The sequence below is a fragment of the Notamacropus eugenii genome, chromosome 1 (assembly GCF_028372415.1).
Source record: "Notamacropus eugenii isolate mMacEug1 chromosome 1, mMacEug1.pri_v2, whole genome shotgun sequence".
NCBI lineage: Eukaryota > Metazoa > Chordata > Mammalia > Diprotodontia > Macropodidae > Notamacropus > Notamacropus eugenii.
The window spans coordinates 679,058,608-679,114,983 of record NC_092872.1 but is presented as its reverse complement, the minus strand read 5'-3'; the positions used below and the strand labels follow the sequence as shown (position 1 = coordinate 679,114,983).

General features: G+C 38.5%; 1 long non-coding RNA gene across 1 annotated transcript; it reads left to right on the top strand.

Moving 5' to 3' along the window:
* The first annotated feature begins 17,805 nt into the window (after positions 1 to 17,805).
* On the top strand, positions 17,806 to 39,638 carry LOC140521140 (uncharacterized). Its single transcript, XR_011972811.1, has 3 exons — positions 17,806 to 19,619; positions 27,610 to 27,659; positions 30,909 to 39,638. It is a non-coding gene; the product is annotated as an uncharacterized lncRNA (long non-coding RNA).
* The last annotated feature ends 16,738 nt before the right edge of the window (positions 39,639 to 56,376 follow it).

The window sequence follows — 56,376 nt, the reverse complement described above, 5'->3', positions numbered from 1 at the left end:
AGAAACAAGAGCCTGAATCAGGGACACTGAAGAAGGGAGATATCATCCCTAAGACCTGAGTTCTCATACCTAGATCTACCAATTAGAGAGAACAAGACCCAAGTCGCTTCAAGGATGAGATATTACAGAAGAAAAGGTGTTGAAGACCATTGTGACCTAAGTTTGCCTTTTAATTTCTTGTATATTCTGTTAATTTCCTCTCTGTTTTTCTCCTGACTTTCTCAACCTCATTTTCCCATGGTGCAGTATAAAAAGTGGCAGACTTGGAATCAGGTGGCCTAGTTTCAAGCCTTCAGACCTTAGTTTCAACACATTATCTGTATGCCATTAGGCAAGTCACAACTTCTCAAAATCTCCATGACCTAATCTGTGAATTAGGGATAATAACCCTTGTACTTCCTAACTTACAAAGTTGGAAGGAAAGTGCTTTTCCTTTTTAAAACTAAAAACTAAAATTGATGTAGAAACCTGCTACTATAAAATATAATACTCTCCATGTACACATTGTCTCTCTCCTCCTATAATCTTTTCTTTCATTCTTTTTGCCTCATTTTCTGAATCCCCAAATCTCTTTTGACCTCAAACTGATTCATCTCTGATTCTCTTGTTTCCTTTCCCTTCTTCACTTGCACTTGAAACTAGAGATGGAGGTGAGAGTGGGAAAAGGTATATGAAAGAGGCATCTCCTTTTACCTAAAGCGTTAAGATTTGCAAATAATTTTCATCACACAAAACCACGTCAGAGAAAAATACTCAAATATATTATTATCCCCATTTTACAGATGGGGAAACTAAGGTTAAAAGAGAAAAAGTGACTTATATGTTATACAAATGTTATTGCTAGCATTGGAACAAAGGCATCGCATTCCCTCAACAAGCATTTACTTAGCAGGTTACTATGTGCTAAGTGATGGAGAAACAGAGAAGGACAAAAATAGTCCCTGTTCTCAAGGAAATCACATTCTAATAGAAACACAAATACATGACAGTTTTCATACAAGATATCTATGTCTATGTAACTATATCCATATTTATATCTGATAAATTGAAAATTATCTCAGAGGGAAGGCATTACCAGTAGGGTGATGGGGGAGTGTGTGTATTATAGGACACCTAGACTTAGTAGAAGTCTAGTGACCTCCAACCATGACCAGGATCAAGATCTAGCAAAAGATATTGAGAAAGAATGGTCAGATATGTAGAAGGAGAAACAGGAGAGAGCAATGTCCTAAAAAACCTAAGGAGGAAAAAATATAAAGGAGAAAAGGGTAAATAATAGTGTCAAAGGCTGCAGATATGTCAAGGATGAGAGTTGAGAAAAGGTCATAGTTTTTGCAAAAAGAGATCATTGGTCACTTTGAAGAGAGCAGTTTCCATTTAATAATGGTGTCTGAAGGCAGACTACAGAGACTTAAGAGGAAAATGAGAGGCAATGAAGTAGAGGCACCTATTGTGATAGTTTTCTCAAGTAGTTTAGCCAAAAAAGGGAGAAGAGATAAAGCTAGTGAGGATGGTGGGATCAAGTGAATTTTTTTTGGAGGACAAGAAAGTCATGAGCTCATTTGTAGGAAGCAGGGAAACAAACATGTTGATTAATGAGATAAAAAATGATTGAGGGGCAACTTGCTGAAGAAGATGGAATGGGATGGGATCAAGGGTGCATGTAGAAGGATTTTTTTGTCACTGAGAATGGCCACTTTTTCATGTGAGATATTTGAAAGTGAAATTAAGAGGAGGAAATAAAAGGGAGCTCTTGGTGCATAACTTTAGTTTTTTCAGTGAGTTATTCTGAGTTGAAAGGTTGGAAGGAACGGTTGTTGTGGGAGGCGTTAGAAGGGATGAAATAGTTGTGTTCTATAGCCTTAGTCATTGAATAGATGTTGCTTCAAAAAACTGAGACCTGGGAAGGACCTTAACCTAGAAAGGTTGGGGTCATCCACTGCATCCCGAGTCATTGCCAGTCATCTTGACTTTTGTCTTGCCACTGGACTTCAGTATCTCTAGGGGAGAAAACGTGGCTGACAACTTTGCACAGCTTTGCCTCACTTAAATCCATTTCACTCAAAAGTCAAGACATCTCCCTCCTGATGTCATTGGTCATTTTTGAGAATGAAAGATGAAAAACAACCCATGCCTGGAATTCTCTCCCTTCTCATCTCCACCTCACTACTCTGGCTTCCTTCAAGACTCAATGCAAAATAATTTCTAGTGAGTGGGATATCGAATTGATTAGGGAGCTGTAAAAAGATTACCTTGCTTAAGTGAGGGCCTGGTTAAGATTGTGTAACATAAATTTGTGGTGGGTCCAATCAGCATGTTTTCACTCTGTTCTACAGCAATAAATAGGAGTGAAAGCGGGAGATGTTGGGAGTAATTCAAATTTGTGGTTTGCAAAGCACGGTTATCAATAGGATAAGAAGGAAAGGGATTCATAGGTAGAGAATAGTGTAGAGTTGAACTAGTTCACCAATGAGTTGATATGGGGAAGTGCAGGGATTATGGTCTGGGAAAGAACTGAGGAGTGGAGGGATGAAAGGTCATAATAAGGATTAAGAACAGAGTTAGGGGTCTTAAGGCAGACTGAAATATTGAATGGTAAAAGATTATGACCAAGCAAAGAAATTTCAGAATTTATGAACCTGGAAGTAGAACACTTTCAGGTAGTGGCATTATTATGAGTATGATAATCTTAATGTATAGATTAAAAAGGAATGGATGAATAGATCATAGGAAATGAGTAAATTGAAGAACTAGGAAGTTAGGGGTCTTGAGGAAGTATATATATATGTATACACACATACATACATATATTTATATATACGTACACACATACACACACACATATGCATATGGGATCAAGGCAAAGGACAGGGTAGTCCAGGGTCATTCACAGAAGTCATCATGATGGATACCACAAAGATGAACCTACTTGAGGAGAAATTCGTTGAGGGAGGCAAGTGATTTTTCTGGTCAAGGCCTTCCCTTATGGTCTTATGAAGCCCAGTAATCTTGATTCACAACAGGCAGAAACTACAGCCAGGAGCAATCCAGGTAAAACCAAACTGCTGCCAAATCAAGGTGGGTGTGATCTTTGGATTACCAGAGGAGATACTGGGACAAAGATAAGAGACTAGAGTCCTGAGGCCCTGATACTGCTTCAGGGCTTTTTGGGAAATCATGGGACAAGACAGAGGCCACAGGTGGGGAACCTACAAGGTGTATCTCTTGACTCCAAATCCAGTGTTCACTGTACTGGAATCTACTACCTGTCTTGCACTCTCTATACAAGTGGGGTATAGGTAAATGTGGATAAGGTGTATCTTTATGGACTTTGGGAAAGGGGAAAGAGATAGATAGATAGATGGAGAGAGAGAGAGAGAGAGAGAGAGGGAGAGAGAGAGAGAGAGAGAGAGAAGGAGGGAGGGAGGGAGAGAGAGAGAGCAAGAGAGAGAGACAGACAGACAGAAAGACAAAGTTAAGGGAAAACAAGATTCTTACCCTGGAGGGTATTAAAGATATAGAGTTGTCAAAAGCTACACTCACTGAAAAATCTGAGTCAGTAAAGTTGTCACAGTGTCTAGACATAGAGAAAGTAATAGGAAGTGAAAGAGTGTAAAAGGAAAAGAGTTGCTTAGTACAGGAAGATGAATGATTCTCTTCCCTTCCTGTACTTAGGCAGTTTAATTTTTGAACCCCACCATAAAACTTTATTTTTATTTCTATTGCATTCCTCTATATTAGATTTGACCTATTGTTTTGAGATCTTTTTGGATCCTAATTCTGTCATCTAGCATATCAGCTACTCTTACTAGCTTTGTGCATTTTGAAAATGTGATGTTCATGCCGTCTCTACATTCATTTAAGTCACTGATAAAAAAGTTCAATAAAACAAAGTCAAAGTCACCATCCTTGAATTGTTAAACTAGCTAGGTTGATAATAATTCTTAATATAAGTCCACTGACCTCGTGTCATTACACCTATATCTTTCACATCCAGAAGAATATTCAAGGTAAACCCTAAAGAATTATGGAGCATTATATGACTTAAGTGAACTTTGAAATTTCTAGGCAGAACAATGGAAAGTCCCTGTTCTAATTACTGTAGCCACATCCTGTTAATACGTTACTTGTTCCCAGACTATCCCAACCACAACTTGTGCCCCACTGACACAAATCTATCCTCCCCTTGTTTGACTTTTGTTTTTTGCAGTCCAGCATAGAAGACCATAAAAGATCTGTTTGTACTTTGCTTGGGAAGAACACTTTTGTGGCATGGGTGCTTGCTGCAGCTGCTCAAATAAAGGTTTTAACCAGACTCAGATCAACACAGAATGAAATCCATTTCTTGTCTTATCCAATATTCATATACTAAAATAGACCTTTAATATCATTGATTTAGATGTTCTTTCCCCTTCATCCCCCTCTGTCCCCCAACCAGGATGCAGGCCATAACTCATCATTGCTGCTTATCCTGTGACTATTGTCTAGGTCTTCCTAATAAGTTTGCTATGGGGATCCATCTAATATGCTAGGTATCTTTCTCTCTTTTTGTTGATCCTATAAAGGATAATAATGAAGCACTCAGGCTGTTCAGATGCTACTTCCTGCTCTTATCACATGACTAGCCCATTTCCTTATTTGTTCATGCTTTCCCTGATAACATCTTTTACTCCATTTCTTTAAAGTTCCTTATTTTTTATATGTTGCAATCTGCTCATATACATAATATACTTTTCATGTGATATTCCTTTTAAATATTTTTTAACTCTTTATCATGAGCATGGCAATAAGAGATGACCAAATAGACCATGCAGTTGTGTTTCTTGTTGCCTTTGTGTGCACAACAAAATCATATTCCTCCAATTTATTTATTTATGTCTCCAAGGTAAACTTTGTGAGCCATCTTTTCATTCTGCTGCAGCTTTCTTCTTTCTTCAGATTTATCACATCACAAGAAAGTGAAGTCCCCCACAACGTCTAACCTAAGTGACTCATTGTGAGGTGGAAGTGATCTTAGGCTTTGAAGGCTATTCCAGGGGAGTATAAGGTCTGGTAAAGCTTTGGGAATGTCTAAAACAAGATTATTTGTTTTTCTTTTTGTTTTTTGTTAGGACTAAATGCGAACTTGGTGATGAATTGTTTGGCCACGGCAATCCATAAAACAAAGGAAAACATAATGTTGCTCTTAATCTTTTGTGGTCCACTTCCATTTCTGCATTTAGTGGTAATAAGGTGGTAGAAAAGAGGGCAATGGGTGCTAAGAATTACACAGTTTTTAGACCTTCTATTAACCTTAATTTGGTTGTAAAAATAATTATTTAATTTTTTTGGTTATATATTAGATAATCATGAACAAACACAAATATTTTAATATAAAAAATCCCCAGAAGAGGACTTCATATGAGGGAGCAGGGAAGAAAATAAGCATTTATATAACCAACTATCTTCCAGTTACTGTGCTAAGTGATTTTAAAATATCTCATTTGGTCTTCACAACAATCCTGTAAGGTAGGTATTATTATTATCCCCATTTTAGAGTTGAGGAAACCAAGGCTAATAGAGATTAAATGATTTTCTCAGGGTCACACAGCTAAAAAAGCACTTGAGGTTGGATTTGAACTCAGGTCTTTCTGACTCTAGGTCCAGTTCTCTATCCACCGTGCCACTTAGATGACATATGAAGCAGCATCTATTTCATACAGTATACTTTATCCACTTATGCTCAAGGTCTTGAATTGAGGGATTTTTTGCTTTGTTTTTCTCTTGAAAGCTTTGGCAATTTTTGTCTTTTTCCACTTATTTTCCCCTATTGCTCACTTTCTGACCCCTTCCCCTTTGAAAGATGTTTCCCTGGGGACTTGGACTCAAAGCCATCTTAGCCCCTTCCTTTACTGGGCAATTCATGCTTCACTAGCCTCAGTCTGTCCCAACTGACTTCTGGGGGGAGGATGGGAAGAACTGGCCTCAACAGGATACCAGGTTTTTTCCCACAGGCTTAGTGGAGTGCCACATAGCTACACACACACATATACTCATTTGACCCATTTCATTTGGTTTCCCAGTCTCTAACTCATTTCTGTTGCAGCACAAAGCACTACTGCATAGCTCTCCCAGCTAGAGTGAGATTCTGCCTTTTGGTTTCAGGGAGGGGTAGAGTGGTGTTCTGTTGAAAATCTTTTGGTTAGCTTGTGTAGCTCTTGTGGGTGGTTCCAGAGGGAATGCTGAATGAGAGCCTTTGGATTTAAGGATTATTAACATCTCTGTTGCTAATTCACTGAATTTTTAACCTCTGTTGAGTTCTTGGTATCTTAGTCCAAGAGACTAAGTTGGAATTGTTTTATTTCTTATGGATAATTCCTAGTTTGGAGAGGTTTGAGAGGCCATTGGGATCAGAGAAAATGTCTAGTCCTTTATTTTGTTGGTCACATGACCCAGAAATCCTGTATTTACACTTAATGTGAGATCCTAGTCCTATCAGTAGATATGCTATTTGATGAACTGAATCATGTCAATCTTGACTAGTCTAGTCACCCAATCAAAAATTAGTTTAATCTAACATTATTTATTTTTCTTTTTAAGTTTAATGAATTTTCAACTTTACACTACATCTATTTCACAGTAATCCTCTCATTTGTGCTTACTTCTAATAGAAAAAAATAAAAACAGTTACAGAAAACCAATAATGCCAGATTGACAGAGTATATAACACTCCATACCCATAAAGTCACTTCTCCCCAAAGGAGTCATTAGTACTAAATAATTTTTGATGATTTCTGCTTCATAGGGTAGTTTGACATTTTACAATGTTAGGCCTAGGCAGGTAGATGGAGCAGTGGTTAGAGTTCTGGGTCTGGAATCAGGAATATATAAGTTCAAATGTGGCCTCAGACACTTACCAGCTGTGTGATCCTGGGCAAGTCACTTAACCCTGTTTGCCTCAGTTTCCTTACCTGTAAAATGGCAAGTCACTCCAGTATTTTTGCCAAGAAAACCCCAAGTGGAGTCATGAAGATTTGGACACAACTGAAACAACTAAACAGCAATAGTGTTAGGTCTCCTACATTTCTACTTTTTGTCACTGTTTCCCTTGATGTTCTGGACCTTTTGTTCCTCCAAATATATTTGAGTATTATTTTATCTAGCTTTGTAAAGTGACCTCTTGTTAACATATTCATGTGCCATCTTTGCATGGAGCTATGCTAATCTCTTTATCATTCTAAATTTAGTACCTGTTATTCTTAATGAATCCATACTCCTGTCTAGTGATCTCTGCTTCCCTATATGTTCACAAGTTAATAATACATTTTAGAAATACATCAAAAGTGAATGTCAAACTCATTCATCTGTAGTTTGATGAGTCACTTCTATTTCTTTTGGAAAATCAGGACAAAGTGTGCTTATCTGTAGTCTTATGGGGCTATTCTCATTCTCTAAGACTTAAAACAATTTTAATCTTTTTTTCATTGTCACATCAGTTAATGTTTAATATATGCCCTCCCCCGTCCTAACAAGCCATTTCTAGCAACAAAAATTTCAAAAGAAAGAGAAAATAAACAGTTCAGAAAAAACTAACCAACTTATCAACTATATTTTACAATACATGGAGGATGTGCTGGTAAATGCTTACCAATCAACTTTTTAAAATGTAGTGACAATGCACTGTACAATTAACATTTCCTTCATCACTTTCTTAAATCTAGAGCCTAGGCAATCAAGAAAACAATAAATCATGGCATGATTTGTAGCATTTGCTGATTTCCAAGAAATAAATGAAAATTCAACAATTGGCTCTTTAGAGCCAGTAAAAACTAAGTCCCACACATCCCTTCATATATGTTATATTCCTCTTCCATATTTGACCACCTCCATAATGAAGGGAGCAAAGCACATTTTCCAACTCTTCTCTAGAGCTAAGCTTGAAGCTATGTAGCATTTTTGTTGTTTTTATTGCTGTGATTTTCTTTTGATTTACATTGTTGAAGTTCTCCAAGAATGCTGACCATGGTTTAGCAGTCCCATCATCCAGGTCTATACCTTTGACTTGGTGATCCTATTAGTCTTCATGAGTTTCTCATTACTATGCTGTGTGTGTGTGTGTGTGTGTGTGTGTGTGTGTGTGTGTGTGTAAGTGTTAAGGTTTTGACCTTTTCAGACTTGGAGTGTCCATATGAATATACTATTTGAAACCTTCAGTATCTCACACCCTTAGGGACTTTTCATAGATTGTAAAAGGTGTAAAACTGAGAGTGGCCACACCCAGGTGATGCTGAGCAGACTTGTAGAAAGTTATGCAATCTGCTTACTTACTCCACTACAAATTTATGTCATCTAACCTCAACTCTGGATAAAAGCAAAGCAATTCTTTTTTTCTCTTTAATTAATTCTCTAGTCCTCTTACAACATACAGGGACTGTTGGAGACCTTTTCTTCTGTCCTTAAGCTTCCCATTTCCTTTTCTCTACTTGCTCAGATGAGACCCTCATTTCATAATTTATGAAGAAAATGGTGGTAGGAATGAAAACAGAATGACATTTATGTTACAAAGCAGTAATTATCCAAGTCACTTGATATTGTTTTAAAAAATAGAAAAGTAGATCTATGCAGCTAGATAAAGGAGAAATAGAAATGATGGGTCTCAAAAACCTAGTGTCTGATAGACCTGGAAAGAAATCTCTGTTTGATAAGAGCTTTGGGAACACTGAAAAGCAGAAGTAAGCTTTAAGTTCATCTTTTAGACAGTTTTCTAGAGTAAATTCAAAACAGATAAATGATCTGAATATTAAAGATGCTACCATAAAAAATTAGAAGAGAAGCAGATCTTGTTGTCCACATCTACAGATAGTGGGTGAATTTGTAACCAGAGAATAGAGGCAATTACGAAAGATAACATAGATAATTTTATTGCATTAAATTTGAAAATTTTTGCACACACAAAATTGAATCATCTAGGATAAGAAGGGAAGCAGCCAATTGGGAAATATCTTTGCATCTAATATCTATGATAAAGTTTCTATATTCAAGATGTATTGACAACTAATCAAAATATATGACCAGAAGTCATTCCCCAATAGTTGTCAAAGGAAATGAACAAAGAGTTCTCAAAAGAATTGCGAATTATTAACATCCATATAACAGAATATCCTAAAACACTAAAAATAAGAAAAATGCTAATTAAAACATGTCTCAAATTAAAACATTATCTCATAAATATCAGTTTGGTAAAGATGAAAAACGATGGGAATAGTCAATATTGCAGGGGCTGTGGAAAGACCAGCACACTAATGCATTGTTGGTAAAGCTGTGAATTGATATGACAATACTGGAAAGCAATGTGAAATTGTGCAAATAAAGGGACTAAAATGTTCATGTCCTTTGGCTCACTGCTATGTGTATACTCCAGAGAGGTCACTGACAAAAGGAAAGACTCCACATAAACCAATATTTATAACAGCAATATTTGTGGTAGTTAATAATTAGAAATAAAAGAAATGCCCATTGATTAGGGAATGACTAAATAACTGTGGTATGTAAATAGAATATTACTGTGCCCTAAAAAATGTTGACTGCAGAAAGGCATTGAAAGTTTCATATAAACTAATTCAAAGTGAAGTAAGCAGGATCAGTAAAACAATACTCATGGTGAAAACAACAGTGTAACTGGAAAGAACAACAAAACAATTGAAATGATTGCTTTGAAATTATAACAACCAAACTTGGTCTCAAAGAAGAGACATGAGAAGACACCTCCCTGTACTCCTTTGTAGAGGTAGAGATCCACAGGTTTGGTGTTGGGATTGGAAGCTCAATTCCGTGTGGACAGTCTCGGGCGGGTAAAGGTGGGAGCTTCTAAATCTTAGAGCTCTCATGAGACCCCCCCAGGAAACGGCAGGGGATCGAGGTGAACCGAGCTATCTCGAGTAATTCCGCCTCTTCCCGTGAGAAACGTGATGGGAGAGAGATCTCCCCGCCCTCGAGATTGTCCCGGATCTGGGCACACCTAGTTACCTAACAGCACGGTATTCAGATGCAAACTATGCGGCTGAAGGTTAAGTAGGATTGAGGAAGCCTGAAAGCTCTTTTAGCACATGAGGAGCCAAGAGGACAGTAGGCTCAGCTTTTCTTCTTTCCTCTCTCCCCTCCCCCTCTCTCCCCGCTTGTACTTCTACTTCCAATCCCTTAAGATCCTAGCCTCCTTAGGAAATCTCCCCCTCTTCCTCCTAAGGAAGACCCCCCTGCACTTGTAACTAGACCCTGAAATAAAGCTCAACCCTTGTTCGACTCTGGAACGTCCTTTCTCTCATATGAGCATCCGGTTTTGGCCAACCGAAGACCTCGGAGGTGAGGTAAGAAGACTCGGGTAGCCCACAGGCCTCTAGGCCTGGCAGTTTGGAACATTACATATAATGCTGGATTTTTTTTTTCAAGATGTTGATTGATTTGCAAATTTTATTTTCTTTCTCTTTTAAAAAAATAATTTCTCTGTTCTTTGACCCTTTGGAAAGAAGGAATGGGGAAATGAAAGTGATGTAAAGCAAAAGATATCAAGAAAATCTCTTTAATAAAAAATCAAGAGTAATCCCTAAGAAGAATCTTCCCTGGAAATTGAGAAGACAGCCAATTATGAAGGGAAAAAACCTGTCTTTTGAGGTAATCATGCTTTGCTTTTTCTCTTGTGCCTCTCCTAGAATGCACAGAGGCACTAGATGGCACAGTAGATGGAGAAGTGGTCTTGGAGTCAAGAAGGTCTGAGTTCAAATATAGCCTCAGACACTTACTAGTTATGTGATCCTGAACAAGTCACTTAACCTCTATATAGCTCAGCTTTCTGAATTATAAAGTAGTGACAATAACAGCAAATACTAAACAAAATTGTTGGGAGGATTGATTGAGATAGCGTTTGTAAAACACTAGGCATAGTGTATGACACATAAGTGCACAAGGAAGACTTGTTCTTTTCTGTTTTCGCACTCCCTTTCCTCCCACTGCCACAAGTCATCTTGCTGTGGAGCAACTTCCTCAGGAGAGAGGCATCATGACAAGCAGAGTGCAAATCTGGAATCCATTTGTTGAGTCAGTTCGAACTATGGAAAGGAATGGTTTTGGGGAAGCTCAGTAAGTAGTCTGGTCCAGTGGAGATATTTTAATTTATTTAATTAATGTTATGCTTTAAAAAAAAGTGCAACTATTGACTGTGATTCCTATCATACATTTCCTTCTGGATAAATGAATAAAATGGTAGTAGTGATAGTACATGATAGGTTACAGAGATATAAAATCTATATACATCTATAAAGTTGATATCTGTCTGTAGGGGTGTATGAGATATCAGGGAAGACTAGTACCTCTGGTGTGAAGGCTGCCAAGCTCTTTTCAGGACTGCTTTCCACCTTTGGTGTCTCTCTGATTCACTCAACTCTCAACTGTGGCTCTAAGAAGCTGTAGCACATGCAGTGGCCATGCTCCAGGCAGGGTTGGGGTAGGAGGTAGAGTTTTGGCTTCATACTGCGTGCTATGTGCAAAACAAACAAAAAGAGAAGGGTCAGCTCTTCATCTGTGACTGGAATGAAGGACAGGATGATGGGGGTGAGAGATGAAAGATGAAGAAGTAATGGAGAAAAAACTGCTCTCAGAAAATGGTCTTAATTTTTTTTTTTTTGGTGAAGTGTTTATGCATTTAGGTCCTCAGATGAGAGGGTAAAGGGAGGAGCTATTGAAAGTTTGAAAGAGTGGGATAGTGATTAGAGAGGAATAGAATGATGGCCTTGCTTCAATGAGGTGTCTTTTTGGGTTTAGATAACATAAATTTGTAGTAGACCCAATCTCCATGGTTTCATGTTTTTTTTTCCAGTTCTGTTGAGTAACACATGAGTAGGAGTGGAGAAAGTCAGTAGGAGTAATCCAGGTTGTGGTTTGGCAAAGCATGATCTTAAAAGAAAAAGGTGATGATGGATTCAATAATAGAGGACAGTGTAGGATTTCATTGGTTCAACAAGGGGTTAAAATAGGGCAGGAAAGAGAGCATAGTCAGCACAGGAGAGAGGGACTGGAAATAACTGAGTGGTGGAGACAATAGAAATAATAGTGAGGAGGAAGAACAGGACCATGGTGCTCTCTAAAAAAATAGGGAAGCTTAGAAGAGGGATTAGTTTTGGGGTAGAGATGATTAGTTTTATTTTGGACATGTTGAGTTGAGATGTCTACGAGACAGTTGTCCAATAGTACTTCCTTTTTCTCCTCCACCAAACTCAGCAACCACTCACCCTTAGGAAAATCCTTTGTAGCTCTTGTATCTATCATGTAATATACATTATAGTTACATGTGCTGTATTATCCTTCTACCAGACTTTCAGCTCCAAGATGATGGAGATTGTTTTTTTTAGTCTGAATTTTATATCTTCCCTAAGGCTAAGCACAGTTCTCTGAACTCAGCAGATACTTAAGTATCTTAAGTATCACATTAATGTGAGATCAATGAAAGAGTAAATGAATGAAGCCTGGTAACAGAATTGCCTTCCTTTGATCTCTTCCAGGACATAATGCCCTGCTTCATGCCTCAGACTTATCAATATGGCTATGGCAGTCAGTTCTCTCACTTCACTTAGGAAGGCCAAGAGGTTAAGTCCTAATAAAAGTTGTGTTATGGGGCACAAAATAATCGCTCTGTTTCTGGGTTTCTCATGAAATATGAAGAATAACCACTAGGTGGCGGTCTATGTCCAGTTATTTTCAATGCATTGAGGAGCCTTTTTTATGATTTTCTTTTCAATGCCAAGTAAAACACTTAGGGAACACTTACAATTGGGCAGAACCTTGGAGGTGATGCAATCCAAACCTTTCATTTTGTAGATTAGAAAACTGAGGCCAAGAGATAGGAAGGGAGTTGCCCAAGATCATACGGGTAGTAAGTATGAAAGAAATAAATTTGTAAATGCTCTATAAATATGAGCTCCTACTCTAGCTTCAGCAGAACAGTTTCAGGATGTTTAGGCAGACCTAGTTTTCCTGGTAGATGAGTGGATGGGATGTGAAGCATAGTTTGGAGCAGGCCAGGGGTAATGGGTTATGGGCCCAGTTTACTCTCACTCATCCACCAATCAGGACAGCTCAGCACCAGAGGAAAGTTCCAAAACTGAATGGAGTAATTCCTCCAGGGAAGATAACGATGATCCCTGGAGGTCCTGTTCAGAGTGTTCTAGGTGGGTAGAAGGGGTGCAACAGCAAGGCAGATGGCAGGATGCCTGGGTAAGCCATGGTCTCTACCTAGTTTTCAGGTGGATGGTATACAAACAAACAAAAAAACATTTTATGTATGAGGAAAGTGAGATTGGCCAAGTGGCTTGCCCAGGGACACATAGTGAAGGAATCAACCCCCATTCTTCTGATTCTGGGACTGTAATTCTGTAATTCTGGCGGAATGCCAGGCAGTGGTTCGGCAGTCCCCTCTTCTACCTTCTTCTACCCTCTTACACTTTTGACATTCTATGTGCTGAGTCCTTCCAACCCAAACGTTCTATGTTCTAAATTACTTTTCATTTCTGACATTTTGTATTCTTCATTAATTCTTCATGGTATTTATATAATTATTTAATGTTTACAAAATGAGTCATAAAAATAACACTATAAAATAGCTATTATAGATATAGTATTATATTTATTTTATACGTGAAAAAACTGAGACTCAGACAGGTTAACTGATTTACTTAGCTTTCATCTTCTAAATGTTGTGTACATTACAGGAATTCAAGATTTTCTTAGTACAAGAGAAACACATTGACCATGTTGCTTCATCTATACTTTATGTTCTATATTTCAAGGTCCCTTTAAGTTTTGACATCTTATATTCTATTCTAAGATTCTTTGTAGCTCTGACACTCTAGCTCTGATATTCAACGCTTTATAATTTAAGGTCCTTTCCAGCACTGTGCTCTATGTCACTGTTTCAGAAACATTTTGAGTGTAAAGACTCCTTCCTAATGTCAAAAAATGTCTTAGATATGATATGATTAGATATGATAAGAGTTGTAATTGCTGTTATACATTGTTTGAAGAAATTTTAAAAAGCTACTATGAATTTAGTCATCATGTTTAGTTTCTGTTTTATTTATCACAATTGCATCTATGTATTTGAAAAATAGTAATCAGACATTCTATTTAGAGTGGGAATACTTGCCTATTTATGAATCTCTTATGAAAACTTTGTGGCCTCACAGGAGTCTGCTGGTTCATAGACTAGGAATCATTGCTTTATGTTATATGTAGGTCCAATATTCTATATTCTTTATTCTAAGGTTCTTTCCAGATCTAACATTTTGTAATTCTTCTTCCTAGGGTTTTTCTCTGCTAATCATTTGCCATAATTACTCATCTCCTCTTTGATCCTAGCTATGGTTTTATCCATAGGGACCCTTTCAGTAACTGGTTCCTGTCCTCTTTCCTATCCTAGATTACAGGGTCATACTACCCAGGTCCAGGACTCTCTACTCCATCTCACCTCCTTTCTCATGTTTCTTGGAATTTGGTTTTATCCTTCTGGTAGAATTGCAGAAATCTGTATATCTAATTTTCATCTAGGACAAAAAAGCTTTGTATATTTTTTTCTTTATACATTAAATAATTTTTTCACAAACTTGAAAGCCCACGTTTATGACTTGATTATCAAACTTAGAGGTGACAGAATGAGAATGGATAAACTAACACAATGGATAAACAAAATATTTCAAAAGGCTTGATTTAATAAAGACCAACTGAAAAAGTACAAGACAGAGGAGATATAGTTAGATAATAGTTCATATGAAAAAGACTTGGGGATTTTAGTGGACTTGTTCAGTTGTCAATTGTGTCAGACTTCATGACCCCATTTAGGTTTTTTTGGCAAAGATACAGAAAGGGTTTGTCATTTCCTTCTCAAGTTCTTTCTATAGATAAGGAAAGTGAGACAAACAGGGTTGAGGGACTTGCCCAGAATCACACAGCTAGTAAGTGTCTGAGGTCGTATTTGACCTCAGATCTTTCTCATTCCAGGCCTGGCACTCTATCCTAGCTGGACTAAGCTACCAAAGTCAATTTCTATTTATATAAGTGAAAGAGGAATTAGAATTGCTTTTCTTGGTCCCAGAATATCAAACTGAGATTACAGTCAAAAACATCTAGTTCCATCTTAACTGCATTAAGAGACAATGAGGTTTTAGTTGTGATGTCTTCTGTCCTGGACAGATCACACATGGAATAGTTTTGTCTTTAGTTCTATGAATTATATTGGAATGGAGGATGAAAAATTGTAGTGTTGCTAGTGGAGAGTGTTTAGGATGGTGAGAACCTTCCCCACATACACACAAACCCCAGCATTTACATAATGCTTTAATATTTGTAAAGCACTTTGTATGTGTTATCTCATTTAATCCTCACAAACACTCTGTGAAGTAGGTGCTGTTATTATCTCCATGCTGAGGGTCACATAGCTAGTAGGTGTCTGAGACAGTATTTGAATTTAGGTCTTACTTCCATCTCCTGCTGAGCCTACCTGATCTCCAGCTTTCAGAAGGAAGAGGAGAGGAGAAACATTTCATCTGTTCCTGCACCTTTTATTTTGTGCTATGCCTGCATCTGCCTGATATCCGACGTCCTCTGAGAATAGGAAAGGTATCTACTCTTTTTCTGTATCATGACCTCTAGTCCCTTGACCCTTTGGTTCTCTTCAAGGCTTTCACTCCTACGCTTGTTATTCTCTCCTTCTCCTCTTACCATCATGACCCCTTGGTGAACCAATTCAGCTCTACATTGTCCTTTTGTCTTGATATTCTGATTGTGCCTTCCCAAGCCTCAGTCTTTTAAAATATTTTATTAATACTAATTAATATATTTGTAACTAGTCAACGATTCTGAGCCCCATCCAAACCTCATTCCCTATTCTCCACTCTTTCATTTCTTATTCTAATCCCCCCTCAATTCTCCCACCCCAAAGTCCTAACCAAATGCTACACATGTCTTCTATTTCTTCTCCTGTGCCTTCTGAATGCCTGCTCCATATGTGACAAGTCTGCCTTCATCAAAAATCTTTTCTTCTCCCATTCCTTCTGTCTTTTGGCAGTCACTAAGACTTATCTTCCCTCTGATGACACAGTCTACCTGGCCACCTTTTCCAGCACTGGCTGTATTTATCTTCACTTATTCCCCTCAGCTCACTGTTCAAGACAGGGGATTGAAATATTCTTTGCTCCCCATTGCCACTTCCAGGTTCTCTCCTCACCTCCATCACTCAGGAACTTCTCTTTTGAAATTTCAGACAATCCACATTTTCCACCCAGTTAAATTCTTGCTAATTGTTGTCTACAGATTTCCAGGACACTCCCCTTTTTTCCTTAACAAGTTCGGTACCTGACTCACAGTCTTTCTCTCCTCCCCAACTCTTGCTTTCATACTAGGAGACTTCAACATACATATTCATATTCTCTCAAACACTGTCATTGCCCTCAACATACTCACTTCCTATGACTTATTCCTCCACCTTACCTTAGTCACACAGAAAGATCTTGCCATTAATCACAAAAATGCCATGACTGTGTTCAGGAAGTCTCAAATTCTCTTACCTGATCACAAGCTTTTGGCTTTCCACTTTTTCCTCTGGTTTCTTGTACTAAACCCTACTCTTTTGACCTTGACCCTTTGGTTCTCCCCCAGATTCTCACTCCTGTAGTAGCCATTTTCTCCTCTTCCTTTTACCATCTTGACTCCTTGGTGAACCAATTCATCTCTATACTGACTGTCCTCTTGTCTTAAGTCTCTGACTCCCTACCCATAGTGCTGATTGTCCCACCCACCCACCCAAGCCTGTCTTTTTAAAAATAATACTTTTTTTTTCCCAACTACATGTAAAAACAATTTTTTAACATTCATTAAAAAAATTTTTGAGTTTCAAATTCTTTTCTTCCTTCCCTCCTTTTTTCTCCTCCCTGAGACAGAAAGCAATTTGATGTAGGTTATACATGTGCAGTCCTGCAAAGCATATTTTCATATTAGTCATGTCATAAAAGAAAACACAGACCAAAAAAAAAAAAAGAACCCACAAAAACTAAAGAAAGTGAAAAATAGTATGCTTTGATCTTCATTCAGATTCCACCAGTTCCTTCTCTGGAAGTGAATGGCATTTTTCATCATGAGTCCTTTAGAATTGTCTTGGATCATTGTACGGCTGAGAATAGCGAAGTCATTCACAGCTGATCAGCACATTGCTATTACTGTGAACAATATTCTCTTGGTTCTTTTCACTTCACTTTGCATCAGTGTATTAAGTCTTCCTAGGTTTTTCTGAAATTATCCTGCAGTCTCAGTCTTGGATTACTCCCATCATCTGATGCCTTTTGTCCCATTCTCCAAATACTGTGCTTTTATCCTTCCTCAAACCTGACTCTTCTCCTTCACCTTCTCAGCTGAAAATATAGTGTCATATTTTACTGAACATATTGAGGCCATTCATTGAGTTCCTTTTTCTTCCTTCCTCCTCATCTTAGATCACTCAGATGCCGCCTTCTCCCTCACCTTAGTCTCACATGGTGAGGTGGCTCTACTCCTTGTCAGGCAAACCCCTCTACCTACACAAATAATCTCATTCTGTCTTGTTTCTTCCAACAGATTTGCCATTCTGTTATTCCCACTCTCCCACTTATCTTCAGTTTCTCCCTGTCTACTGACTCCTTTCCTATTGCCTACAAACATGATTATGTCTTTTCATCTTCAACTAATTCTCACTTCATCCTTCCATCTCCAATAACTATAGTCCTATATTTCTTCTGGCCTCTGTGGCTAAACTTCTTGAGAAGGTCATCTGTAATAGATGCTTCCAATTCCTTTCCTCTCATTCTGTTTCTAACTTTCTGGGCTATAGGATGTGTTCAAGGAACACTAGTGTGAGGGCTGCTGAGCTCCTTTTAGGGCTGCTTTCCACCTTTGGTGTTGACCTGATTCACCTTTCATCTGTGTTTCCAAGAAACTGTAGCATGTGCAGTGGCCAACCCATTTGGCAGATAGGTTAAACCAGGTTGAGGGCAACTGGGGGGTCTCAAGCCCTTTGGTGAGTTATGCCTTAAACATGCAGAGACTTCCCCTGGAATGGCAAGATGAAAACAATTTGTTCCAACAGCCATGAAGGCAGCTAAAACAGGTGCTATGGAGCACATGATGTTTTCAGCAGTGTTTTTAGACACCTTCAATGAGGATAAAAATGGCATCAAGGTCAGTTACCACACTAATGGTATATTATTTAACTTAAAAAGCCTACCAGCCAAGACTGAAGTGGAGGGAAAACTGGTGTGTGATTTTTCTTTTTTGTTTGCTGATGATTGTATACTCAATGTAAACTCTGAGATTGAGATACAGCTGAGTATGGATTTATTCTCTGCTGCTTATGCTAATCTTGCCCTAACGATGAACACCAAGAAAACAGGTTCTGTACCAGCCAGCACCACACCATCTATACATGGAACCAGTGGTTATAGCAAATAGAGAAATTTTGAATAATGTGGATAAGCTCACTTACCTTTACAGTATACTTACCAGGGATGTACACATAGATAATGAGGTTGACACCTACATTACCAGAGCTAGCTCATTATTTAAGAGTCTCTGAAGGAAAGTGAGAGAGAAGAGGTATTAGACTACCTACCAAACTGAAGATCTACAGAGCTGTTGTACTGACCTCCTTGTTGTATGCCTGAAAAACTTGGACAGTCTACCAGTTCTATGCCAGGAAACTGAATTACTTCCATTTGAATTGTTTTAAAAAGATTCTGTAGATCACCTGGTGAGATAAGTTACTAGACAATGAGGAAATTTCTTGTACTAAACTGCTAAGCATTCAAACTGTACTGCAGAGAGTACAATTCTGATGGGCTGATCAGATTGTTTAAATACCAAAAATAAATTTGCCTAAAAGACTATTTTACAGAGAACTCACACAAGGCAAGTACTCACATGAAGGTCAGAAAAAAGTGACATAAGGATCTCAAGGTCTCTCTGAAGAACTTTGGAACTGATTGTGTGACATGGGAGACACTGGAAAAGGACCAGCCAGCATATTGTGCCTGCATCAAGGAAGGCACTGTGCTCTACGAGCAAAGCAGAATTGCAGTAGCTCAAAAGAAACACAAGATGCAGAAATTTAGAGACATCTCTATAACCATGACTATGACACTTGTATGACCCAAGCAATAATACATACTATTTGTGCTTGACCTGCCTTCTGATTGCCTACTGATGAGTCAGCCTGCCATGAGTTTTTTCTCACTCTAGTCTATCCTCCATTCAATTACCACAGTGATTTTCCGAGAGTATTTATGTCACTTCCTATGCTCAGTAAACTTTAGTGTCTCCTGTCACCTCCAGGATCAAATACAAAATCTTTTGTTTGGCAATAGAAATCCTTCATAATCTCCCCTTCTCCCCCATGCTTTATAATCTCCTTACATCTTATTCCCCAATCCCTTCAATCTTGGGATACTGACCTTCTTACTATTCTACAAACAAGACATTTCATCTTTTGACTCCAGGCATTTTCTTTGGCTGTCCTTCATGCCTGGGATGCTCTTCTTCTGCATCTCTGCCTGCTGGTTTCCTTCAAATGCCAGGTAAAATCCCACCTTCTACATGAAACCTTTTGTAATTCCTGTTAATTTTAATGCCTTTTTCTCTGTTAATTATTTCCTACTTATCCTGTATATTGTTTGTTTGTGCACATTTGTTTGCTTGTTGTCTTCTCCCTTAGATCAAGAGCTCCTTAAAGGTAGAGATTGTCTTTTGCCTTTTTTTGTATCCCCAATAGTTAGCATAGTGCCTGGCACATAGTAAATATTTAATAAATGCTTATTGACTGATTTACTCCAAGTCTAACACTATCCATTGAATCTACAAGCTGTCCTGAGAAGACTAAAAACTATGCCATAAAGATATAAATGGAAGGAATTTGAAATATTTAGCTTGAAAAAGACTGCAGAGTGATGGTCTGAATATAAATTCAATCAATCGACTGATAGTCATTTATTGATGTTCCTATGTTCCAGGTACTATGCTAGGCTTTTGGGACGTAAAATCCAATATAAAAACAATGTTTAATCTCAAAAAGCTTATATCCTCCCATATAAATATTACATACATGCTTATATACAGAGGAGAAGACATGCATATAGAAGTATATGCCAATTAAACCACAAAGTAATTTAGGGAGGGGGGGTACTAGCTGTTGGGTGAACTGGAAAAGGCTTTGTATAGAAGGTGGAGCTTGAGTTGTATTTTGTTTGTTTGTTTGTTTTTTAATTTTTTTTTAATTTAACTTTTAACATTCATTTTCACAAAATTTTGGGTTCCAAATTTTCTCCCCTTTTGTCCCCTCCCCTCACCCCAAAACACCGAGCATTCTAATTGCCCCTATCACCAATCTGCTCTCTCTTCTATCATCCCTCTCTGCCCTTGTCTCCATCTTCTCTTTTGTCCTGTAGGGCCAAATAACTTTCTATACCCCTTTACCTGTATTTCTTATTTCCTAGTAGCAAGAACATTACTCGACAGTTGTTTCTAAAACTTTGAGTTCCAACTTCTCTTCCTCCTTCCCTCCCCACCCCTTCCCTTTGGAAGGCAAGCAATTCAATGTAGGTCATATCTGTGTAGTTTTGCAAATGACTTCCATAATAGTCATGTTGTATAAGACTAACTATATTTCCCTCCATCCTATCCTGTCCCCCATTACTTCTATTCTCTCTTTTGATCCTGTCCCTCCCCATGAGTGTTGACCTCAAATAGCTCTCTCCTCCCCATGCCCTCCCTTCCATCATCCCCCCCCACCCTGCTTATCCCCTTATCCCCCACTTTCCTGTATTGTAAGATAGGTTTTCATACCAAAATGAGTGTGCATTTTATTCCTTCCTTTAGTGGAATGTGATGAGAGTAAACTTCATGTTTTTCTCTCACCTCCGCTCTTTATCCCTCACTAATAAGTCTTTTGCTTGCCTCTTTTATAAGAGATAATTTGCCCCATTCCATTTCTCCCTTTCTCCTCCCAATATATTTCTCTCTCACTGCTTGATTTCATTTTTTTAAGATATGATCCCATCCTCTTCAATTCACTCTGTGCACTCTGTCTCTATGTGTACGTGCATGTGTGTGTGCATGTGTGTGTGTGTAATCCCACCCAGTACCCAGATACTGAAAAGTTTCAAGAGTTACAAATATTGTCTTTCCATGTAGGAATGTAAACAGTTCAACTTTTGTAAGTCCCTTATGACTCCTCTTTGCTGTTTACCTTTTCATGGTTGTCTTCATTCTTGTGTTTGGAAGTCAAATTTTCTTTTCAGCTCTGGTCTTTTCATCAAGAATGCTTGAAAGTCCTCTATTTCATTGAAAGACCATTTTTTCCTCTGAAGTATTACACTCAGTTTTGCTGGGTAGGTGATTCTTGGTTTTAGTCCTAGTTCCTTTGATTTCTGGAATATCCTATTCCATGCCTGTCGATCCCTTAATGTAGAAGCTGCTAGATCTTGTGTTATCCTGATTGTATTTCCACAATACTTGAATTGTTTCTTTCTAGCTGCTTGCAATATTTTCTCCTTGACCTGGGAGTTCTGGAATTTGGCCACAATGTTCCTAGGAGTTTCTCTTTTTGGATCTCTTTCAGGTGGTGATCTGTGGATTCCTTGAATACTTATTTTGCCCTCTGGTTCTAGAATCTCAGGGCAGTTTTCCTTGATAATTTCATGAAAGATGATGTCTAGGCTCTTTTTTTGATCCTGGCTTTCAGGTAGGCCCATAATTTTTAAATTGTCTCTCCTGGATCTATTTTCCAGGTCAGTTGTTTTTCCAATGAGATATTTTACATTATCTTCCATTTTTTCATTCTTTGGGTTTTGTTTTGTGATTTCTCATAAAGTCATTGACCTCCATCTGTTCCATTCTAATTTTGAAAGAACTATTTTCTTCAGTGAGCTTTTGAACCTCCTTTTCCATTTGGCTAATTCTGCTTTTGAAAGCATTCTTCTCCTCATTGGCTTCTTGAACCTCTTTTGCCAATTGAGTTAGCCTATTTTTCAAGGTGTTATTTTCTTCAGCATTTGTTTGGGTCTCTTTAGCAGGGTGTTTACTTGTTTTTCATGCTTTACTTGCATGTCTCTCATTTCTCTTCCCAGTTTTTCCTCCACCTCTCTAACTTGATTTTCAAAATCCTTTTTGAGCTCTTCCATGGCCTGAGCCCATTGAGTGGGCTGGGATATAGAAGCCTTGACTTCTGTGTCTTTGCCTGATGGTAAGCATTGTTCTTCCTCATCAGAAAGGAAGGGAGGAAATACCTGTTCACCAAGAGAGTAACCTTCTATAGTCTTATTTTTTTTCCCTTTTCTGGGCATTTTCTCAGCCAGTGACTTGACTTCTGAATATTCTCTTCACACCCACTTCTCCTCCAGATCCGTCCAGCCTGTGCTTGGGGTCTGAATGCTGCTTCCCAGCCTCAGGGCGTTTGGCAGGGGCGGGGCTGCTATTCAGTGTGAGATTAAGTTCAGGTGCTCAGGTGGGGGCAGGGCCGCTTCATGGGCTCAGTTCTCTTAGGGGGTTTATGCAGAGACCTTCAACAATGGGTCAGGGCTCCTGCCTGCTTGGGGAGCCCCTGTCTGCTTCTGCCTCCACTGCTGCCTCCTGAGGGGGCCTGAGTTATGGGGGCACCCCACTCCCCTCTTGGCAAGCCGAGAAGACCCTCTCACCAACCTTGGGGGCCCGTGGGTGGAGGGACCTGCGTGGGCGCTGGAGATCCCGTCCCTGAAGCCTGCTTGGATCTTCTCCTCTCGGTGCTGCCAGGCCAAGGCAGGGCTGGCCTTGGCTCCGGGTCAGGGCGAGACAGACCTTTCGTTGGTTTTTCAGGGCTCTCTGAAACAGAAATCTCCTCTGCTCTGTTGTTCTATGGTTTCTGCTGCTCCAGAATTTGTTGGGAGTTCTTTTTTTACAGATATTTGTTGGGCTGTGGGTTTGGAGCTAGCATATATGTGTCTTTCTACTTCGCCATCTTGGCTCCGCCCCCTTGAGTTGTATTTTGAAGGCAGAGAGTGATTCTGTGAGGTGGAATTTAGGGGCAAGGTATTCCAGATATGGCAGAAGGCCAGCACAAAGGCACTGAGATAGGAGATGGAGTTCTGTGTGTGAGGAATGTAGTTTAGATGGGTTGGAGGGTACAGGATTATTATTCAGGTATTCAAATATTATACAGTTTTCTAGGATATGAAAAAGGGATTATAATCATTCCCCATGGCTAAAGGGCTGAGCAAGGAATAAAGAAAGGGGAGATATTACAGAGAGGCAGATTTTGGTTCCATGAAAGGAAAAATTTCCTAACAGTTGTCCAAAAGTAGGATTGGTTGCCTTAATATAGTAATGGCTTCACTATCCCTGAAGGTTTACAAGTGGAGCCTTTATGACTTCTTGTCAGAGGTGATGCCTCTACTCAAGTATAGGTTAGATTAAATGAATTCTGTAGTCTGCACCCAGTCTGAGATTCCGATTTTGGGAATTCTATTTGAAATGAAAGAGGAACTTGGAATCTAGATAGCCTCATTCCCCTCATCACTCATATGTTTCAGAACAAGGGTCTGACTTGTCAGATTTTCATTTTGCTTCTACCAAAGCTGAGCCTCCATTTGAACATTAATCTTCTATTTCAAATAGACTTTTTCACCCATCATGTCTCGAAGTGTTGCATGTCTAGAAGTAGACCCTTTGAAGGATTTCATATCAGTAGGAGAAGCACAAAGTTGCTGGTGTTGAAAGAGGTTGACTTTGGTTAACTTCAGGGCCAGGCCTGAGCCAAAATAAACACATGGCTCAGGTTTTAGAGTTCACATACTTTTCTGTCTGCATCTGCTGCAGCAGCCTAAAGAGCTAAGCTCTTACCATTTATCTTATTAGTAATAATAATTTATGAATATTATACTATTAATATTTATAATTATAGACTATATATTTATTTTTACATATTCATTCATAATTATTCGTGGAATCAATAGATGAATGGTTAACCCCAGTGTTGGACTGGTACCCCAGAGAGAAGAAAAGCACCTCTAGTAAGGTCCTAAAGTAAGTTTCTTTAAACCTCTATGAATCACTTATGGATGAGAGGTATCATAGAACTGAAAGGACATCTCAGAAGTCATTGACTCTAACTTTTTCATTTTACTTAGATGTATAAGGAAACAGGGTCACAGTGTGAAATGATTTACCTGGGATTATCCAGCTAATAATTGTCTGAGGTGAGACTGGACCCAGGTCTTCCTGACCCCAAATCTTATATCACTTTGCCTCTCAATCAAGGCCTTTCTGGAGGTAGAGCACCCTGGTAAGAACAGGGATCTTCTGAACTATCTAACTTCAAATGCAACAATAGATCCATGTTCCATTGCCTCCTTATGGTTGGTACTGAAGTGACTTTGGGTTCTCAAAGGACTCAGAGGGACTCAAGGTGCTCACTCATCCCAGCTCTGTAGCCAGATCTGAAGGATCCATGTACCAATGAGGTTCCATGCTGTGGGGTTCCCTGACTTCTCAATAGGGTAATTAGGTTCCCCAGTGCTTCATTCCAGCCTCACTTTGGATTCCTGAGTAACAAATTCACCTTTGGTTCCAGTCTAGGGATCCTGTCCCAAATCCGAAACAGGGAAGTAAAAGAGGTACCCTATATAAACACAGGCCAGGCACATGTCCTTTTACTCTCACACAAAAAAAAGGATAACCATAGAAATAGAGATGACTGGAACTTAATTTAGCAACCTTACTTATCCCTACTAGTTCAGTCAGCTGGGAAGGCAATATTTATGTCTTAGGAGATCTCACAAAACCCTCTGCAAAGGAAAGAAGACATAGGGTAGAGGTAGCCCCATCTCAGGTACGGTATGTGCTTGGGGTCAAGTGGTAAAGTAAGGAAACAAACACTTATTATGCACCTATGTGCCATGCACTGTGTTAAGTGCTTTAGAAATATCTCATTTGATCCTTGCAACAATTTGGGAGGCAAGTTCTGTTATTATTCTCATTTTGCAGTTGAGAAAACTGAGGCAAACAGATGTTAAGTGACTTGCCCAAGGTAGTAAGTGGCTGAGTCCAAATTTAAACTTGAGTCTTCCTGACTCCAGACCTGGCACTGTATCTTCCTAACTGCCTCTATTTTTGCCATTAGCAGATAAGGCTCCTGTCTTACCCCAACTTACTCTCCCACATGAAGCTCTGAATAGTCCTTGTGCTTATGTAAGGAAGACTGACACAGGGACAGAGTACTTCTGACAGGGTCTCACCATGTGGGAGAGACTGTAGAGCTGGCTTCTGGAAAAGCCATGAAGATTTGTAATAGAAATGCTGGAAGAGATGGGGGAGCTCACATAAGCATGCTCTAGATGCTTCTGATCAGCTAACCACATTGTGAATGTATAGGAGGCGTGCAAAAAACACTGGGACTAGAGCCTGGGCTGCTCTGTTCAGCTGCTAGATCTGGGTGATTCCCTTTGACTACTTTTGTGAGGGCATCTAGTGAGAGACAGTGCCATAAGGGGTGAGGCCTTGGGCCTTATTCCTTTTTCTTCCCTCCCAACCCCCAGCCATGTGTGTATATGAAAACAAACCTTGGTTCATTGCCTGCCTTGGAATTTGTTCATTTCTGTTTTAGGTGAGTAAGATGAATCTAGAGGCTCCAACCTTGTGAGGAGAGGTCAGGAGAGTGAACCTCTAAGAATCCTGGAATCAGAGACGATGCTGGGTTTTGCAGCCAGCTAAGCATCAATAACTTGAAGATCAAGGTGTGACTTTTGGGTCAGGCCAGGGGTAGCTGAGACACTTTACTCATCTAGCAACAATCTTGCTTCTGGATGCACAAGGACCAAGGCGATATAGAAACAGCTAAATTTAATCTACTCCCTAGAGGCCATGGTAGATTAGGGGAAAATGTGCTCCTGAGTGGTTGAGGGGGGAATAGTTGAACCTTTGTTATTGCTATATCTTTGAACAGATGTTCCTTTGTAAGAGTCAATTGATGTTAAGTGGTCAATGGAACTAGGGCAGTGCCTACTCACTGGCACCCAACACAGCCAATAGGGGCTCGAGCTGATGGAAGTAGAGCAAAGGCACCCCAGATCTCTCAGGTGGGTACTCCCTGTAACCCTGAAGGAAATTGTGGCCCCAGTTCTAAGATAATGGGCCAGACTCTAGTCCTTTTTAAATTTTTTATTTAATTTTTTCCTTTTAGTTTCCAACATTCATTTCCACAAGATTTTGAGTTCCAAATTTTCTCCCCATCTCTCCTCTCCCCCCACCCCAAGACACCATGCATTCTGATTACCCCTGCCCCCAATCTGCCCTCCCTTCTATCATACCCCTCCCTTCCCTTATCCCTATCTTCTCTCTTTTCTTGTAGAGCAAGATAGATTTCTATACTTCATTACCTGTATTTCTTATTTCCCAGTTGCATGTAAAAATAAAATTTAACATTCGTTTTTAAAACTTTGAGTTCCAACTTCTTTCCCTTCCTCCTGTCCCACCCATCCCCACTGAGAAGGCTAGCAATTCAATGAAGCTCATGCATGTGTAGTTATGCCTCTAGCCTAGTCCTTTTATTAAGGGGATTTGTTCTGTGAAATTTGGATTCGATCAAAGGGCTTTGCTTGAGGACCCAGAGGGCCACATGTAGTCTCGAGGCCACAGGTTCTGCACCCCTGGCCCAAAGCATACTCATTACCTGTGGGGAGTCATGTAGGATAAATTTGTGCTCTCTCACACCTGCATACTGAGTGAGTGGGGACAGCGACTGAGGCACTAGAGTAAAGGACTTGCTGGTTTGACATGGGGTAGTATCTCAGTCAAGTAGGAGTAAAAGCTCCACTGGCTATCTAGGACCTGCCAGAATTTATACTTCACATGCATTACCTTTGAGAATCCAAGGTCATCTCTGTGACATGATAAATCACTTCAGGAGGACTTAAGTAAAGGACAAAAATAATAATACTATATAGATCAGGATAATAGGTTGGGCTGTCAGAGAAGTATAAACAGAAGTCTTCCTCAAAGTTCAAGAAGGAAACTTATTTTTGACCTGTGGGCCAAATTCTCCAGGTGTTAGTTAACACCCTGCCCATATTATTTTGTATTTATTTCAGAAATGTTTGTATTTACATATCTAGGTTCATGTTGCTATTGTTCATTTTTGAGGAGGACCAATGACATCATGGTGTCTTCACTTGCACGTGGAATGGATTTAAGTAGACAAAGTTGCACAAAGTTGTCCACTCCCAAGCATGTCCATGTTGTATTCACCCAATAGTATGTAAGCTCAAAGGGGGAAGGACTCTTTCATTTCTGTCTGTGTCTCCAGTGAAATAAGCACGACTGGTGTCTAGAAGATGCTTAATAAATGTTTGTTGATTGATTGTATTTCACCTTAACTGTCACCCAGCTACTCCTCCCTGCCTATGCTGTTCTTGTACAATTTTTTTGGAGGGCAGGGAGGGACTGTGGTTTGGAGATCTAATGGATTTAGCCCATTGATCTAATGTATTGAGAGACTGTACTTGTGAGACTGATTTTTTTTCTTTTTGAGTTTCCCCACAGGTAAAATGGGGATAATGACAGTCGAACCAGTTATCCTACTCAGTTACGAGGTAAGCACTTTTCTAAGCATAAAGCTCTACAGAAATGTGAGCTTTTGCTATTAAAGAAACAGATGCCATTCGCTTGGAAGCCAGGTGCTGAGACAGCTTCTCATTATCCCAATGATATTTCCTCTCTATTCCACTGGAATTTATGTAGAAGGACATAGTTTGGGAACCTCCATACCAAGGCTACATTGTTGGGAGAGTCCAGACCCTTCCAGATAGGCATTTCAACTAGTTAATGCAAAGTCAGCAGCTTGCAATCAGCAGTGTTTTTAAATTGCAACACCCAAGCCCCTTTTGTAGACTTTGCGGTGAAAAGCTCATTCTTGGAAATGCTGCTGGTTTTCCCCAACTGTTTACATCTCCTTGGTGTCAGCAGTACACAGCCTAGCAATAACAATAAGACAATACCAATAAAGCAGCAGAGAAACCCTTTTTTTGTATTATTGTTCTGTCATAAAAGCTCAAGTATTTAAATATCAAATGTTCCCTTTGTTTGAAATTGGAGTCCATGATCATAGAGTCCAATTTTTGCACAAGAATTATTGAATAAAATTTTACTCCTCCCCCAAATAACTGTTGGATTTAACAAGACACTTTACAAATGAATCATATGAAAAGTATATGTGGCTCGTATAGATTATATGTATTCACATGGGTTTTTCTAGGTGTAGCTTGCAGGGAAGCATGAGTAGATATTACTGTAGTCTCCTCTTCCCTTCTTCATGGAAGATGTTGAGTCCTACCAGGAATGGAGTAAGAGATTGGGGCCATGAAACTAGCCCATTCTGGTCTCCTCAGAGCAAGATACTGGACTAGGATAATATCTATATGCCCCACTAAATATTGTTACTCTAGGGTAAATAATTTTTAGGTTCAAGCTACTCTCCTAGTTACTAACCCTTGTAAGGGAAAGAGTTCTCCAAGCTATATCTGAAGACTTGTCTCACTTCCCATCAAATACCAGTTACAAAAAGAACATCACATATAGCGAGGAGCAAATAAACCCAGCTATCTAAGCAAAGAAGTCTATGTAGATTAGAATCTACCAGACAATATTGAGAATGAGCTCTCCCACTGAGAGTAAGACATCTCAGCTCAACCAAGACAGAGAGGAACTAATCTCATGAGAAAATTCCCTAAGTATCCAGTGTAGCAAAATGGGAATAGGGGCATGCTTAAGGTGCTGGCTTCTCTACAGATTGGCTTCTTCCTGGAGTCTTTCTCTCCCTCCAGGAATCTCTCCCTGAAGAAAACCTACATGTGTCTTCTCTCATAGTCAGAGGTGAGAATACCAGGCTCACTTCTGTCCCAAAGTCTCCATAAGTCAATGCCTTATGCAGGCATGGAACATTGAGGAATCATGCTCTCCACCAATAAGGAAAGTCTAATGCAAAGGCCTGGCTTGAGCCCTGGGTTAGGCATAGAATTATAGAACGTTACTTTTGACTTGCCTCAACTCCTGCCAGCATTTTTCTCCCAAAAGTCGTTAACAAAGCAATTCTAGAAATGTTCATGAAGCTCTTCCAGAAACCTCAGTTCTAAAACACTGGTAGCTGGTGGATTCTAGGGTTGTATTTCTATAGTGTAAGAAGGAATTGGCTACTGAGTCCAGGCCTTATGAACATGCATAGAGAGTCCTATCAGTTCAATTTTCCTTGTAGAAAAGGCCAGGAGATTGTTTCCAGGAGAGTCATGATGACACAGTGGGAGTATGTTGGTCAGAATTGGAACATGTGTTGATGATTTGTAACTAGTCCTGGCCTTCTAACTGTGTGGTACATAGGAATCTCTTTGACAGGCTCTGGCTATGTTGCCAGACTTGGGGGTGTAATTAAAAAAAGCATAAGATGACCAGATTCAGCCCTTCTCTTCATATGACTTATTCTGGTGAGAGAAAAGAAATAATGCTGTAAAGGAAAAGGCCTTGGGTTCTCCTCATCCAAGGCCTACATGTAGCCTAATTCACTGGTTCACGCCCTTCCACCCTAAGAGTGCTAGAGAAGTAGGTTTTGTTTTGAATCTCTAAAAATAATTGATCCCATCAAACCATCAGTATTGTGACAGATGGACATCATTCCAGTGCAATATTGTCTCAGAAAACAGACAAAAGAGTACCCAGCCAGGGTCCTTCTCTTGCTCCCCTAAAGGCAGAAACTGAAATATCCTTTGAGGGGAGTGGGCAAGATTCTAAAAATATCTACCCATGCTTCTTGTGAGCTCATAACCCATATAGACATAGAGCACATATATCTACACAGTAGTTTTTTTTTTAAAAAGCATATTAAATTTAACAAAGTAGTAACAAATTGTCCTATTTATGTCCTCTTCAAAAATTCTTTGTTTTCCTTTTGTGTATATTTTATTGATATTCTTTTTGTTGCTGTTTCATCTCTCACTGTCCACTAAGTCACTCCTCGTCAGACGTTCCATGATATTTACCATTATGTTTCCTGGATTTTCTTACATAAGTAAACTTTCTTAATGTGCAATGCTTTCCCATCTACCCCTTTACCTACTTCTTTTGAATAAAGCTTACCCATTTAGAGAGGTAGGGACACATTTCAATTGTGGGTTTCATCCTTCCAAATCTTACTGATACCTATGAGGTCAAAATTAGCTGCTTGCATTAGGATCTTAAGTTCCTTTTGCTTGTTGGGTCTGGACATTTGAGCCATGGATTTTACTCGAGGCTCCTTTCATGGATTTTATGTTCTGTGCATTTATGAGCATCTCAATTGTTTTTCATCTTCTGTCACTGAAGCTACTCGTAAGTGGTATCTAGCTGGGATACACACAGGCAGTTTTCTCCCTCTCTCATTATTTTTAGTTTGAAGTGCTTTTGATAAGACTTGTAAACTAGCAAATCTGTTCCATTCTTTCCAGCCTTTGTTAGATATACTCTGTCCCTCACCAGGAGTTTTTCATCCCTATATTTTAAGCTAACGTACAGAAATTCAAATCCCGCCCTCTCAGCTACCACCTTCTTAGCCAGCAGTTCCCAAATCCATTTTAATCTTCTGAATCCTTTTCCTTAAATGGGCAGCAGTGAAGAAAACAAAAATTATGGTCCTTGGGGGTCTTCAGATTTCCCTTAAGTTGTAATAATCTCTAGCAATGCTTTGTAGGTTGCTTCTGGCAATATTATTTTGCCTTCAGAAAGTGGCTAGGAGTTATATGTTTTTGCTTCTTGGGAGGTTTTCTTTTATGTCTTGGAAATGTACCCTGGAAGATAAGCCTCTTTGCTGTTATCAGGTTGACGTATGACTGTCTCAGGATCCCTGCACAAGGAATCACCAACCAAGACTACTCTTCCTTTTTACTTTGAATGCAAAATATACGCTTGCCAAAAAGACTATTTTATGGAGAACTCACATGGGGCAGGCAATCACTTGGTGGTCAGAAGAAGCAATACAAGGACACTCTCAAGGTCTCTCTCAAGAACTTTGGATTTGACTGTGCCACATTGGAGACACTGGCACAGGACCGCTCAGCATATTTGTGCCCACATCAGAAAGGGTGCTGTGCTCTATGAGCAAAGCAGAATTGAGACTGCATAAAGTAAACATAGGATGCACAAATTTGGAGTATCCACCCCAAAAATTCATATGGACTATCTGAGCCTAACCTGTGGTAGAGCATTCTGAGCTCTGACTGGACACACTGGACACACTGGACATACTGAAACTTCACTTTATCATGGTGATGTCATTTTGGTTCTCTTCGAAAATGAAGGACAACAATCAACCACTTAGTGATCTTTGACCTGATAGCTTCTATGTCTCTGCTTTATCATTCTTTGGTGGACAAAGTCCCCAGATTATCTAGTTTCTTTCTCTTCAGGAAGAACCTCAAATCTATTTTCATTTTAGCTCTAAATATACAGCTGTCCTTTTCTAGGAATATGGCCCTATGAGAAAGAAGAGAAAGCACACCATGGAACACATTTGAGGAAAGGGTAGATAACCTGTTATGATAGAACACCTGAGAGAACACCTGAGTCCTAAAGAAAGATGCTAACCTGGTGTCAGAAAACTTGAGTATCTAAGAAAGATGCTATCTTGGAAAGAAGGGGAATATAGTCAAGAGAGTAATGATCTTGTAGGCAGAAGAATCTAAGTTTGAATCTGCCTTTGACACTTAGGTGTATGACCATTGTCAAGTCACTTAACCTTGGGGTATCAGTTTCTTCATCAATAAAATGGAGATAAATAATACCTTCACTGTCTATTTTATAGGCTTGTTATAAGAACAGAAATAAGATAGTATGTGTAAAGAAACAACAAGATGTCATCAATTATTATTTTTTCCTGAGATCACACTTGATTTGTGGAAAAAATAGGTCTAGAATTCTGATCTTCTAACTCCTAGGTCTGAAGATATTTGCAGTTTCCTATCCTGCTTTTCACCCTTTAAACGAGCAAAGGGAAGACACCCCAAAATCTACCTTCTTCCACTTCTGTAGAATTCAATTCATGTTTTTTTGGAGATAAAATAACATTGATTTTGTCATTGGTCAGTGTTTTTTTATGTTACTACTTCATAAACCAAAGAAAAATGATTTTAAAGTATTTATGGTGCAGGACAGAAGTTCTCTGTCACTAGAGACATTTAAACAGAACCTAGGCAGCTAGACATCTACATATTGGGATTTTGTAGAGAAGAGTCATGTTTCAAGTTTGAGTTAGACTAGGTAACCTTTGAGTTTTCTTCTAAATCTGAGATTGTGTTTCTACCATAGCACACTTCTTGGTTATCCTCAGACTCAATATTTTAGGTCATCACTAATTCACAATCATGGCTCTGTGCCTCCACCCTCTTAATGCTAGAACATACTAGATGGCACATGAATTCAGAGCAAAAAGGCATTTAATGAAATAGAGTATCAAGGCAAATAGCAAAAAGTTGAATGATGCTAAGAAATTCTCTGCACCCAGACCAAATGATTGCCACCTCTCATGTAGTGTACTTGGTAAACCTCCCATATTAATCTTTTTTGCTTCCTCAACTCAGTAAGAACAGGTTAATTGGATCACTCATGACACTGATATTGAGGATTAGAGACAAAAGCTTATCTTCAAAATCCCTTCTCTTTCAATTTCAGTACAGTAGCATAGAAAATGCTATTGATCAGATGAATCTTGCCACAGTTCTTGCAGTCATTATCTGAATCCAGATGGGATGTTTGCATTTCAGGATATCATCATCCATGTGCTGTCCATGTTTCTCTCCATAACTATGCCTTCTCATCACTGCCATCTCTGTATATCACATTAGTTTCTTTCGAAAGACCCTTGGAATAGAGTTTTTTGTTTTGTTTTTTGACACTCCATGTTCACAAACATCATCACTCAATTCAAGTGTACAACAAGCAATGTCTCTATGTGGCAGCTTTCTGGGAAATGTAATCTAGAAAATTTCTCCCAATGTCATAGTTCTCTTGATCCCTGGGATTGTGGGTTGCTTTTTTTTTTTGTTTTTGTTGGTTTTTTTTTTAGCACTTAGTAAGCACTTAAACACTGGAGAAGGAAGTGGCAAACCACTCTGGTACCTTAGCCAAGAAAACCCCATGGACAATATTGATGTGCTATGGTCCATGGGGTAATGAAGAGTCAGAAACGAATGAATGACTGAACAACCACAAAGAAGTTAACAGAAACCTCTGTGTTAATGTGTGGATACTGGACTCAGAAAACACCTGGCTTCATATCCCATCTAACACTTAGCAGGTGTCATTCTATCTCTCAATCTTCACTCAGTTTTACTGATTTCATTTGTGTAGGTGCTGCCACCATTAATGTGCATCAAAAAACCTTTATGACATAGGAGATAACCAGAGCATGCTGCTCCAACTGAAAAATGTGTTCCCCCAGCAGCCAACCTGCTAATAAACTTCTCTACAGCAAACTAAAGTGGTTCCTTGCTGGGAGATACATAGTTCATCCCTGGGCCTGAACTTGAAGCCTTCCTATCTGAGCAGGACCTGTCAGAGCTTGTTGTCTCCCTGTCCCATCCTTTAAGAGCTTAGTTTGAACTCTAAGCCATGATAAAGCATTGGAAGTGGATTTGGAGGGAGAATAACCCTGATAAAAATGTCAAAATGATGTTCTTACAATATTCTGTTTTCTTACCTATCAATAACTTTAAAGAGATATAATGCAAAGAGTAATGGAATAGAAACTTAAAGATCTCATTGTATGACCCTCTGCAAATCACAGTTTTATAAGAGAATGAGGTCTGGAAGAGCTATTTATTTCCTCTCATACCTACTTTTTTCATGATTTCCCTTAAGATTCTAGACTTTTTCCCTTTCCAAATGAATTTTATCACTTTAACTAGTTCTATAAAGGAAGTGCTTTGTAGTACAATTGGTTGTGTACCATCTTTGAGTTAATTTAGCCTAGCTGTCCTTTAAAATCCCAAGGCAGCCTTCTTCAAGAAATGTTCCTTCACCTTCCTCATCAGTTCCTTAGCTTTCCTCCTCAGAGGCCATGGGAGGTTATAGTAGCTTTCCCAGATTAGCAGAACCTGCCAGAGCTTGTGTTGCCTTGGCATAGTCTTTGAGAGACCAGGGAGAACATTGAGTTAGGATTAGACTTTGGAGTAGTGGAGGAAGATTCTGATAACATATTAAAATAGTTTTCTCTTAGCCTTTTGTTTTCTTTCCTGTCAATAACCTTCAAGAAGCAGTATGACATCTTCATAAAAGAGATAACATCTAAACTGGGTCTTGAAGGAAGGGAGGGATAATGGGTTATAGTTTAAGATAAATCTGGATGACTAGGTTGAAACCAAATTGTAGAGCACGTAAATGCAGAATGACTTTGGATAAATACCTTCCATTTTTTGAATTTCAATTTTTTTATCTGTAAAATGAAGAGATTAGATTAAATAGTCTCCAATGTTCCTTTCAACTCCAAATCACATGACACTCTGACCTGTGTACTGTCATAACTTTAAAAAGAGCCTCAATAGTTAAATTTCCTCATTTGCAGAAACATATCTGATTATAGACATTTCATTCATCATATATATGAGTGCTCTCAACTGAAGGGGAAATTTTTCCCAGCTGAAAATGGTCTTTTCAAAGGCATACAAAGGATACATTTGTTTGAGTAGCTGTGGGGCAGAACCAGCTGCCATAATTTATTTGACGTTCCATTCACAGTTCCCTAAGTGAGCTGGATTTTCCCAGACTTTTACCATCATTAACAATGGGATTTGATTTTTGAGAATGGTATAAACGTCTTCAAAAGAAATCCTTTCTGTTAACAAAAATATTCTGCAGTTATAGAGCACATAATTTGAAGCCAAGAAGCAAGGACCTTAGTGGTCATTAAAAACAACTTTCTCATAGAGAAGAAACAGAGGTCTGGGGTTGAATGACTTGTCTCAGAAAACTAATAAAAGAGCAGAGCTATAATTTGAACCCAAGTACTTGGGCTCCCAATATATGTCCTTTCCACTACCTTTTGGAAGAGACATGAGAACAAATTACTTCCTAGGGCGAGACAGGGGATATAGTCTTGACTCTGCCACTTGTAGCATGAGGTTGGACAAGTATCATTGATTCTTTGGCTGTAGTTCCCCAAAGCAAAGGCCTATGAGGAGGTGGTGCTATGGAGTGGAAAGAATTCTACACTAGCAGTGAAGAGATCTGGTTTGAATTCTGGCTAAAAACCTGCTAGATATATGACCACAGGCAAGTCACATCCCTTCTCTAGTCCTTAGACACTTAACCAACAAAATGAGGGTATAGGATCCAATATTCTTTAAAGTACCTTCCAGTTCTAATATTTTATATTCTCTCTTCTAAGGTGCCTACCAATTCAGACCTGCTGTGGTCCATTCTAAGGTCCCTCACCACTCTACCATTCTGAGCCTATGAATCTCTGATTTTTAGGGTGATGGGAAAATCATCTGCTTGAATTTTCTTCTTTTTCACTTGTTTGGGGGGGGGGGGGTTGGTATAGGAGAATAATGAAAATGAGTGATTCTGGATGGAACATGGACAGAGCATCTAAAGCTCTCCAATTGGCTAAGTCCAGATGGAGAATATTGCAAATTGGTGGTGGTAGCCAGAGGATATCTAACCTGGGCTGAAGACTGCACAACCATTGCCTCCATCATTCAGAACAGTATGCCTCTCTTAATGCAACTCAGGATTGCATTATTTTTTTTCTTTCATGACTTACGACTAACTCTGTTTAACTTGTGGTCTACTAAGATTCCTGGGTCTTTTTCACATGTTGTAACTATAACTCTCTTACTCTGTGTTCTGAATCCTTTTACAACTTGCTGTGGGCTCTGTAGGAAACTGAGGTTGTTATAGATTGAATCAGGAGCCAATGAGAAACAGTAAGGAAAGATCAGCCAGTTTGATCCTTCATCATGAGATCCAGCATGAGGTGAGCTGAGGAAAAAGGCTCAGGGAATGATTTGTGTCATGATGCTTAGATGCTGTGGGTCAGAAACTCAGTGCTTGTCTTTATTTCTTCTGAGCATTCTTGTGGTCTTTTGTGCTTCTTAAAAGTGAATAGTCTGAATTAATCTCTTTAAGTATTGACTGATTTGATCTCCTTGCTGTCCCAGAGATTCTCAAAAGTCTTTTCCAGAACCACAATTTGCTTAGTTTTTCTTTTCTTTTCTTTTTCTTTTAATCAGGTTTTCTTATACTCCAACTCTCACAGCCATACATTGCTATCCATAGCTTTGACTATACAAATATTTGTTGGCAAGGTGATGTCTCTGCCTTTTAGTATGCCTTCCAGATTTGTCATAGCTTTCCTTTCAAGGAGCAAGTTATCTTTTAATGTCATGGCTTTAGTCACCATCTGTAGTGATCTTTGAGCCCAAGAATATAAAATCTGTCACTGCTTCTATTTCTTCTCCTTCTATTTGCCAGAAGTTATGGGACCAGTTACAAAGATCTTAGTTTTTTTTTAAAGTTTTAAGTAAAGCTTTAAGTTAAGCTTCAAGCCAGCTTTTACACTCTCCTCTTTCAGCCACATGAGAGGCTTCTTAATTCTTCACTTTCTGCCATCAGAGTGGTGTCATCTGCATACCTGAGATTGTTAGTATTTCTCCTGGCAACCTTAATTCCAGTTTTTAATTTATCCAGCTTGGCATTTCACATGATGTGCCCTTTATATAAGATAAATAAATGAGGTGACAATATATAGCCTTGTACTTTTCTTCAATCTTAAGCCAATCGGTGGTTCTATGTTCAGTTTTAACTGTTAATTCTTGGCCCACATACATGTTCTTCAGGAGACAAAGAAGATGATCTGCTACTCTCATCTGTGAGGACTTGCCACATTTTGTTGTGATCCACACAGTCAAAGGCTTTAGGATAGTCAGTGAAGCAAAAATTTTTCTGGAACTTCCTTTCTTTCTCAACAATCCATCAAATGTTAGCAATTTGTTTCTAGTTCTTCAGAAACCAACTGGTTCTTTTGCTAATTCTCAGTTCGCATATTGCTTAAGCCTAGCTTGTAGAATCTTAAGCATAACCTTGCTGGTATGTGAAATGAGCACAATTGTTCAGTAATTTGAATGTTCTTTGGCATTACTCTTCTTTAGAATTGGGACATAGACTGATCTTTTCCAAACCAGTGGCCACTGTTGAATTTTTCAAATGTGCTGGGATATTGAGAATAGCACTTTGACAGGATTATCTTTTAGGATTTTAAATAGCTCCGCTAGAATTCTATCACCTTCAGCCTTATTGTTAGCAATGCTTCCTAAGGCTCATTCGCCTTCATTCTCCAAGATGCCTGGCTCTAGATCAGTAACCACATCATTGTTGTCATCAGTGATGTTAAATATTTTTTCTTTAGTTTTTCTATAACTGCTTCTATGCTATAGCCCCTAGTTAGTAAGAATAAATAGTTAGAATAGTGATCTCTCAAAAGTTGCTTACTCCTTCATTTCCCTTCCTTGTTCCCTCTGAGCATTAGCACCCAAGAGGGGGTCTTCCTCAGCCCACCCCTGTTTCTCTTCTCCCCGTCCTCATTCTTCCTATGAGCAGCCTCAGAAATTTGCTCAAAGTACAGTTTTGGATGCTTGCCTTCTCCTACTTATGATTCTGACCTTGGCATCGCTTCCAACTCTGTGATTTCTATGATTATATGATTTTTCATCTTGAAATCCTTTAATATTAAGTGGTATCCCATGTGCTAGAGTAGGAGACTCGTAGAAAAGTTAGGCTAGGATTCAATTAAATTCAACAAACATTTATTAAGTGATTATTTGCATAGATTCCTTTGTTCTGCACTAGGGAAGATGAAACATTCAGATTAGACACAGGTTCTTCCTTCAAGGAGTTTGCAGCTTAGTAGAGAGATAAAACATAAGCATGCAGAATCATACTTGGCAAAGGTTAGATGAGGTTTTGCCCTGGGGTGCTAACCTCTGTGGGGGAAGGGAATGATTTGTCCTTGGGAGAGGGAGGGTGCTCTCCCTTTTTGTGGCAAGTGCCCTTCTTGGGCTTTACAGTCCAGTACCTACTTATACCACTGTGAAGCACCTGCCTACCCATCAGGATCACCGTGGCAATACCCTCTCAGAACATACCTTTCCCCCAACCCCAGTGGGAGTGAGGGTCTGTTCCCCTCCATTGAAGATATCCAGTAATATTTGGTAAGTTTAATTCCCAGTTCTCACCTGACACATAGCAAGTACTTAATAAGACTTATTGATTTAGCATGACATTTCTTTAGTTATGAAAGGGGTTTTGATTTTATGAAGTAACATAGTTAAATAAGTAAGGGCCAAACTGGTTTCTGCTTGGGAAATTCCTGGTGCGTTGGATATATTACAAATTCTTTGTTACCATCTCTGTCCAGAACCCTACTGTCCTCATGTATTATATCTTTCCAGAACCTAGTAGCCTCAATTGGAGGTGGTACATACAGGTAAAGAAGCTGTTCTAGGCAGTAAATGCCCTAAGAGGCCTTCATTTGTGATCATCTATAGGTGTTATGAATCTAAAGCCAACACTACTTCCCTAGACATCTCATTTCTCTTCTGGCTACACTCCTTTGATTCTTTGACTTCACCATGCCTCAGGAAGCTCATTAATGGGTAACTTCATCCACCTTATCACTACCTGCATTATCTCTGATTGGAGGGTGGGGCCATAAACACTAGATCTCCATTTAGGGACTGAGCTCAGCTCAGCTATCTCCTTATTTCTCTCCTGACTACACTACTTTGGGATTTCTTTAATTGACTTCTCCATCATGCCCCTGCATAGTATCTTCTCCTCTTTACCTCTTTTTTCAGTTTCCTTTAGTGTGTTATATTCCTCCATTAGGTTGTAAGCTCTTTGAAGGTAGGGACTGTCATTCTTTTTTTTGTATCTGTATCCCTAGTATTTAGCACAGTGGCTGACACATAGTAGGTGCATAATAAATGTTTATTGACTTTTATTGTGTATATCATTTTCTTCGCTCTGCTTATTTTACTTTGCATCAGGTCGTATAGATCTTTCCATCTTTCTCTGCATTCATTACATATATCATTTTTTAAAGCATAGTAATATTCCATTACATTCATATACCACAATTTGTTTATCCATTTCCCAATCAACGGGCATCTGCATTGTTTCCAATTCTTTGTGAGCACAGAAAGTGCAGCTATTAATATTTTGGCATATGTGGGAATGTTTTTCTACTCTATAATGTCCTTGAGGTATGAGCTCGGTAATAGAATCTCTGGTTCAAAAGATATGGACGTTTTAGTCACTTTATTTGCATAATTCCAAATAGCTTTCTGAAATAGTTGTACTATTTTATACTACCACCAACAATGTATTAACATGCCTGTCATCACATAGTCCCTCCAATATTACTGACATATTTTGTGACCTTGGCTAATTTGCAGGGTGTGAGGTGAAATCCCAGGATTGTTTTGGTTTACATTTGTCTTATTATTAGTGATTTAGATAGTTAGTTCATGTGCTTGTGAATTGTTTGACCACATATTTACTGGGGAATGGTTTTTAGTTGTATATATATGTATATATATATATATATATATATATATATGCATATAAATACACATACATATATACATATATGTATACATACATAATATGTATATATGCATAGGTAATGTGTATTTTAATTATTTCTATATCTTGAAAAACAAACCTTACCAGAGAAATTTTATAGAAAGAATTTTTTTCCTCATTTGACTGCTTCTCTTCTTATCCTAGGACTTAAGTATATTAATTTTGTCTGTACAGAAGCCTTTTGGTTTCAAATAATCAAAGTTATCTATTTTATCTTTTGTGGTTGGCCTCTATCTTTTGTTTGGTTAAGAATACATCTTGTATTCATATTTGTGAGAGGTCCACAGTCTATTTCTCTTCTCTCTTTATAGTGTAATCATTAATACTAAAGTAACATATCCATTTGGAATGTTTTGTAGAATGTGGTGTAAGGTGTTGGTCCAAGCCTAATTTCTGCCAGACTGCTTTCCAATTTCTCTAACAGTTTTTATCAGATAGAAATTTTTCCTAGGTTATCTTTGTCGTTAACTTTAATCAAACACTAGATTCTTGAGTTCCATTATTTCTGATTCTCCCTAGCCTAGTTTAATTGATCTGGTTTGTTTTTTTTTTAAATGCCAGAATGTGTTGATGATGGCTGCTTTATAATAAATTTGAGATCTGGAAGTACTATCACTCCTTCATCTCTATTTATTTTCATCATTTCCATGGATGTTCTAGATCTTTTTTTTTAGATGGATTTTGTTATAATTTTATCATAGTAGTCTATAAAATACTCCCCTTCATAATTTGATTGATATAGCATTAAAAGTGTAAATTAACTGGAAGTATTGGCATTTTTATTATATTAGAAGCCTATTTGTGAGCAATGAATAGTCTTCTAGCTATTTAAGCTATTTTTTACTTTATTAAGGAGTCCTTTGAAATCGAACCAATACAAGTCTTTTGTGTGCTTTAGTAGATGGATTCCCAGATATTTTGGTGTTATTTGCAATGGGATTTCCTTTTCTATAGATGCTTCTTAGGTTTTGTTATTATAATATAGAATGATGTTGATTTTTGAGGGTTTATTTTGTAGCCTGCAACTTTGATGAAGCTAGTAAGTCTCAAGTAGCATCTTTTTAGATTCCCTAGTTTTTTGCAATAGGCCATGGTGTTGTCAGTAAATAGGGACAGTTTTATCTCCTCTTTAAATTACCTTTAATTTCATGCTCTAGTCTTATTGATTTTGCTAGCATTTCTGATGTGATGCTTTTTGGGGTTGCTGGCAACCCCAAAAGTCAGGCTATAGGGCAGTGTCCATCTGGAATGAATTCATTACTCAAACCTTCTTCCAGACAAATGATAAGGTTTATTGTAATGACAATAGTAGTGGGCCTGCAACTTGATGGGGGTAAGACTGATGCTTATATATGAAAAGGACAGTGAAAAGATCTGGATGGGATTAAGGAGTGGTAAGTAGTCTGGAGTGGGCCAAGAAAGAGAAAGGACTCTCAGTAAGCTAATTAAGTGATCTTGGTGGGCTGGGGTGTACCAGTTGCCTTAGGTGACCAGTGATCTGGGCAGCTGAAATGTATGGGAAAATTCAGGGACTAGATTGCTTTCAAAGACATTGTCTTTTCTTTTTAGAGGTCCAGGTGCCATCACCCCATCATTTCCAGAGCTATATCAAATAGTAGTGGAAAAGGTGGGCTTCTGTGCTTCAAGCTTGCATTAATTAGGAAAAGTTCTAGTGTATCCCCATTGCATATGAACCTTGATTTTGGTTTTAGATAGATACTTTTTATGATATTAAGAAAAGATTCCTCTATGGTTGTTTTTTTTTTTTATTTTAACATAAAAGAATGCTGCATTTTGTCAAGGCTTTTTCTGCATAAGGTTTTGGATGTTTTGGTTTTTAATATGTTTAAGTATGCTGATTATTTTTCTAATGTTGAATTATCCTTGTTATTTCTGATATAAATCCCACTTGATCATAATGAATGATTTCTTGGATAAATTGCTGTGATTTGTTTGATAGGGATTTTATTAAAAATTTTTGAGTCAGTATTCATGAATGATACTGGCCCAAGATTTTCCTTCTTTGTTTTATCTTTCCCTGATTTAGGTGGTAGGATATTTGTCTCATAAAATGATCTGGGTAGGGTGCTTTCTTTCTAAATCTTTGAGAATAATTTGTGAAATATGGTACTAATTATTCTTTAAAAGTTTAATTTTTTTTTCCTGTGAATCCATCATGAGTAGAAGATTTTTCCTTTGGTAGTTCCTTCCAGTTAAATCTGTTTCCTTTCCTGATATTGGGTTATTTAATATCTCTATTTGATCTTCTGATAATTTGGATATTTTATGATTTTGAAGGCATTCCTCTATTTATTTTTTATTCTTAGTCATGTTAATATGTAAATGTGTATGATGGGTTCTGATTATTCTTTTTATTTCTTCTAATTTTGTTGTGATTTTATTGCTCATTTGCTATTTTATTCACTTGATTTTTCTGCCCTCATCTTTCCTCAGATTAGCTGGTTTGTCAATTGTATTAATCTCTTCAAAGAACCAACTTTTTATTTTTATTTATTTCTTATTTCAATTTATCCTCTAATTTTTAATATCTCCTCTTTTGTGCTCATTTTAGGTTTATTTGTTGACTTTCTAATTTTCGAAATAAGTACTCAGTTATTAATCTCTTCTTTTTCTATTTTGTTAGTGTATGTCTTTAGAGATATGATTCTCCTCAAGTACTATATTGCCTACATCCTAGAAATTTTCATGTGTTCTTTCATTATCATTATCATCACGTTTCATTATCAATTTCTTTAATGTAATTGTTTCCATGATTTGTTCTTTGTTCTACTTATTATTTAGGATTTCATTGTTAAGTCTGTATTTGGGTCTCTGTTTCTTTTGTTTGTAGTCTCTGAATCAATTACTATTTTTATTTCATTAAGTTCTATAAAGGATGTATTAAACATTTCTGTCTCCTTACATTTGTTTGTAATATCTCTATGCCCTAATATTAATTTTTATAAAATTTCCATGTAGAGCAGAGAAATATATTTGTTCTTTTGCAGTTCCACTTAAAAGATGCCATAAGTCTTTTGATACTAGTTTCTCCAGCAACTAGTTCAATTTCTTATTTTTCTTTTTGTTTATCTTTCTGTTATACTTATTGAAAACTAAGAGAAAGATATTGAAGTCTCCTGTCAGTACTGTGTTACTATGTTCCTTTATCAAACTGGATGCCTTAGAACACAGAAGTTTACTGTTGAAACTGGTTTGTTGGCTATGGTTCCTTTCCACACAATATAGCTTTCTTGTTTATCCATCTTTATATTGTGAATTTTTATTTTTGCTTTGTCAGATAGCATGATTGCAACACCTGCTTTTTTAGATTCACTTGATGCAGAGAAAATCTTTTTCTATTCTCTCAGTTTTGTTTTGTATATATACTTGCTTTTTAACGTGTTTCTTTTAAGCAACAGTTTGAAGGGACTTGTTTTCTTATCCAATCTGTTACTTTTTTATTTTATTGAATTGTTTGATCAATTAACACTTAAAGTTATGACTGTTAGGTTTATATTTTCCTCTTTTTGTTTCTACTATTTTTATCAAGTAATAATTTTTCACTCTTCTGCTATAAATGTAATAACTATGTTAATTTAGTTCCTTTATTCTTTTTTTAAGATAGCCCTATTCCCATTTTTCTACTTAGTCTCCTCTTTCATTTGCTATCTCTTTACTTTTGGGTTTTCCTTTTTAGTTCCTTTTCTTTCCTTCTTTTATCTGGTTATATAACTATTTTCCTCTTTCCTCTTGTCAATTAGACAAGTATGTTCTGTCTTCTCTGACTCTTCAACTAGTCTTGTTCATGAGTTTTTAAAATTTCATATTTCCTTTGCACTCCTCAAACAGTGTTCTTTTTTTCTTACTGTCTTCATTGTCTATCCTCTCTTTCTGTCTACTCAAGACCCTCATTCTCAGGTTCATGGTCCCTGTAATTTTCTTGTCTTTCTCTATTTCCTATATTCCTCATGCAGTCAATAGCAATTCTATTCTCTCCTCTAAGCAATTTCTGCCACTGCTTTGTAGACCTTGCCTGTAATATTGACCTTGCCTGTCAAATTCCTCTTGTGCCCAGAACAATGCCAATTCCTGTAGGTGGTAAAGAGGATACCTCTTAGGGCTGAGCTCTATTTCAAGCCTAGACACATGTCCTGTCCTTCTCCCTCCATTCTTCTGCTTTCCTGCAAAGATATTAATGCAGTGGTACTGTCTATCTGTCAGGGCCCCAACAGTTCTGATCTTATAGTACTTCCATGGCCCTACCTGCTGCCCCAAGGAAACTTCAACACTGGAAAGACAGAAGGGAACTGGGGTCTGGAATTGGGTTTCATTGCAATCTCATGTGTTAGGTCCTTGGGATTTGTTAAAAATACATGTTGGTGAGCTCAAGGAAGGTGTCAGTTCATTTTTTTTAACCTTCTTTTGCACTCCAGGTGTCCTAGATCAGAAGGGCCAAACATGTAGCAAGTGTGGCCTGAATCAGAATAAAATGTAGTTGGGAAATATTTAACAAAACAAAATACAATACAATACAATATAATGTTAATATGTAGTTTTCTAAGTCAATATGTGGCCCCCAGGGATCCCTATGTATGGTTTGGTGCCCCCCCCCCCATTTCTATTTGAGTTTGACAGCACTATGCTATACCATGGAGCTTAAGTTCTTTCTTAGCTGGTACATAATTTCTATTTTGGAGAAGTCTGAGAGGTCACAGGGATTAGAAAAAATGTCTAGTCCTCAGTCTTAGTGTTCATTTGACTCAGAAACCAATGTTATTTGTATTGATAAAATTATAACTTTTTCTGATGCTGAATATTTATCAGTACCAAGGACTTTGGGCTGAGAATTTTCTTTCCTGGGTCTTTATTATTTTTAGCTGTCAAAGAGGTGGGACTGTAGTATCTGCAGAAGCAGTGGCTAGTTTGCATCTGTACAGGAGTTTCTTCATGGAATGATGATTGTGGGGACTGGGTTGGAAGCAGGACCAATGATCTGAAGTGGGGTAAGGTCTTGAAGCCCTTGGGTTTAACTGTCTAGCTATGGCAGTTGGTTGGTGGTGCCCTTTTTTCATGAGAATTTCTTCTGGGATTGATGATTTTGGGGGCTAGACTGGAAGCAGCACCTGTGATCTGGGGACACTATTCTTCCCAAGGCTTTTGGGTTCAGGGTTCTTGACTATCTTCATCTTAGGGTAAGAAATGTAGTCAAGGTGATGGTAGTGGTTTGACTCGCCTGGCATATGCTTCCTCTTTCATAGAGAAGGTGCTGTAATTGTATATGTGGAAGAAGGATTAGATTTGTTCTGATTATCCTCATAAGACAGAACAAGGAATAGTGGTGGGTAATTGCAGAGAAGCAGATATTAATTTGGTTAGATGTAAGGAAAAATTGCTTATTAATTGGAGCTATTCAAAAGTAGAAGTGTATTAGGAGCCTTTCAATTCAACTGTCCTTAACCATATTATATAATTAACAAATGATGCTACTATTACTTTCCAGCTGTTTGGAATGGAGAACATAATAGCTCTGCCTTTCCCTCATCTTCAAGAACAACATCATATCTCAGGAAAGTACTGTCCCCAACATTTCAGGTAGATGATATTGAAGAGAAATCTTTCTGTTCATTAGTAGATCAGGATCCCTTGATTCAAAGTTGTGATTCCTCAGTGACTCATATTCAAAGGACTGGAGAAGTGATTTTCTCTCATGAATAGGGCAAATTTCCCTTGATTCAAAACTGACTCCTTCCTTGGCAAAGAGGAGAGAGGATTCTTCTCTATATCTTATAAGATGTGTAATATAGAAGACACATTACTTATGGTTCTTTTTAAAAATATATTTATTTATTTTTAGTTTACGACATTCAGTTCCATAAGCTTTTGAGTTCCAAATTTTCTCCCTCTCCTTTCCCCCTCTCCCCTCTCCAAGATGGTATGCAATCCGATATAGGCTCTACATGTACATTCACATTAAACATTTTCACTTAGTCATGTTGCAAAGAAGAATTATAACCAATGGGATGAATCACGAGAAAGAAGAAACAAAACAAAACAAAAAAGAGAGAGCAAATAGTCTGCTTCCATCTGCATTCAGAACTCTGTAATTCTTTCTCTGGATGTGGAGAGCATTTTTCATCGTGAACCTTTTGGAGTTGTCTTAGAACCTTGCATTGCTGTGAAGAGCCAAGTCTATCAGTCAGTCATCACACAATGTGACTGTAACTGTGTACAATGTTCTCCTGGTCGTGCTCCCCTCATTCAGCATCAGTTCATATAAGTCTTTCCAGGTTTTTTTCATGTCTGTCTGCTCATCATTTCTTATAGCACAATAATATTCTATTACATTCATGTATCATAACTTGTTCAGCCATTCCCCAATTGATGGGCATCCCTTCAATTTCCAGTTCTTGACCACCACAAAAAGAGCTTCTCTAAATATTTTTGTACATGTGAGCTCTTTTCCCATTTGTATGATCTCTTTGGGATACAATCCTAGAAGTGGTATTGCAGGGTAAAAGGGTATGCACATTTTTATAACCCTTTGAGCATAGTTCCAAATTGCTCTTTAAAATGGTTGGATCAGTTCACAACTCCACCAATAATGCATTAGCATTCCAGTTTTCCCACATCTCCAGCATTTATAATTTTCCTGTTTTGTCATGTTAGCCAGTCTGATAGGTGTGATGTGGTGCCTAAGAGTTGTTTGATTTGCATTTCTCTAATCCATAGTGATTTAGAGTGTTTTTTTCATATGACTATAGATATCTTTAATTTCTTTCTCTGAAAACTGCCTCTTCATATCCTTTAATCATTTATCAGCTGGGGAAGCTTACAGCTCTTATGAGGGTAGAGTTGAGTAAGCCTGGATGCTAACATATGACCTGACTTGACCAGAATTATTAGGCAGGGTTTAGTGATACAGGTTATCTGATCTTCAGATAACCAAGTTACCTTGGCTCATTCTCTAGTGGGACAAAAGTTTGGCAGAAACATTTTGGCTCTACTCTTTCTGTCTTGCCTCTTTTCTCTACTGGAGGGCAGTATTGCACAATGGATACCACTAGACTTGGTGTCAGGAGACGTGTTTGACTCCTGCCTCAGACACAAGCTGCCTGATCATGGGAAATTCATTTAAGTTGTCAGAACCTTGGTTTCCTTATGTGTAAAATGGCTATTGGAAGCACTTTGAAAACTTTTAAACCTAGAAGTGTAATGCTACTGTGGGTTTACATACACACACACACACACACACACACACACACACACACACACACACATATATAGTTTTTCCCCTGGAGGTTTGAGCAGTGGGAAGTTTTGAGACTCTTCACTTTCAATTGAGCATTGGTAGATACAGAGCTGCTCTGATGGCAGGCAAAGGAACAATCAACAATCATTTCCTCCCCTAGTCTTTCTCTTTCTATGCTAAGAATTGAGAAATCTTCGTCACTTTGTGTCAAGTAAGGTCCAATTTGGGCCAGAAGAAGTATGCATTGGCATCCTCTAGAAATAATTATGCTTTAAAATTTACTTTAGTATGGATAGAGGCCTGCATGTAGAGACTCACTTGTGGCTGAGGGAAGCAGGATATCTCTATCCTCTTTTCCCTTTTCTTCAAAGGAGACTTTAATTCCTGCCTTTAATTCCAGGAATTCAGGGCTAGAGGCCCCTCTGCTCTCCTCAGAGAGAAGGGGTACTGGGCTAGAATTATATCTATCTGGTCCTTTAGCTATTATTAGTTTAGAAGACATGATAGGGTTCAACATAACTTCTAATCACTTTGTCATTATTGGGGAGAAGGAGGACCCTAAGCTCTACATCCAAAACTTGACCCCTTTCCTACAAACACCAGTTCTACAATGAGCACACATACCAAATAGAAAAGAAATTCATTTATCCAAATCTCAGGAAAACATAAATTAGAGAAGGTATACATACATAGGAAGATGTGTGTGTGTGTGTGTGTGTGTGTGTGTGTCTCAATGTAACTCAGAAAGAGAGAGAGAGGGGGAGAGAGAGAAAGAGGGGGAGAGACAGAGAGAGAGAGAAAGAAAGAGGTGGGGGGGAGAGAGAGAGGGAGAGGGATCATCCAAGGGCAAATTCTCTGCAGTCTTTAGCATAATGAGAAGCTAGGGACAGGGACATAGTGGAGTCTGCTGGACTTTTTCATGTCAACCCAGTCTTTTCTTTCAGCAACCTGAGATGGAGTTGACTTTTTCCATCTTCCCCTTGAAAGCCAGAAGCATCCTAAGCAAAGAAGATGTGAGACTCGGTGAGGACTCCAAAAGAGGACTCCCAAAGCTAGAGCTCTCCTACTTTTGCCTTCGTGAAGGACAGGACATTTATTTCCACTAGCAAGGAGACAATCCTATACCCAAACTTTGGGATAAAGGTTATTTACAGTTGAATAATTATTAAGAAATCTATTTTCATTATTTAGGAGTCATTTTTAAAAATAGATTTGCATGTTAGCGCAAAGCTAAGAATTCTTCCTAAAACACCCTCTTCCAACAAAATTGTGCTGTTATTGAATGGGATTTAGCGTCATAGGTACTCTAGTGACCACCACTGGCAGCCATCTCTAAGTGAAAAAAGGTGTTGACCCTTAACAGACTTATTATTATTATTGAAGCTTCATTAATAGTGTCTGGTGGAAAGGTGTGGCTAGCCAGATAATTGGTAGAGAAAATTGGACTATCTCATCAACATGAACTGCCTTAGGAGGAAATGGGATTTCCTATCCTTGAAAAGGAATCTCTGCCAGTGGTATCTTCAGGTAGAGGCAACTTTAGGTATGGACCATTTTAAAAAAGATTAATCAAGAATCAAAAAAGCATTTATTAAGTACCTACTATGTGCCAGGCACCATGTTAGGTCCTGGGGATATAAATATAAAAGTTGAATAGGGCCTGCCCTCAAGAAGTTTACATTCTACTGGGGAGATGGTTGTGGTCCTCCATTTTCAAAGAGGATCAAAATGCCATCACTGTTTTAGAGTCAAGTTGCAGTATGTCTGACTATGGCTGATCAGACCAATATGAGCTCAGAGTGTTTTACCACAGGTCGAGCACAAATAGTCCATGTGAATATTTGAGGTGGATTCTCCAATTTGCACATCTTGCCTTTCTTTTGAGCTACTTCAATTCTGCTTAGCTCCTAGAACATAGTACCTTTTCTGATGAGGGCACACCATGCTGGGTGGTCCTGTGCCCAGTGTCTGTCATGTCAAGCAATCAATTCCAAAGTTCTTAAGAGAGACCTTGAGAGTGTCCTAGTATTGCTTTTCGCCACCACCATTAGAACTGTGTGAGTTCTCCATAAAATAGTCTTTTAGGCAATTGTACCTTTGGCATTTGAATAACGTGGCCAGCCCATTGGAGTTGCACTCTGCAATAGAATTTGAATGCTTGGTAGTTTAGTTCAAGGAAGTTTCTGGAATTGTTGTTCAGGTCCTGGATGACCTCTGAGGTCCATAATAACTAAGTTTTTGTGATTCTGAGATTTTGGCAGATGGATTGAAGGATGGATTGAAGCCTTTCAACCTCAGAATTCTCTGCTCCACACAGGAAAAAGCCCATGACTTTTCTCAGGCTGCCTTTGTGCTTTTAAGTTGCTGTAGAAAGACTTCTAACTTTCAAGAGAATGCAGTCCATTCTTATTGACCTTATCCTTTCCTATTCCCAAACCAGAGTTGCCATGAAGACTTGTTGCAGCTCCCATTGATTTAACTACTCTATGCTGATGATTCTCAAATCTGCCTATCCTGCAACAACCTGTGTGCTGACCTCTAATCACATCTCCAACTGCCTTTCAGATACCCATCTGGATGTCTAGTAAATATCATAAATTCAACACATCCAAAATGGAACTCATCTTTCCCTCTAAACTCTTCTCTTCTCTTACCTTACCTTATCACCATTGAGGACAACACCATCCTCCCAATCTCTAAGGCTCACAACCTCATACTTGAGTCATCCTCACCTTCTTATTATCTTTACCTCCCTATGTCCAATCTGTTAATAAGACTTGATGATCTCACCTCTCAGATGTGCCCCCTTCTCTCCTCTGAACTTTCACCATTCTGTTTCCAGGCCCTCATCACCTCACTCCTGAATTATTGCAGTAGCCTTCTGGTGGGTCTGTGTGCTTCAAGTCTCTCCCCACTCCAATTTATCCTCATTCAGTCACTAAAGTGATTTTCCTAAACCACAGGTCCAATCATGCCAATCCACTATGCAATAAACTCCACAGGTTTCTTTCAGGATCAAAAGTCCTCTGATGTTCAAAGTTCTTAATTACCTAGTTACCTTTTATCTTTCCAGTTTTCTTATTCCTTGCTTCCTGCCACATACTCTTCTATCCAGTGACAGTGGCCTTCTAGTTGTTCCATGAACAAGACACTCTATCTCTTGGCTTCAGGCATTTTCTTTGTCTTTGGTTTATACCTGGAATGCTCCTACTTCTTCATTTCTGCCTATTGACTTCCCTGGTTTCCTTTAGATCCCAATTAAAATCTCACTTTCCATAGGAAGCTTTTCTTAACCCCTCTTAATTCTAGTGCCTTCCCTCTATTTATTATTTTCTTTTTATCTGTTTATTGTTTGTTTGTATGTATTCGTTTGAATGTTGCCTCCCTCCTTAGACTGAGTTCTTTGAGGGCAGGGGCTGTCTTCTGCCTCTTCTTGTATTTCCAGGGCTTAGCACAGTGCCTGGAACATAGGAGTTGCTTAATAAATGTCTATTGACTGACTATTGACTAATCAGCATAAGCACCTACTATGTACCAGCTGCAGTGCTAAGAACTTTACAAATATTATTTTGTTTGATCTGCATAAAAACCCTGTGAGGTAAGGTACTGTTATTATCCTCATTTTGAGAAAACTGAGGCAGACAGAGATTAAGTGACTTGCCCAAAGTCACACAGCTAGTAAGTATCTGAGACTGGATTTTAACTCGTCTTCCTGATTGCAGGTCAAACATTCTACCCACTGTGCCACCAGCAACCTCTTATAAAGAACTTTCTCACAATAGCGCTTTGAGGCAGGAAGTTCAGGTGTGATTATCTTCATTTTAGAGATGGCAAGAGAAGTTAAATGCCTTGTCTGAAATAGTAAACGTCAAGAGCAGAGATTTAAATGCACGTCTTCCAACTTTAATGCCAATGTTCTTTTTCATTACACCATGTCATCCCTCAGTGCAGACCCATTTGTGACACAGCATTATTCTGGGAATGTGTAGCTACTGAGCTCCAGGGAGACCAAAAGGTGGGAAATGAATTAGTCTTCTATGTCTCAACCTCAGCATTAAGTATGTTTGACCTTGGTTATCCTAAATCTCTCTCATTGCTTAATTATCTTACAACTATGGATCTTTGTTTCTCCTCAACCAATAGGTTGTCTAGATATTAGTGGATAGAAAACAGAAAGTACTTTTTCTGGGCCCAAGAAAGATTAAAAAAAGAAAATTGTGGGTTCTGTTTTGTGGAAACCCTAAATCCCCAGTAATATGGAGTCTAGATCTTAAGACAAGAGTTCTCCAATGTTCTATCCTCAGCCCTCTTCTTTTGTCTTACTATATTCTGTGTCCTCAAACTCTCATGGCTTCATGACTACCTCTACTTAAATGAGTCTCAGATCAGTATCGCTAACATTGACTTCTGCATTGAGGTCCTAGGCTTCCTTCAGGACTTTTCTATTTGAATGTCCCATTGCAGATTCAAACTCTGCCCCCAAACTGACCTTTTTCATTCCTCTTTTGTAATTTATTTTGTTCCTCTTTTAAAAAATTTTATTATTTCTCTCAGTGGCATCATAATTCACCTAGTCACCTATGTTTTCAAATATTGAGGTTATTTCTAATTCTGTATTCCTATGGTGCCTTAAGATTTGTGAAGTGCTCAGATACTCAGTATCCTCACAACAGTTCCATGAATGAGGATCCAAACCCCAGTTGCCTGACTCTTACATTTCCACTACTTGGAAGGCTAAGACATAGTCATGCAAACCCAATCTACCAACTAAAGGGAACCATGTTTGAAAAGGGGATTGCTAAAGAAAATGGAGACCCCAATGAGATATCAGAAGGTTTGGAAAAAACAATCTGCTCTAAGCTAAATCTCAAACTTTGGAGCAAAATACCTTGCTATGCTATATTTATTTTTTCATGTATCTAATTTTTGACTAACTGCTCTGGTCTCAGTGTCCTCATTTACTTCCATGAAAGGGTTGGAGAGATGATCTCTAGGCTACCCCCTTAGCTTTAAATCCATGATCCTATGATGTCTTCCTGTTGAAGGCCCTCAGTTACTACAAGGTCCACCTCAGGTGAAGATTGTAGCCCACACATGCTCTTCCATCATGCTGCTCTTGTCCACATCCCCCTGTAAGCTTGTCCCAGTGATTCTACCAAAAGCATTCTCTAACCTTCAGTTAATTGTCAAGGTATGTGACTGCATTAATAATGACTAACTATCTGGGTGATAAGAGAGATTAGAGATGGGGAGAAGGAAAGAGAAAAGGTTGAAGAAGTATAGTTATGACCAAGAAATGAAAAATAGCAAGACCTGACTTTGAATGCCAAATTTGAGCATCTTTTATGTAAGGCTAGCCATTGTTCAGAAACAGGATGGGGGTTATATTGATGCATGTCAATTACAGTTGATTAGAATGAACAACAGGTAAGGCATAGCCACAACTGATGATTGAGTGATATTTGGGGAAGACACACTCCTGTGAGCACTGTATGGGTAGGACAAGTGTAGAACATGGCTTATTGTGTGTAATGTCCTGTGTTCAGATATAAAGAGGAATTTGAACTATTTCTACATAGCAAACCTATTCCATTTAGATTATAGCTAGAGAGATGAAGTATCAATCAATCAATATACATTTATTAAGCACCTACTATGTGCCAGGTGCTGAGCTAAGTCCTGGGAATACAAAAAGAGGCATCTTTGGAAAGTCATGATGGAGAGAGTGTCAGTGAGTAATAGTCATGTTGCTCCTCTGCTCAAAAATCTCAAGCTGCATGTTACTGACCACCAAGTAAAATTCAAGTAAATTCAAGTAAAATTACTGGCATTCAAGGCTCTTCTAACTAATACCTATCCAGTCTCATATCATTTTACTCCCTTCCACGGGACTAAAATAGACAAACATCTCTGTTCCCTTTTAAAATCAGAATGATGTTTTCACTGCTCTGTTCTCCCATTTCTGTGTGTACCCACCCAGTCTGAGTGCATTAGAATAATGAGTTGTAATGTGTAAACAATATCTTTCCCCTAGCCAAAGTTGGAGAGCAAGGAACTCAGTATTTTCTTCTTCCTCTTGTACATTCCTTTTCATAACCTGCCTCATCAGAGTCAGGATAATTTGAAGTGAAGGCCTGTCTCCTTGGAGCTGGGCCAGCCAGCTGGAAAGTCTGACTAGGGCCTGAAATAGAACAGAGGGCCAGCCCGAGGTGAGGCTCTTCCAGAAGTCTGTGGGGAGCTCCCTAGGTGGCCCCAGGGCATTAGGTAGCAAGGCACCTGGCTCATGGCTGGCCCTCTGCCAGTTGGGGAGCTTAATCTCTGCCTGAATGATGGTGTCAGGACTCAGCTTGGGGCTAATGGGCTGTGTTGTTTTCAAGTGAGTCCTCAGTGAAAGATATTTGAACTCCAAAGCTGGCTTTGCCTTTCCTCTCTGTACCATACTCTGCAAGCACTTGCCCCTGTGGAAATCAGGAACATCCTATAAGAAAACAATGTCCCTCAGGAAGTTTAACCCTTTAGCCTGACCAAGTAAAGATGTTGTCTGCCTCAGAATGAGGCTAGACAGATTCAGTGTGTTTATTCACATAAGGAATGTTTATTTATATGATTTAGAGTTGGAGAGGCACCTTAGAGGTTGCTTTATCTAATCTGTTGTTTTGTTTTTTTTTACAGAGGAAGAAATTCAGGTCCACAGAGATTAAACAAATTAACCCAAATTACACAGTTATTATGTAACAGAATTGAGATTTAAACCCAGATCCTCTGACCCCAATCATAGTGCCCTTTTAATTACATCATACTCCCTCTCCATTCATTCATTCATTCAACCAACCAAGTCATTTATTAAATTCTGTGTACAGAATTTATAGTCTAGTAGAGGGATAAAATAAACGGCAAATACAGATAACTATAATAAACAACATTACAGTGCTAAGCGTTTTAGAAAAGTGCAACAAAATGTTATGTAAACTCTGGGGAAGAAAGCCATTGCCAAATAGGAGGAAGCCTGTTAGAGGCATTTAATCTGGGCTATAATGGTTGGGTAGAAACTTAACAACTAAATACGGGAATAGAGGATTTTTTAATACAGTTAACAGTGTGAATAAAGTTAGGAAGTTTTAAAAGTATAGGGTATGTTCAGGGGGCAGAGAATAATTCATTTTGGTAAGAAGGAAGGAAGTAAAGAAACATTTATTAAGTGCTTACTATATGCCAGTGACTATGCTAAACACTGGGGATAAAAATACAAGTAAAAATAGTGAGTTGCTTCTCTCAAGGAACTTACACTCTAAATGGGGGGAAGACATTTTACAAAATAGAGGTGAGATGGAGTAGGGATGAGGGGTGAAGGGTAGGGTTTGGAGATGAAGGTTCACAGCTTGGGAACATGTTTTTGAAGTCCTGACTTCATGAATGGAGTCAGGAGGGGGAATGAAGGCTAGCCAGATGCCTCCACAAAATGAAGGCCCAAGGAGGAACTTATAATTAGAGAAGAGTTTAGGCCTTGTTGGAGGGATATTCTAGATGGGGAAGGCCACAGGAATGGTTGGATGCTTCAAGGGTAGAAGAAGGTCCCAGGCACTCAGGGAAGATCCAGGATGAGACAGTAGTAGACAATGGTTTGAAGTCTAGACTGAAGGATCAGGGTTGGGAGGGGAAAGGAGGTAGGTAGAATGTGTGGGAGGGATTAATATGAGATGACTTTAGAAAGGTAGAGTGGCAACAAATTTTGGAGGGTCTGAAATGTCAAAGAATATTACTCAAAGAGTTTCCAAAGATTTTTCAGCAGTGGAGTGACCCTGAAGTAGGAGAATTCAGGTGTTTGTCGTACATTTAAATCCAACCTACAATCACTCTCTCCCATAAATGATCCTGAGAAATAAGTAAATATGAATGGATAATGATGAAAGTTCACAGTTCCATAGTACCTTCCTTACAACATTCCTATGAGACAAAAACTAAGGTTCCAGTTATCCCCATTTTACAGATGAGGAAACTGTGACTTTGAAAGGAAGTTCTCTGGTTACAAACTAGTAAGAGTTTGAGATGGGATTTGAATTCATGTCTCATGACTTGAAGTCCACTGTTCTTTCTATTATATCCTAAGACCAATGGGCATGCTTTCCTATCGCTGACTAACAGACCATTATATATGTTTCTTTTCTACTAAGTTTTAATTTTAAAGGTATTAAGAAGCTAGTTATTTCCTTGATTTATAGAAAAGAAGCTACTTTCCATTATAATACAGTGATTCATGTGTCTAAGTTTTTAAGTGAGTGATTCTCATTTATTTCTCAGTTTTTCACTATATAAATTTGAATGTTTCATCTTCCTCATTCTATAAGTATATGATATAACTCTTCAAAAAGTTATATTCTAAGAATATTATTTTAAGAATATTATTTTTAAAATAGCTCCTCTTGCTTAAAAATTTGCTAGCCCCTGGGCCATACTTTTCAAAGAGTCCTGGATCTGGAGTCATATTGCCTGGAGTCCTAGAAGCCCATAACCACTAGTTAGTTCCAAGACCTAAGGCACCTGAAAACTCCCAGTGACACAGAGAGAAAGGCTCACACTAACTCTCCAGTTTTATATTCTGATCATTGCTTATACCAGCTTATATGCTCCATTAATGTGACTCCATTAATCCTTAGCTGACAGGCAAGGATAAAAATTACATGCATCCCTTAGTCTAAAGATGTCACATCAGGATATTCAGGATGAAAGAAAAAAGAATTCTGAAAGAGGTGTAATAAGATGCCCTCATTCTCTCTAAGTTCCTTGTTTAGGACAAAAATTTCATTGAATTTCTAGAGAAACAAATCTCTGTTAATATTGCTGTCATAGCATTGTTTTTATGTTATATTCTTATGAAAATAAAATAATATAATAATAACAGAAGATAGAATAACAGAGTTGGAAGAGCTCTTAGAACAGTGTTAGAAATGAAAGGAATCTTAGTACAAAGGAGACAGGATTGATAATAATAATAAATATTATTATCATTCGTAGTAGTAGTAATGTTATTCAGCATTTTGTGGTTTACACTCAGTGAAGCAGGGTAATACAGATAGAGACCCTGGGTCTCAGAAAAGTTAAGCGACTTGTCCCATGTCTAGTAAGTATTGGAGCTAAGACTGATAGCCATGTTTTTTTACTCCAGTGCTTTTCCTACATCACCTTGATTCTTCATAACCTGTACTTCTCTCATATTTTAGACTTCCTTTTGCAAACCTTTAAGGGTATAAGAGTTAGGACTGTCCTCAGCCACAAAAGCACAGGTGTCCTTGCAGGAGGAGATCAGCACTCTCAGAGAAGGCCTGACCTACCTATGTAGAATTGTTTCTCATATACTCACTTTGCTTCTCAATATCCACCCAGAGTTGTAGTTTAGCTCT